This window comes from Bolinopsis microptera, chromosome 4 (assembly GCF_026151205.1).
Source record: "Bolinopsis microptera isolate Bmic1 chromosome 4, MBARI_Bmic_1.0, whole genome shotgun sequence".
Taxonomy (NCBI): domain Eukaryota; kingdom Metazoa; phylum Ctenophora; class Tentaculata; order Lobata; family Bolinopsidae; genus Bolinopsis; species Bolinopsis microptera.
Genome location: NC_087075.1, coordinates 9,349,019 through 9,412,302, shown reverse-complemented (window position 1 = coordinate 9,412,302; position 63,284 = coordinate 9,349,019). Strand labels below are relative to the sequence as shown.

Sequence of the window (63,284 nt, the reverse complement as noted above, 5' to 3'; positions counted from 1 at the left end):
TCTACTGGATTTCCTTCCAGATTTGTTGTCTTCTTTATTGTTTGGTCTTATCTTTCGAACAAATCTCACTAATCTGGACTCTCGGATAAAAGTATACACTCCTAATAAAATCCACCAAAAGAAATCTCTAATGGAATTATCATAAAGCAATGGATTGATCACAGAGTTGATCGGTAGCACTATCATTGCAAAGGGCACGTACCAATCAGTGGAGTCTATCTTACCTCCATTATGTAGGGCACTTATAATAATAAATGGCACCCAAGAAGCAAAATCTGTCCCTATCAAAATCGATATCCTGCTTTGCAATGCTCGATTTTGGCGGACAATCTCTGGATTTTCATCTTGTCCACTGCTTTTAGCAGATCTCCAAGTTTTAATGCTGATCACCGTGTAGGACAGTGTAATCAATACAAAGCAGAAGAAGTTGATACCTAACATAAGCCAAACCATAATATTTCCTTTGACGTCGATGACACTAATTGCATCATCAGCTCCCCTTGATCTTCTAGGGTCGTCACTTCGGACAAAATATTTAAACAGACACACGCCATCATTCCCATAAAAATGCACAGCACTCCTACTCATACTGCCATAATCTTTACTGAACATGTTATCAACCTTACTACCAATTTCTGACCACGACATGTCTGGGGAAAAGCTTTCATTTTTGTAGTAGGCTCCAAGGATCTCAAGATGCTTGACTTTGTTAGGAAAACCAATGAATATTTTGTATTCAGGATCATAGAACATGCCTTGGACAAAATAATCCTCAAATGCAGGAACCAGTGGTGTAAGAGCTACTGCAAGAGCAGAAGTAACCACTGCTAGAACTATCAAACCTATTTTTAACATCAATCGTTTGTTTACTCGTTTGGGAGCAGAAAGGGAACTATTCACAATGCCTGACACTCTGATAAGACTCAAGGACGTCATAGCAAATAGAGACAGCTGTGATCCTATGGTGCTTATCACTCCCAACAAAGCGCAAGTGTACCCTGACAACCATTCGGGTTGTCTCCTGCAGTAATCTTTACCATGAATGAAACTGTCGAACACGGACAGTACTATTAGATATACCCCTATTAGGAAATCTCCAAATCCTATGAGACAAACGAGTATTCGGGTAGAAACCATATTTCCAGTCTCGGCGTCTTTAATGGAACTTGCTGTCTTAATGGTCGTTATTATGTTCAGTACAGCAGCTAAAATTCCCAGTATCCAGCATATCAATTTCAAGTACCAGCTTTCAAGGATTTCCTTTCCGCAGGACTCATTGCACTCGTCCGATAAATCGAAGCAATCAAATATTCCGTCACACTTCTGCGATGGCGATATGAGATGTTCTTTAACGTTTATTTTGTCCTGGGTGTTCTTGCAAACCATGTGATTACTACAGGTCTGTTCGTCTGACATGTCCCCACAATCATCAACAAGATCACATACTTGGTTGTACGTGACACATTTCTTGTTTTTACATTGAAAGTGAGTATTTTCATATTTACCCTCCTTGGTCATGGTTACAAAAGTGAGGTAAGAATTTTTAGCGAGGGTATACACCCGATCAGAAAATGAGTGCGGACATGAATCATGACCAAGAGGTCTTGCCTCCAGAGGACATGTCGAGTTTAAACACAAGTCCATGCAACTCAGGAACACATAATATTCACCAAACAGACGACTGCAATCCACTTTGGCAACGGGGACATTTACCATTATCTCTACACCAAAAACATCCTCTGACAGCCATCCAAAATTCTTTATTTGACATCCTGTATTTTTAGGTCGTTCCACAATTGTACATAAATCTCGTACGGAGCAGTTTCCCAACACTGCTGTCTTTGTGATTCTCGGGAAATCTCGGGACAAAGCACAAACCCGCTCTTCAACTTCACAGGAAGGAACACCATCACAAAGAAGATCAAACTCAACTAAGTTGTTTCCGTTTACATCTTCAGGGCACAGAAATACGTCTGGACAAGTTCTTTTGCCATATACCATTCTAAAGGTTTCACCTACCCCGCACTCTTTTATTAGGCCAACTGTTTTTTCATCCTCACCATTAATGCAATCGACCTGGTTATCCAATATCCAAGAGAAAGGTATCTCCATAAATTTAGCAGGATTAAAACTGCGATAACATTCAAAATGCCCACCTGTTGTTATTTTACATATGTCGGCAACTTCATCACTGCTGTCACCACAGTCAATTACCCCATCACAAAGTTTGTGTTTGTGGATGATACACTTTTTAGATTCACCCGGTAAAGAAAAACACTCCCCATCCAGATTATCATCACACAAGGACACTATTTGACCCTGCATCAACGGACTATCACAGACAACGTACTTGGATACACTCGACCAAAACCCGTTTACATTACAGTAACCACCGATTCTGCCCTCATCAGAGCAGTTTGTCTGATCATGGAAATTTGAACAGTATGGGAATATCTCCATACTCTGATCTAATTCAAACACTCCGCACCTTGTATAGGGGTGTAAGGGAACAATCCGGTCCCCTGCACCGTACTTGTGGCAAGTTTCTTGTGTCTTCTCAGTAATATCACAATTAGATTCGTCCTCTCCATTTTCACATTCTTCAAAACCATTGCAGATCCAGACTGAATCTGTATACTGCCCAGAGCAGTAAATACCATACGTGTACCCGTTGCAAATGCTTTCATCAACACACTTGTAGGAGTCGCATTTATCATCACAAACTGATAATTCACTAAAACGGGCAGACACAGAAGACGCTCTGAATGGTACCGCAGTGGGTTGCGAAGTCAAATCTCGTATACCACTGTTCTCACAACTTAGGTCACAGATTTCAAAGTGTGCCACTCCTTGTTCGGAATCGTAGCTGAAATAGCCCCCACAGAGAAAAGCGTGGGTCCCAGTTGTTGTTTTGGGGTTAAACCCGCACGCCTGATAAGCATACGGGTCATCTTCACAGAGGGTTGAGACACTCGAAATTGTGTAGCTACCAGTGATCATGTTGAATTTGCTACCTTGCTCGTAATTAATGTCAGAGTTTGCACACATGTGGTAGTACCGATGTCTTTTTTCGTTGTAGCAAACTCGTTTCAAAAATCCGCCTATCTTAGTTATGGTGCAATCTTCGTTTGATACTTTCCCCCCTTTTTCAGAATATCCTCGACACGTATGTTTCTTGGAATTCTCAGCTGTAAAAATAAAACAGAATATAGAAATCATGCGTAGACTGTAAGTACCTAGACGTGAAGAAAATTGTGCTGAAAAAATATAGGGTCTTAATTGTGCGAACGAATCAAAAATATAAAACTAAACGTGGATGAAAAATGTACCGAATATATCATATCTTCATATTATAAATATTAAATAAACGAAATGAACTAAAATAAAATATTATAGCATGATAGGTATGAATAGGATATTATCATACCTGTCGCATTGAAACAGCGCAGCCAGATGTTATCTTTATATTCACAGCCATGGTTGTGGCCCATAATCGTCGATGAACACTTTGAGATATCATCATCATACTTGGTACATCTCACATTATTCATTATAATGGGTATGTTTAATTGTTCCAGCTTAGATCTTGACAATAAGAATGATTAAAATATTTCAAAATTTCGACTTCAATTGGTTACGTTTTTAAAAATTTTGTAAATCATTTATAAAGCCTACAGGGCCTTCCAAAAAAAGCAAACCAAGTGTTCAGTGTGAATAACTCAATAGCAGTTTTAGAGCGTTTTATCAGGCGTGCCATCGGCCTTCCGAGGGTAATCGTTTTTATTAAACTTCTATTTTTATGGCCAGGTAGCGCAGTTGGTTAGAACGCCAGCTTTGCAATCGTGAGGTTGCGGGTTCAAATCCCACTGTCTGCCTGGTCGTGGGGTGAGCGTCGTTGACGTTCAGCTAAGGATCCTGAGTGGTCTATGCAGCCCCCCGGTCTACTCAGCCGAATACTCGGGAAATCGGGTGTGAGGGTTAAATAATGAGGAGCTGCACATTGCAGCAAAGTTTCGGGCGAAGAAAGTATGGTACACACTACCTTAACCGTCACTGGCCAAATAAATCCTTCGGCTTCCTGTAATTGGCTGGTTGCACTTGTGTAACAATGTGGCTGTTGGAATACACCGAAGTAAAATAAGTGTCTTGATAAAATTTTTTAAAAATTTGAATCTCCCTCGAGAAAAAAGAGCCATAGACTAGCTAATTTTATTTATATTTTAAAAGGGGTTACTTATATAGTTATAATAAACACCTCCGGGATAGAATAATCAACGGGATATAATAATAAATCCTGATAATCCCGGCTACCGCTGTTTGTTTTTTCTCGCTCAATTAATAACGCCGGCACAGTTTCTATAATCACGTCCCGCTAATTTGGCCCAGCTAGATGACTAGATTTGGTTCGTTTTAATATTCCATGATAATTTCATCCGCGCACTGTCACGTGTTTTGATAACGCGTATCACCGATCACGTGACTAACTATAACTACTACTACGCGCATTGGTCAACAATGTCACAGCTATGACTTAACGCAAGAACTATAAATATACTTGATCTACGTATCAGTTGAATAATGAACTAGGTTATATTAAAATAACACCTCGTGCTAAAGCACGTCGCGGCGTTATCACAGTGCTGGCAAGCACGACCGTTGCATTTATTGTGGGTATACTATGTTCCCCATTTACTATTATACCCCCTTTACTATTATACCCCCTTTACTATTATACCCCTTTTACTATTATACCCCCTTTGGTACACGTTACAAGCCTCTTTTGTGCACGCGAAGCGTGCACTCCGGCCGGAGGCGGCGGCCGAAGGCCGCCGCCTCCGGCAGGAGTTTTCCAGGCATTAAGACTCATCGGAAGTCGTTCAGCAGATTTATTTTTAGTTCAAAACATTCTAATTTGATGTCAAAGATGACAGGAATAAAAAATAGTTATGTTGAGATTTTTAAGAAATTTGCATAAAATACTCGCCAGCACTGTTATACGAAATTCGGTAAAAAACCCAAAATCGCAATATTCAGGTGCCTTAAAAACCATGTTAAAATTGAGTTAGAGATCTGAAATTTTTCAGGGCGTCTAGACGTTGACCAAATCGACTGCAAAAAAAGTTTCAGGTTTCAGGAGCATCGAGAAATGGGTTTTCTAGAACCCCTGTTTTACGATAGATTGTCGTGATACATACATACATATATACATATATTCAGGGATAGACGCTTTGCCAGTCAATTGTAGCCTGTATTTAAGTGTCCATAGATTCAAAAGTATAAAAGATACAGCCATTTCCGACCACAGATCTTGCAAATAATTGTTTACACTTTAGTTTACATTGTTTAAAAAAAATATTTGACGTCATAAACACCCCTTGATGACGTCATCAAGTTAACCGTTTTTAAAACTTGATTTTTGACAAAGTAATAACTTTTAAAATTAATTTTAAACCATTAAGGAGTAATTTTATTCGAAATCTGAGGAAATTTTCATCTTAGATAATTGTTCAAGCATTCTGAAAATCTACCGGAAAGTTTTTCTAGCTTGCTCCTTCATAAAGATATTCGTCATTGACGTTTGTGCTTTTTTGAAGAATTATTTTATAAAAACGTCAATTTTGCGATTTAGTATTCTCTGGTGTTGGGCCATGCCTTGGGTTGTGGAGCTCATTTCTGCTTCCTATAGGTAAAAATTGTGCATTAGGCTAGTTTTAAAGTTGAAAATCGAAAAGTTGCACACGTGGGGACACGCCCAAATTGATAGAAAATTGCTAAAATCACTGAAAATTGCTGTTTTCGTCATTTTCTGTCAACTTTAGAGTGCCGTTGTGATTACAGTTCTTCTTGAAATACTTTGAAACTTTGCATGCTTATTAGGCTATATATAAAACAATTACATGCAAAAATTTACGGCGATTCAATATTGGATGCGCACGCAACGTCCACTCAAATTTTGCACGTGCGAAAGGTGAGAATTTTGCTCATTCGTGATTTCCAACAAATTCTGCTTTGCCACGACAGTTTAATGTCATTATATATGAATTTAATGCCAACTTGAATGAGTATTAAGTGGCATATTCAGTCAGTGATCGACCGATATGCTTCCCTAAACACAAGGAAATGTTTTTAAAGGAAAAATTTCGAAATCGTTGAAACTTCCTCCTTATTAATGAAGATATCAGTTTATATTTCGACTTTATAAAGTACCCTGACATTATAATCAAAAAGAGATGATATTTTACCAAAACCCATAATCGTGGGTAGAGTGGACCGCTGCCAGTGTCTCTCTTTCCCAAACAAAAGGAAATGATATTAATTTGATTGACCGTTCTCAAATGCAAAATGATACCGAGAATGAAATCGGTCGCTCGCTTTTCCCATTCATTTACAATTGTAATAGATTAAGAAGAACTACCCAAAGGCAGCTGTACTCGGCAATGAAGATTCAATAAACTTCAGCTTGTTCAATAAGTAATAACTACCACCCTTGTCCCTTACTCCGAAATACTAGGTATCGACCCCAACGCAACCCAAAGAGATTTTTACAGCATCTGATTGATGTAATCAATCGAGACTTATTTATACAATTCGTAAGCCGTGAATGAATGGGAAAAGCGACCGACCGATTTCATTCTCGGTATCATTTTGCATTTGAGAACGGTCAATCAAATTAATATCATTTCCTTTTGTTTGGGAAAGAGAGACACTGGCAGCGGTCCACTCTACCCACGATTATGGGTTTTGGTAAAATACAGATATACAGATATATATATTCAGGGATAGACGCTTTGCCAGTCAATTGTAGCCTGTATTTAAGTGTCCATAGATTCAAAAGTATAAAAGATACAGCCATTTCCGACCACAGGTCTTGCAAATAATTGTTTACACTTTAGTTAACATTGTATAAAAAATTTATTTGACGTCATAAACACCCCTTGATGACGTCATCAAGTTAACCGTTTTTAAAACTTGATTTTTGACAAAGTAATAACTTTTAAAATTAATTTTAACCCATTAAGGAGTAATTTTATTCAAAATCTGAGTAAATTTTTATCTTAGATAATTGTTCAAGCATTCTGAAAATCTATCGGAAAGTTTTTCTAGCTTGCTCCTTCATAAAGATATTTGTCATTGAAGTTTGTGCTTTTTTGAAGAATTATTTTATAAAAACGTCAATTTTGCGATTTAGTATTCTTTGGTGTTGGGCCATGCCTTGGGTTGTGGAGCTCAGTTCTGCTTCCTATAGGTATAAATTGTGCATTAGGCTAGTTTTAAAGTTGAAAATCGAAAAGTTGCACACGTGGGGACACGCCCAAATTGATAGAAAATTGCTAAAATCACTGAAAATTGCTGTTTTCGTCATTTTCTGTCAACTTTAGAGTGCCGTTGTGATTACAGTTCTTCTTGAAATACTTTGAAACTTTGCATGCTTATCAAGCTATATATAAAACAATTACATGCAAAAATTTACGGCGATTCAATATTGGATGCGCATGCAACGTCCGCTCAAAGTTTGCACGTGCGAAAGGTGAGAATTTTGCTCATTCGTGATTTCCAACAAATTCTGCTTTGCCACGACAGTTTAATGTCATTATATATGAATTTAATGTCAACTTGAATGAGTATTAAGTGGTATATTCAGTCAGTGATGGACCGATATGCTTACCTAAACACAAGGAAATGTTTTTAAAGGAAAAATTTCGAAATCGTTGAAACTTCCTCCTTATTATAATGAAGATATCAGTTTATATTTCGACTTTATAAAGTACCCTGACATTATAATCAAAAAGAGATGATATTTTACCAAAACCCATAATCATGGGTAGAGTGGACCGCTGCCAGTGTCTCTCTTTCCCAAACAAAAGGAAATGATATTAATTTGATTGACCGTTCTCAAATGCAAAATGATACCGAGAATGAAATCGGTCGCTCGCTTTTCCCATTCATTTACAATTGTAATAGATTAAGAAGAACTACCCAAAGGCAGCTGTACTCGGCAATAAAGATTCAATAAACTTCAGCTAATGCAATAAGTGATAACTACCACCCTTACCCCGAAATACTAGGTATCGACCCGAACGCAACCCAAAGAGATTTTTACAGCATCTGATTGACATGTAATCAATCGAAAATTATTACAATTCGTAAGCCGTGAATGAATGGGAAAAGCGAGCGACCGATTTCATTCTCGGTATCATTTTGCATTTGAGAACGGTCAATCAAATTAATATCATTTCCTTTTGTTTGGGAAAGAGAGACACTGGCAGCGGTCCACTCTACCCATGATTATGGGTTTTGGTAAAATTTTCATAATCAATAATATTAATAATTCCTCGTGCTTTGCACTCAAAATTATTATCAACTTTTCCCGCGCATCGATGTCAAAGCGGCTGGCCTTGCGATATAATCCAAAAACTAGATACTCAATATATGAATATACTAGTAACATATTTAAGAACCAAAAGTACTTATAATTTGACATTTTAAAAAGTTTGAAACGTTTAAAAGTTTGAAAAGTTTGAAAAGTTTGAAACTTACTCAGAAATATATTTTATGTTCGTCGGGTGACTCCCCCAATCTGTGAAAACATATCCACCAATATACCGACAAAACAGGTGTGCTGAATACCAATTAAACTTATCCGCACAAACTGTTCCATTCTTTTTAACCCCAGTTTGTGTGTCAACAACTATGACGTTCAAAAGACCTAATTCCGTCCCGGTTTCTGTCTTTATGTCATTTGCTAGGTTTAGGAGAGAAGCTTTCCATAATTCCCAAATAGGTTCTGAAAAAGGTGCAAAAATTTTGTGCTCTATTACCTTATTGACTAGAATTTACGGTTAATGAATTCATGTTAACTCAAATGATCAATACAATTAATACAACATATGATTAATGTGGAATAAAGTACCGTACCGTCTTCAAATTAATAGCTTACCGACATAATACGTAAATGAAATTGTATCAGGTACTGCATGAAACTTTAGTTCACCAATGTCATACTCATAAGTCCCATCATACAAGGCACACTTTTCCGGTTTAGTTTCGTCGAGTACCTTTTCTCCATTACAATAGACTTTTGTTTTTTTCCCGCGTTTCTCGATTAACCATGATTTATCGTTTTTTTGAGGCAAACTTCTCGGGAAGGGAGCAAAGTCTCTCCGGCACCAGCCGTATAGTTCATACATTATAGTGGAGGAGAACATGATTTCAAAACCACCTACATTCAGTTTTCTTCCTTTGATGAATGCAGAATCCATAACTTCTTCTTTGACTGTAGAATAATACGAAACACTAATCGTGTCGTCGCTCCCCCGTGGACTGTTTGTTTTTAGTTGCACGTAGGAAACATCTGGATCAGCAAAAATCGGATTCCAATTTGGCGGAACCACGCCTGCTGATTTATAAGTTGTGTCATGATCAATTATTATTATCTTATTGTTATGAAGTTATGATTAGATTTTTTACATTTGTATTTTCGTCAGCCGAGTAGCGTAGATGGTAAAAACGTCAGTTTAAGCCACTGTGCTACTATCCCAGAGGTTTTGAGTTCGATTCTCGACGGTGGAAAAAAATTGTACAGGGCCTAGGCCTTGGAAACTACAAATTAATTACTCTTGGTAGCCGCGTGATGGGCGCCTCGTGCAGAACTGCATGAAAATCTAATCTCCTCGCTTACACTTGAGTGAGCTTGCAGACAAGCATCATGAGCGGCCGGCGTTGCCAGGTAATTGCCTATCTCGTGAATAGAAAGCAGAACCTAGATGGCCTACGAAAGGATAGCATGATGATGTTCTGCCCGCTTCTGGGGTATGCCAACCCTGAATGAGGTTGCGGATATGTCTATGTAAAGGATGAATTAGTGGCAAGTGAAATGAGGGGGAATGAGTAAACGCTCAAGTGCCAACTGCCAAAAGGGTGATGACCAGATAAAATAAGTAGAGGCAACATGAGAGTAGGCTCTGTCACTCTCTCTGTCAATGATTAGATCACTTTATTTTACCTTTGATAGCGATTATGTGGTTTGATTGTGATTTAATAGTTTGATGATGTATATAAAGATATAAGACATATGACAACAGATCATAATATTGTAACTTTGATAAACATTTTTCTTGATTATAATAATAACGTTTTCATATTTGGAGTTATGAAAATTTGTAATTAAAATACCATTGATATTTTAGTATTGTGATATGAATTTGGTTTATTATAATCATTTATTGGTTTTGTTACTATAATTTATATCTAGGCATCATCATGCTCAATTTATGGTAACATTATTGTTAACTACCTTATCGGACCTTACTTGACCGGACATTGAATGAACGGACATAAATATGAACGGAAATTAAAATGAACGCTCGAAGGCATTCAAAACCATCAAAAATCCGAATTTGTTCATCTTTTTTTTGACGTTTTTAAAATGTTAGCACATAATTTGTAAATTAATTTTTCATACAATGAGCAAGAAAGGCAGTCGTTAAGCAGTAAAAAACGTCAACATATCTGTAGATCAGTGTCACTGTCTATGATTATGAAAGTTGTGTAAAAACAAAAAGATACGAAATATGACCAGATTTGATGATCATATCACAGGTTATCTTTGATCTTCCTCAAATGGGTTATCGTGCATTAAATATATATTCCATGCTTAAAGCATCATATCAGTAATACCTGCTTTATGAAAACGATTTTTTATTTGCCCACCTCCGTCCTGCATTTCAGTGTAAACTTTTAAAAGATGAGGAGGTAAATAATAACTCCGAGAGGTGAAAAAGGAAGCCGAAGATCAAGAAAGTGATCATGCCATAATGTGATCCTTAGAATATTAAAATTGTATAATTTAACTCGTTTTTCATTGATCCGATGATATAGTTTAGTCCGAATCCGATGATAGAAATTACAATTGGCTAAAATTAAAAAGTTGTCATATCCTAAATATGAGTTTGCAGTGGAATAATTTTGAAAAAAAATCTCAACGGACTTTAACTTGGACGGACTTTAAACGGACGGATTTTATTTGAACGGACATTAAGATGAACGCTAGGACCTCCAACGTTCAATTAATGTCCGTTCAAATAAGGTCCGATAAGGTATGTTATGAAATTGTATACTTAGTCATACATTTATTTGTAAATAACTATTAAAATCTAAAAGTACGGTGTTATTTAAGTAACAAACTTTAAATAAATAACCTTCATGAATCGTACTTTTATGGTTTTGAGAATGAAATCCATTTGTATCGTATTCAATATACTTTTAATTAAAGCAAAAATTCTCATGGCCCACTTTTAATTGTTTTTTATTTATTTCTTATTTTGAAAAATTACTTTGGTACCTGTTATCATGTTAATATAACAAGGTTTTCTCGGGCACTCAATAAATTCTCCTTTACAACAGAGGCTGTATATTTCTAAATCTCCACCGTTACATTGATCTACCAGCCCGTCCCGTGATAACCTTTCATCATATTCTTTTTCAATGATCTTTGCACAGCATCGGTTGTATCCAAAAAACGCATAAGGGTGGGTTTGAGGGCATTCGTTGAAAGTTTCTGAAACAATTGGAATGGTGAATTATGTAAGAGTTGTGCGATGGGTTAGAGGCTAATGAACAAAGTTCATCACGTCGATCTCATGAAATTGAAAGTAAACCCTCGTGCTGTTCAAAAGGGTCGCCGTCCGCCGATCGCATTCGGTTAATATTTTAAATTAAACACTCTCACTTGTATCATCAGTGCAGAAGGATACATCTTGCAACTGAACTTCTGGATATCGATCGTCAATTGCACCAAGTCTATTGGAAACATTCAAGACTTCCGTGTCATCAATCGTAACAATGATCTGATATTAAATATAACATATTATCACTATTTAATTGAAATGAGGAGATTCAAAAAAGAGTAACATCCTCCCCTCCTCCCCTCCTCCCCTCCTCCCCTCCTCCCCTCCTCCCCTCCTCCCCTCCTCCCCTCCTCCCCTCCTCCCCTCCTCCCCTCCTCCCCTCCTCCCCTCCTCCCCTCCTCCCCTCCTCCCCTCCTCCCCTCCTCCCCTCCTCCCCTCCTCCCCTCCTCCCCTCCTCCCCTCCTCCCCTCCTCCCCTCCTCCCCTCCTCCCCTCCTCCCCTCCTCCCCTCCTCCCCTCCTCCCCTCCTCCCCTCCTCCCCTCCTCCCCTCCTCCCCTCCTCCCCTCCTCCCCTCCTCCCCTCCTCCCCTCCTCCCCTCCTCCCCTCCTCCCCTCCTCCCCTCCTCCCCTCCTCCCCTCCTCCCCTCCTCCCCTCCTCCCCTCCTCCCCTCCTCCCCTCCTCCCCTCCTCCCCTCCTCCCCTCCTCCCCTCCTCCCCTCCTCCCCTCCTCCCCTCCTCCCCTCCTCCCCTCCTCCCCTCCTCCCCTCCTCCCCTCCTCCCCTCCTCCCCTCCTCCCCTCCTCCCCTCCTCCCCTCCTCCCCTCCTCCCCTCCTCCCCTCCTTGTATTTATAACTTTATAACCACTTTATGAGGTGGTCTGAGTTTTTGTTACCTTCTCAGGAACCCAGCTATCTGTACCACCGGTCTGTCTGATATTTATACATTGGAACTCTCCAATATTGGAACTATCGGTGAATGTCCAGACGTCTGTTTGACCTCTTTTTCTGGTACGTTTCTTATCAGCTATATATTCAGCAGTTCTTCCTTTACTTCCGATAAATGAGTAAAGGAATTCGTCATTTCTACTAGTCCGAGGATTAACGTCGGATGTTGTTATCGAAACAACATATTCAACTGAAAAATAGAATTCTTAGCATTATATTAGTATTACATTGTAGATGTAGACAGAAAATAAATGGAAGTCTCCGGAAATTTGAAAACGTTGTCTGAAGATGTTTTTAATAAATTGAACCACAGAAAAATATAGAAATTTTTGTTGAAGAATAGAACTGTTAGTGTTACAAATCCTGGTGAACATTGTATTGAGCATGGGACCACACATCACAAAATATCAGCATTAATAATATGATCAGTTACTCACCCTCATGAATATGGTCAATACAGACGGAGCACCGTCCACTTGCATCACAGCACGCGTTACCATTTTCAGGATTGCACTGAGCAGGAGTACCGTCAGAGAGTGGGTTAGTCGGTCCACACCTCTCATCATCCCTCCACTGCTTGGCTTATGCAATTGGAGTCTTGTTATTTTAACATTTATCGGAATAACGTGCAGATACTGTGATATTATACGTATAGTAGTAAGAGTTACGCTTATTTTATAGCCATTCATCAGTTGCAGCTCAGAATACCATAAAATTTCAATAATCGACGGAGTAATTTATTTAAACCAAGCTCTTACCACGATCAGTATCACATTCAAACGGTTAAAAAAATACTGCACCAAAAACTTACATTTTCTTCGGATGCAGACAATGTTCACGGAGACCATGTTCGTATGACGATCAGTTCCACTCTGCATGTTCCATCCCCCTGATTTTTTGTAGCATCCTTGTAACTCGGCAGTGTACTGAGCAGGATTGGGACCAATAAATGTCACAGCTAGGCAGTTTTGGAGCTGTAAACATTGGTTGACACATTCTTCCTCTGTGTCCAAGTTTTCCTTTCCCATGTCCCCTCCCAGGAAATTTGTCGCAGGAAGTCTGCATGAGTCGTATGCTGGGAAAATAGAGAGGATCAAGTGACCCCACATTTGTGTGTGGCAGGCCCCACGGAATGGGACAAGGGAAATTGTGTTTGTTGTATAATGTATTGATGATGAATTGTGGTTACGATACTTTTGTTATGCCCATTACATGCAAATCTTACTATATATACTGTATAATAAGCGAGACGATATATATCTGTTGCCAGACATCAACTTTAACACGACTTTCCAAAAAAACCGTGAAAGACATATCATTGAAACATTTTGGGCTGGGTTGACTGCTTTTATGGTTTTTTTAAACCTGTATGAAGAAATCAAACATTTGCCAAGGAAAAAATAGTTTAGGTCCCGAAAATTGGTCCCCGGCCTAGGACCTAGCTATAGGTGGTGTCAAAATCACAAAATTAATAAATATCGTTCCATCTTGGAACTTATTGTTTCATTGTCTATCACATCTTCAAAGTGAATGACAGCAAGTGAATTACCTTTTTTATTGCTACAGCTGAGCCACACACTCCGACTGAAATCACAACTTGGTTGAGAAGATAAAATCATTGCTTGACAGTTGAAATCGTTTTCTGATCTATCTTCGTCACATCTTAGTTGTCCCAGTGCTAAACTTTGATCGTTGGTGTTACTTTTACTTTTTGTCCACGTGGCTCTAGACAAAACAGTGAGTTGGATAAATAAAACCATCAATGTTGCAGAAATGTTCAATATTCGGACGAACCGTGATATCTTACTATATATAAAGCGAGACGATATAATCCTATCCGTATATATGTTGAAATATCCGTACCATTTTACTGACACCACGGCATCAACTTTAAGGCAGCAAAATTCTGAAAAATGCCCAGCAAATTTTAGAATTTGGTCGCCAAATTTGTTTGAAGGCCTAACTCGAAATTCCGCTACAAAACTTAAAGTCGAAATGCGACTCTACGTTGATCCTGAAAATTTCATGAAAAAATATTGAAAAAATATTGAAACCCTATTGAGTTCTATTGTTTTGAGCGAAATCAGTTTTGCAAATATCGCGAACTAAGATATGGGCGATTTTGTTAATTTTTCCGATTATTTGATCACAGAATCCACAGTTAGGTAGATATTGAGCTGATAATCGTAGAGAATGCGTAGTTTAGGCTTACCTTTTATATAAATTTGGTTTAATTTACAGATATTGATATTTGACGAATTTATGGGCCAAAATCGATAAAATTTGGTGCGTATGCCCAAATATGGGCATATGGTTTTTAGCTCATAACTCAGTCATATTTTGTCCAATCTTGATGAAAGTTCATATATATATATGAACTCGTATACATCGAGTTCAGGAGACCAATAGCTACAAGTAGAGCACCTACAATCTGTGTTTTGGGTTTAAATGCTTAAATGGCCTTCAAATCAGCATGAAAAAAATAACAAATTGGCCAAGGAATTAGAATTTTAGTGCCCAAAATTTGGACCCCCAAGTGATGTCAAAAACGCGATTTAAATAGGTAATAAGTATTTTTGTCTCTTGAGTCTTGAGACCACTTTAGGGATATAAATAGCTCTCAAAACATTAACTTACTCGGTAATGAACTTTAAGTTCTTCGGACTGCTGCCCCAATGGCCTTGTTCATATCCAATGAGTTGACAAAATAAATTCGCTTGCAACCAGTTAAATTTAGCTGCACAAACAGTTCTGTTAATTTCTCCTCCACTCGTTTTATTGATGTAGGTAACAAATAGCAAACCTTCATTTGTAGTTGCAAGGCTTTTTTCATCTACCTCATGAATTAATTCTGCTTTGTTGAACGCAAACTCTAAATATTCAAATGAAATGTCTCATATAATAGTTCAGATGCAAATTAATATTATGTAAATACTAGTGTAACCCGTGCCTACGGCTACGGCCGGGACTTCACTATCGCAGTGGAAATGCAAAAGTATAAACCCGCCTATCATATTTGAAAACAAGCATAACATTGTCGTATGAAACTTGCCACCGACCAATTTGAAAAACCTTAATCATTTGGCTTTGTCAGAGTTTTGTCGTAACTATACCGTAAAAACCAGTCCCGCAATTCTTACTTACCGTTTTCTTGATTAAGCCGCTCGGAAATTACACGCGCATAGACAGACAGAAATACAGACAGACAGACAGACAGACAGACAGACAAACACTCTGAGATTATTATTGAGACATTTAGAAGGGATTGCCCGGACAAATTGTCGATATATGCCTTTGAAAACATTTTAATTCGATATTAAAATTTACAGCCCTCTAAAATTGTCAAAAAACCAGTTCCAGGATTTTCAACTTTTTGGAATGTTACCATAAATGCCAACAAATTATGAGTCATGATCAAACGAGAAGCCAAACTGAAATTTTTAACTTTTATAAATCGATATCAACTCGTATTTGAAAATTTGCTCCTTGATAAACGTTTTTATCAATTCCTGAAATCCTGAAATTTTTTATGTAAATAAGCTACTCTTGAGTCTTCTTTCGTAGAATTTCAAACAAACGATTAAACTTATAAATATTATACCTGTACATATGAGCCTATAATCCTGAAAGTATGAAGGATCATGTACAGTATTATCTTGCCTCATGTCATAAACTGTAATGTGACAATCATGTATACTCTTATCATCATCATCACATGTAATATCAACCTTTAATTCTAGCTGTAGTCCTCGTTTTCCAATTGCGGAAATAATGAACAGTTGTGGGCTGAGTACAAAATTTTTAATTTAACTTCATTTAAACAATTTAAGGATTCAAAAAATTATTATTGCCAGTGCTGCTATTGTATTGATAAAGCATTGATAAAGTATAAGAAAATATTGAGCATGTGAACATGAGTAGGGAATCCCCTTAATTCTAGGGAGGGGGATATTTAAAACATATAAGTGATACGAAAGGATTTTATTAGCAGGAGTTTTCAAAATACTTGTGTAAATCGTCTTCAGCCCTTAATTCTAACGTGGGATAACTAAAAATGGGCGACATCTCTAAAAGATAAAAGTGAATCTAATCTAGAATGACTCTTACCGCGTATGGTATTGGTCATCAATATAATCAATATTATTTTCCCAATTCCCATTTGCATATCCAGAATGTTGACAGAAATATTTGGATGACCTCCTGTCATATGTATCTGCACATACAAAGCCTCCTAGTCTGGTCCCTGTTTGCTTGTTTTTAGCAGTAACGATTAAGACACCCATGGTATTGTATTCTGTTTTTTTTTCGTTTGTCGATAGGTCGTCAGGAATAAATTCTACTTTCTCTATTTCCCAAATAGGCTCTGAAATGATTATTGATTATATAATAGTTTTTAAATGTTGTTGAATCTAAATAATACAGTATATATGCTCCTTCATAAAATATTACAGTATACAGTACTTAGATTCATCTGAGAGGTTAGTGACATTTAATTTTTGAATAATTTGTATTCCTCGTGTTGTTTGGTAGATTAAATTTAGCAGCCTCATAATAATATCTAACCTATGTAAATAAAGTTTGAGGCTACATCCCACTTAGATGATATCTTTATTTGGTTCACGGTTCTTCCCATGACCATTTCAAATGAAGTATTATCACACGTTTCAACAGAAGCTGTTACACTGAGAACCTGTCTTCCGTTACAATACACATTTGTCCTAGGACCGCGTTTCTCGATAACCCACTCTTTGTCTTGTTCTGTTGGTAAGGTTGTGGCAAAAGGTTTGTAGGCACGGTCTTGGCAGAATGCCAACATGTATAATATAATATTTTCGGAGAAGAAGATGCTGAAACCACCTATCTGAGATTCTCCTTCATAAAACCATATCACCGACGTGTCTCCACTTCCCACAATACTGTCCGTTTTTATGTGTAGATAGGAACCATCCAGACCTGCAAGTATTCGCACACCGCGGACCACAGGACTCCATATATCTATCGATTTGGTATTAATGATTTGAAAAATTACAGAATAACGACTTGCTTTATTAAGAGTGTAGATTGTTTAAGCATTGCGTGGTTCAATTTGGGTTCGACAAAGATTAATTTTAACGAGTATTTGAAATGTAAATGAATGTGTATATACGTCAACATTTTTCGTTCGTGGTTTGGTTCGTCAAAAATATAATTCCAGCTTCAAATTCAATATAATATATTGAATTTGAAGCTGGAATTTTTTTTCGACCAAATACATTTTTGACGAACCAAACCACGAACAAAAAATTATGTCCAAAGAAATTTGTTGCTTTTATAATAGTACAATTATGTTTTGCCCAAAGTTATGTCTGTCCACTTATCCGTCCAAATAAGGTCCCATAAAGTATGTCTTTTAATGTATTACAATAACCTGAATTTTCATCACATTGGAGAGTGACACCATGATCATTGGAATCACATTCCACTTCAATCATCCCGGCCTTCATTTCATCTTTCTTCGTAAAACTGACATCGTTTATGACGAAAATCGGCTTTTCGTTTACCTCCTTCCATGCACTAAATCAAATGGAAAATTTTAGTAGCAAGTTGCATAAAAGCGTCTTTTTTATATTTTGATAGTGGTAGAAGTTAACGTTTCAGGTTTCGAAATATTGTACCTTTTTTTGGTTAAAACTTAAATAGTTTTATTAACTTAATAAAAAAACTTTCATTGAAAAATGTAAGGTTTTTTCAATGAAAGTTACGCAATCTAGACTTACAGTTGAGCTTTTGGTTCAGGCTTAAGACTATCCCAATTTCCTCCTTTATTTCCAAAATAACGACAAAAGGTGTTAGTAGTCTGTAAGTTAAAATTGTTAGGACACACTCGACCAGTTATGCTCTTCCCATTTGTTCCAATCCAGGTAATCAAGAGTAGGCCTCTACTTGAAGATTCTATTACTGATTTGGTTATTGAAGTTTTGTTAACCAGTTTTGCTTTATCAAACTTCCATTCTGTAGTAATCCCTAAAATTTGTAATGAACATACAGATTACAGGGGTGGGAATTGGGGAGGCGGGTTAGGGAGGGGGATTCAGAATACACACGTAAAGAGTTTGTAATTCATGATTACTGAGTGCTCGATCTTTATATATATATAAAGTTCGAAAAATATATATCATATATATATATGATATATTTTTTTAAATACTTTCAACACTACTATAATAGTACTACATATCACATAATTTGAGGATATCATGATTGTAAAGGTTGATATGACCGACAGTTGATATCACTCGCGTACGTTTTATTGGCTCTGATCGCTAACTATAATAGTAATGTATATACACAAATTCAAATGAAAAACTGGGGTAATCGTGAAATTTTCAGGTGACACAAACGCCGCCCCTATTATAGTATTATACAGGGTGGGCCAAAAGTCAGTACCCATAGGTTGGGTCTTATATCTCCGGTGTGTTTTATATTTGAGAGTTTGCAGATGGCATACTGTATCTACTTGTTCGAGGATTCCATCGCCAAAATTTGAAAATTCGAATATTTTGGACCACGCCCATTCAATATTAAAACACCTATATTTTTCTCTCTGGACACACTGGACGCCTATTTTTTTCAGAAACGGTAGATTATTAAATGTTGCATCTGATCTGAAAAAATGAGGCAAAAGCATTTTGTGTATCTCGTTAACAAAATTTACTGGGTGATTATGTGACACCGTAACACGGCACCTTAATTGGGCAGCCTTAACGATTCCCATAATGTACGGGGTGATTAACAGGGTTACCTTATCACGTGATTAGGTAAGCCAATCACCTGATCACACGTAATGAATAAACTCGTTATGCTTCGTATCTCGGTCATCTGAGAAGGTACAACTCTAATTTCTCAGGACAAACGTAATTCGAATGGCCATGAAACACAATTCAATAAAATTTAGCTCGATCCGACTATCCAAACTATCAAATAATGCGAAAATGAACCTTGACAAATTCTTTGAACCAGTGGTGGTACTAAGTCATACCAGAAAGAATTAATTCAATTAGGCACTCAGTGACTGAGCTATAATTTATAAAGGCTGCAACGTATGGGTACTGACGTTTGGCCCACCCTGTACTATCTGACGACATTATGATACGTGTATTAGCATCATGACTTGAATTTTGTAAATATTAACTGAAAGTGACTGAATGCTAAAAATGTGAACTCACGACATGTGGGTACGTCACACCAGTCCCATCTCACTCCGGGGTCCGTTGTATAGCACCAAACAAAGCTAAACTCCCTCTCTGGATTCCGACAATAGTTGTGATTCCAAATACCATACCTGTTATATAGTCAGAGATTATACATTATCCGATAAACTTATACCATGCCTGTATAGCCAGAGATTATACATTATACATTATACACTATACATTGTACATTATACATTATACGTTATACATTATGCATTATACATTATACATTATACATTATACATTATACATTATACATTATACATTATACATTATACATTATACATTATACATTATACATTATACATTATACGTTATACATTATACATTATACATTATACATTATACGTGAAATATTTGTTTCGATTATTAACCGTCGACGATTTTAACTCGGCACACGTCTTGGTATGTTATAAACCTACAAAGATTGGCGAGAAGTTAAAATACTTGATATTGTTTTTTTCGAAAATCACAAAAAAAACAGGGACAATTGCCTTATTTCACCTTTCAGTCATGGCTGATATCTCAGACATTATCTGAGGATCTTTTGAATACCAATTCTGACATGTGTAACCTCCTCTTGTTATCGATTGAGTCCCGTCGTATCCTGCTCCTCTGTTTGCTCTATCAATGGCATCCCAACATTCCCCACCTGAACACCGTTGGTTCGTCAATATCATTTGAGGGTTAGTATTTATAGTATAAGTTTTAAACTAATTACTACAATTCTATTACATTTATTGATAATTATGTAATTGTTGGAAATATTTTAAACAGGCATCCGGCATATCCTGTCCAAACCCAGGATGCACTACATGAAGAATTCGTTGTAACTTTTTTTGAAAGCATTAATAATTAGCGTTAATAAGTAACACCACATTTTAAACAACTTGGCTGTTAATATGGCAGGAATGATTCAACCAGATTAATTGTCAGTAGCATAATCGGAAAATGAAAGTTGCAATGATCCTCCAAACAATTTTTAACACATTCGTTTACAACCGAAACTTACCACATACAGATGAAATGATCGATAGGAGGTTTACCAAGAAAAACATTATCTTTCTGATCTCAGTGGTTGCTTTTAATATCAGTCTGTAGTTTGTTGGCATTAAAAATCAGATCGTTATGTGAATCATATCAATATACTAAATAATGGGTAACAGTGTGACAGGTCATGTTACTGATATCTGGATATTATCCGGTTGGAAGAGACAAGGACAAGTGAAACAAGGAAGTTAGGAGTAAGGGCAAATTTTCGGCGTCAACGCCATCTTCAGGCTAAAATTGTTATAAATGTTAGTATATAATAAATGCTTCTATACTAGTTAAAATGCTAAATTAAAATTACACACACTGAATACAGGTTACATCAAATGGTATTGTACATTACATTGAAAATAGTGATGTACACACGTTTTACACTCTGTCCAAGTACATAATATCTACTGAACAGCAGGGTCGTGTGCTATTTGTTTAAATTTGTCTTTGAATATGTTGTAAAAGAAATCCCTTAAGCTTCTCGCACTCTTCTTTGTTATTGATACTAGGTTTAAATAAATTAATGTAGTAAGCTTCTGTCACTTTACGTTTAATGGTGCTATATAAGTTAATTTCTAAAATATCGAAGGAAATATCTGGTTCTATGTTATCGTGAAACTCTGAATAATGAGCAGCCAACGCATTATCAGGATAATGCGTTGGCTGCTCATTATACTCCTAACTTCCTTGTTTCACTTGTCCTTGTCTCTTCCAACCGGATAATATCCAGATATCAGTACTTCAATCATGAGACTAATAAACAGCGAACTACTCCGTTATTTGATAGGTCATGTTACTATTGATCATATAAGTCGTGTTCCATTGTTTAAAAATGTGCAAACATATTGTCCAATATTGGTTACATAATGAAAAATTAATCGAACATACCTTACAAGACGTTTTCATAACGTACGAAATGCGACGGTTTTCCCGAAATTTCGCCATATTTTCGGACCGCCAAAATTTCGGTCGTCGTAATAGAATCCGTCGCATTATTTTTAGCTTATTCCAATAATTGTGGCTTCATCGATTCAAAAGTTAGTGATATGATGGTGGGACAAATAAACACAATATTCCATGATGAATTTAATGTCAAGTAATACGTTTTAAATTTACAATAAATTACATTTATGTGCTAGCATAAACGTCTTATAAGAGACTAAGTCAAGATAAACAATTTAATACTAAACTCAATAAGTGAAACTGAAAGAGTCGAGCCGGACCCCTTAGAGGAAGATGAAGAAATCGATTTATAAGTTTCATTTTGTTTCAACATGATTTTACCGATTTTTAGAAAATTCTGAATTTCCTTTGTGTCAGAAAACAAAATGATGAAAAATACCCTTATTTTCTGTGACGTCCGAAATGTGACGGTTTTTGTTCAATTTCGCCATATTTTCGGACCGCCAAAATTTCGGTCGTCGCAAATTGGTCCGCCACAAAAATGTCTTGTAAGGTAAATTAAATTTCAAAGAGTTCCAATATTGTATTTATAGAAAACCGAGTTTCTAGGGTATAGTGTATGCTAGTCAAGCTATAGTCACGTAACACGAACGGCAGGGTGTATCGTATGATAGAAATGAAACGAGTAAATAAACGGGAGAAACTATTAAATAAAAAAGTAATACGAAGTGAACGTCAACAGATAAAAACATTTTTGTTGCGATATCCGATTGACTTGAATATAGACACACTACGTGTCTATCGCTCAGTATAGTACTCAACAAAGCTGGCAATAGTCAAAAGGATCCCTTAAAATTAAAGATGAAGGTGCAAACCAAAAGTGAGCTCTTCACTTCCGCTCTCCGGATATACATACATTACATGTACTCCATACTAAAACTAAAATATCCTAAAAGATATCTCAAAATACCATATTACAACATATTTGAGTGTCAGCTGTAAAGCCGGTCAAATATAATTTTCCAATCTGAGTGATTCCTCAAACGCTCGCTGTCATCCTACTTTTATTATAGTACTAGAAAGCCCGTGGTAACAGGGACGAAGCTAATAGTATTCTTTGAAAGAAAGTTTTAATTGCATCAAAAAATATCCATCCCAACCGAAGATACAGACGATTTAAACATAGAACACTTTCAACACAACGTAATTACCACAAAACCGATAAAAATGACGTTAAAACAATCTTTGCACGTGCATGTGTGCATTAAAACACCGTTGCTATGGAAGGTTTTGGTTGTTACCTAAATTCCTATTTTTCATTTATTGCACGTGGGCGGTCGTACATACAGACAACAAAAACAATTCTTTGAATTATAGTAGAGATTATTTACCTGAAATATTTTAATTAAAGACTTCCCTGTTCATAAATTTTGAATTTATCTAAAAGCTCTCTGTGCTTTATACCTTACAAGACATTTTTGTGGCGGACCAATTTGCGACGACCGAAATTTTGGCGGTCCGAAAATATGGCGAAATTGAACAAAAACCGTCACATTTCGGACGTCACAGAAAATAAGGGTATTTTTCATCATTTTGTTTTCTGACACAAAGGAAATTCAGAATTTTCTAAAAATCGGTAAAATCATGTTGAAACAAAATGAAACTTATAAATCGATTTCTTCATCTTCCTCTAAGGGGTCCGGCTCGACTCTTTCAGTTTCACTTATTGAGTTTAGTATTAAATTGTTTATCTTGACTTAGTCTCTTATAAGACGTTTATGCTAGCACATAAATGTAATTTATTGTAAATTTAAAACGTATTACTTGACATTAAATTCATCATGGAATATTGTGTTTATTTGTCCCACCATCATATCACTAACTTTTGAATCGATGAAGCCACAATTATTGGAATAAGCTAAAAATAATGCGACGGATTCTATTACGACGACCGAAATTTTGGCGGTCCGAAAATATGGCGAAATTTCGGGAAAACCGTCGCATTTCGTACGTTATGAAAACGTCTTGTAAGGTACTTTCGATTCTAACAGTATTTAATTTTCCTTTAGCTTACCGTTCAGTGTTTGGCGAGACTTTGTCATCATGTAATTAGAAATTAGAATTTAGAAAATTAGGAATCAGAAATGTAAGAAATTTCTAATTTCTGTCCTTTCGCATCATAGCTGAAACACACAGCCTTCTAAATTATACTCGTTCTCTCACCAAAAATTGGGATGACTTTGAAAAAACTACAACCTAGCCACAACAAAATTTCAAAATGAGAGTGACCACTGCATTAGGCTGAATTGAAGCTACAGTTAGTAAGTTACCAAAAGACGCATATTGTGCACAACGATTTACGTTTGTTACCTTTGTTAACGTTTGTCTGTATTTGGTTTGACAACAGATATTTGACATACCTTTTTGTTCGTTACTAAATTGAGCAAGCAGTTGATTGCTTGGAAGATCGATTTTTTGATGAGATCGAAATTATACCAAATAGGGTGCAAAATTATCAGCTTCTACCTTAGATTTAAAATATAGCGATTCTTTATGGTTCCACCAATCTGAATGGCTTTGAATCGTGACGAATTATTCTAGAAAGTTCCAGAATATTCTATAAACAGTGGAAGGCCTAAGCTAGCAACCTTACAGAATGGCCACTGTATATTTTATTATTGGTAGTCAGTCAACAGTCATGCCATTTTAGTAACTGAAAATGTTTACTTAAGTGATAAATGCAAATTCGACATATTTTAGTGACTTTAAAAACTGATACAAGATTGTAATCTTTAAAACGTCATTAAAATTTCAGTCACAATTACAATTGATAAATTAACATAAACACCTTGAATTATACACAAATGAAATCAAAGAATCTAAATTTTGCATACAATTTATATTTAAAGTAAAACACAAAAATAAATTGATCGTTGCTCGGCAGTAGATTCGCGTCGGACAACTTTAACTCCCTTATCAACTCAATCGGTCAATTAATTTAATTTATGAAAATTCTGCCAATAAATCCCAACTTTTCTGTCTCTAATTCAACTTTAGTTAACTTTGGATTGATACGAACAAGGTTTATTATCACCACCAGATGTAATTACTTTAGCGACCATAATAAAATACTAATGTAATTATTCATCACGCAATATGTAGGACAAATTGAATTGATTCAATGATGTTTCATTTAATGGTAAATTCATTTATCAAATAATATATTACGGATTAATTTGGAAAATTTCCTCTTCTTCCACGCAGTCGGCAAAGTCGTCAGGGAATATTTCAGAGTTTGTCGCTGTCAGCGGTTCATCGCCTGATCCTCGGGTAGCTTCTTCAACCTGCACAAATGATGTTCAAAATTCAAAATAGAATCGTTAAAAACCCATTGTCTACGGAGTGCAAATAAATAATTTTATGTTTCAAATATTGAACCTTAAAAACTTAATCAAAAAGCGAGCACAGCGAGGCAACTTGTGTTTCTTGTCAGTGAAATTGATGTCGAATGAAGAATTTGATTAGGTTTCCTCAATCGCAACTCACCTGTTTCTCCTGGTACTTCTTTATAAGGTGTTTCTGCATGGAGGTGGGAGTTAGAGGTGGAGTCACTTCACCTGACTGCGCCAATTCTGAGAGTCGTACTTGTGTGGTGTCAATTGGGGCAATCTAGTGGATAATAGGAGTTCATGTTTGTGAACTGATTATTTTCAGGCATTTCTTTTCGTGTCGTCTCTTGAGAAATTTTACGATTAACTTTTTACAAATTATTGTGCCTTTCATTTGTTTCAAAGTGCTCAACTATGGTAAATTAGGAGCAAGTTTAATGTTTATTATGTTTGGACAAAGCAAACTAAATGTGATTCACTTAAATATGGAATTATCCCCAGTATTATATAATAGTAGTAGTATTATTATACTATTAATTTTATATTATTATTATACTAGCGGCAGATTCATATTGTCGCAATATTTTGAAGGGTTAATACTTTAAAAGTGACTGAAATGGTATTCGAATGAAATTACCTTGGTTTGCATCTCGATGCCAGCATTGCTTTCATACGTCCCATAAGAGCTGAAAAGATAATTATTGAAGGGTGGCACTTGTTATTTGACCTCAGACTTTACTTTTTTATGCGATGGTTACCATGGTTACCATGGTTACCTTGCCGATATGATTACTTACGGAGCAGGTGCAGGGGTGTGTCCAGACTCCAGCCCCCCCTCTCAACATTACTTACGGAACAGGTGAAGGGGTGTGTCCAGCCCCCCCCTCTCAACATTACTTACGGAGCAGGTGCAGGGGTGTGTCCAGCCTCCCCCTCTCAACATTACTTACGGAGCTGGTGCAGGGGTGTGTCCAGCCTCCCCCTCTCAACATTACTTACGGAGCAGGTGCAGGGGTGTGTCCAGCCCCCCTCTCAACATTATTTACATAACAGGTGCAGGGGTGTGTCCAGCCCCCCCCCCCCCAACATTACTTACGGAGCAGGTGCAGGGGTGTGTCCAGCCTCCCCCTCTCAACATTACTTACGGAGCAGGTGCAGGGGTGTGTCCAGCCTCCCCCTCTCAACATTACTTACGGAGCAGGTGCAGGGGCGTGTCCAGCCCCCCTCTCAACATTACTTACGGAGCAGGTGCAGGGGTGTGTCCAGCCTCCCCCTCTCAACATTACTTACGGAGCAGGTGCAGGGGTGTGTCCAGCCTCCCCCTCTCAACATTACTTACGGAGCAGGTGCAGGGGCGTGTCCAGCCCCCCTCTCAACATTACTTACGGAGCAGGTGCAGGGGTGTGACCAGCCCCCCCCCCCCTCTCAACATTACTTACGGAGCAGGTGCAGGGGTGTGTCCAGCTCCTTCCCCTCTCAACATTACTTACGGAATAGGTGCAGGGGTGTGTCCAGCCCCCCTCTCAACATTATTTACATAACAGGTGCAGGGGTGTGTCCAGCCCCCCCTCTCAACATTACTTACGGAGCAGGTGCAGGGGTGTGTCCAGCCTCCCCCTCTCAACATTACTTACGGAGCAGGTGCAGGGGTGTGTCCAGCCTCCCCCTCTCAACATTACTTACGGAGCAGGTGCAGGGGTGTGTCCAGCTCCTTCCCCTCTCAACATTACTTACGGAATAGGTGCAGAGGTGTGTCCAGCCCCCCTCTCAACATTATTTACATAACAGGTGCAGGGGTGTGTCCAGCCCCCCCCCCCCTCTCAACATTACTTACGGAGCAGGTGCAGGGGTGTGTCCAGCCTCCCCCTCTCAACATTACTTACGGAGCAGGTGCAGGGGTGTGTCCAGCCTCCCCCTCCTCAACGTCTGTCAACAGACCTCCTGGTGCTCTGAGCTTCTTTTTAGGACTTGGTTTAGCTTCTTCTCTCTCTAACTCCTCTGTAATAATACTTAAACTTACTTCGAGTTATATACTCATCATTAGACCACGCAGCAGCCTGAAATATTCCTTTAGGTTTCCGTTTAACAAAAGTAGCAGAATATTATTTTTCAAAACGTTTTCTCTGCGCTGCTAACACATTTGAATCAGCGTTTCAAAAGAAAACTGGGGATGATCAAAATTGGCGTAAAAGTGCTTATGAAAGTGCCGTGTACCGTAAGGACCTCTGGTGTCTGTTTCTGTTCTCCAGTCGTTTGTGTGAACATCACCTCCGAGGTTAGAATATCCGTTCCTGTTCGGCTGACAAGATGTGTTTCAGATCAGTTGGGTAAAAATATTTTCTTCCAATATATAGTAGCAAGAAGTGCAGCCGCATTTCCTTTGTGGGCACCCTATGAATTTCCCGATTCACAGCGTTGCATATAACTCATTCATAGTGCAATTTGAACTCATTTCAATTTTTTAAAGCTTAATTATTAGTTACTTACATTGGACCAGTGTTCAATTCTCCTGGCCAGGGACTTAATACCATCTCTATATTTGATACCCAGGTACGCTAAAATAACTATCAGAGCTGCTAAACAAACCTGGTCGGATATATAAGTTAGAATTAAGTTATATGAAAGAAATCAATTTTCCAGTAATATTTCAATATATAGTTCAGAACAATTGCCTTTTAGTTAATGTCTTAATTGTTAATATTTTATTAAAACATCTGAATTTGTATAAATAATTGAGTTTAAAACTTATCTTGGTGTTTTGATGTTTCAAAACATTTGTGTTTTATTGAAAATTTTATTGAAAAGTAAAAGTTCAGCTTGCTGCTCACCCATCCCATTACAAATGCAATGATAGCTAAAGTCCGGGAACTGTTATCTTCCGATTCAGTTGCTTGTACAGCCGTAGGAAATGCTAAAACCTGGAAGGGATCATTATGAGGGAATTATATTGTCACTCGACGTTGGGTAACCATAAATTGCTAATTCTTCAAATAATGACACATATTTTAAAGCGAGTTTCTAGTAACCTATCCCAATCCATGCCTATGAGTCAAAATGTAACCTGTTTCGTCTGATTGTTTTGGAAAAGATTATTCCATACTCACATCGCGACCCATAGTATCCCACAGTTCACTGGTTCCCAGGTTCTTGTAAATCCGCTCAGCTTTACTACCAAGTACCCTTCCTTCTGGTGGCAGTGTAACATAGAACTGAATCTTGACGTTTTTACTTTCTTCCAGTTTTATCAGCTCCGTTTTCACTATCTAGAGAGGAAAGAACAGTATTAATCAGTAATAAATGTCAAGTCATCAGTGTTAAATGTAATCTAAAAACAGTCTTAACAACATAGTGACATCTTAAATAACTATAAACAGCTTATGGAACTAGAAACAACGTTTTGAGGTTTTGGTGACCACTGATAGAATGTCCAAAGGATGTAGATAATGTTTGGTCACGAATTTCTCTAACGAATAATGTTACTTTTGGTTACTTTAGGTTACTTTTGGTTACTTTTGGTTACTTTTGGTTACTTTTGGTTACTTTTGGTTACTTTTAATGCACTTTTAGTTACCTTGACCACTGGTTCCTCCGCTTTTGCTGGTTTCGTTGCGATGTTGGCTTGTTCAAACGTTTGTTTCAATTTCGTCTCCATCCTTGAAAGTTTGCGATGATTAAAATAACGGATATTTAATCGAAAATTTGAAACAAATATTGGCACAATGAATTTATCATTCTCTAATAAACACTAAAACAGCTTATAATTAATAAATCCCCTGCAGCCTTTGTAAGACTCGCTGTTCAAGTCTTGATAATGGTGTGACAATAACAACAATTCTGGTGGACCCATTTAAATCTCTCGACCTATACTCACTTTTCTTTCCAAGCAATGTACATCTCTGTGTTATTGGCGGACCCAATAGAAGCCTCGTCTGCCTCATCAGGAACTATAGAAACTTGTAACAAGTACGGAGCAAGAGTTATAAGATCGTCCGGAGCTACTTTCTTTTTTGCTGGGTCTTCTTTCTTCTCACCGCACTGACCCGGCTGGAAACTGAAATTGTCATGATGGTTGGTGGGGTGATTAACGGGTGATACTCGTAACATATTTGTTCCAAATATTAGATCCAAGACCGTCGACGAGTCCAACTCGGTGCGCGTCTTGGTAGATTTTAACCCACAAAGCTACAATGGGATGATCGACTGGTATTAATATAAGTGACACGTTTTTAAAGAGTTTAGCAGGACTTGGAAAACCGATCGCAAACAAGGAAGGTAAGGACCACGTACACGTTCAAACGATTATAGCTCTAGGTTAACCCATTAATAATCACAAAAGTTTCCAACAAATTCACAAGCTTCGACTGGTACTCACCAGTACAGTAGAACCACAGTCAAACAGGCTTTGTGGCGGATCATATCAGTTTAGTTATCTGTCTCAACTGTCGCCTCCTTTTTGTTACACCATGTCAGGATATGACTACATCTTCTGTTTGGGAGAAAAAAAACTGTTACAGACGTAATTGGACATATTTTCATCTGATATTAGGTAAAACTTTTCTTTGAAAGATCCTTTTCGGTAAGTGCTGCTCTTGAAATGAAATGGAAAATCTTTCTAAAACAGGACCATTGACTTTCGAAAGAAAACACTTAGCATGCATTGAAAAAAGGTGGATCTCTTGCTTGGAATATATTCTGCTTTTCCTACAATAACGTGACTAAAATTCGCTTTTATATAACTTTCTCTCACGAAAGCCTTCCCCTCTAGGAAAGTTTCTTACGAAATATCGCACTCCTTTGAAATTGGAGCTTCATCATGAGTAGGAGGGTTTATCGAACACAGATTATTTCGTATGGGTACAACTAACACAAGGAATTTACGCCATGGAACATGTAAAATACTTATTTCAAAAGGTAGAAAAAATCATAAAAAAAGATTCCAAAATAAATCTTCATCACCATTTTCCACAAATATCTTGTGTCTGACTACTCCAAAATATATTGTTCCCGGACACAAGTTTATAAAAGCTAAAAATAATATAGCAAATCGCAATACAAAGCCAACCCAGGGAGTCAGTACAGACTTAAGCTGGGCAATTGAGTAATTAAAGGGCAATTAGAGGGTCATTAACTCATTATGATCAGTAACTGCAGCTGAGTTGCGCGAAATTTAACTATGAGCTTGTATGTTGGGAGGAGGTTCAAATGTTGATTCACTGCGGTTTAACTTCCGGTCATTTGGGTAATTAGAGTAGATCGCAAGGATTGTGCGTTTATCTAATAGTCAAATGTATGGTAACTTAGTAACTTATGCGTGGTAACTTAGTAACTTACGTGTGGTAACTTAGTAACTTATGCGTGGTAACTTAGTAACTTACGTGTGGTAACTTAGTAACTTACATGTGGTAACTTAGTAACTTATGTGTGGTAACTTAGTAACTTATGTGTGGTAACTTAGTAACTTACGTGTGGTAACTTAGTAACTTACGTGTGGTAACTTAGTAACTTATGTGTGGTAAGTTAGTGACTTACGTGTGGTAATTAAATAACTTGTATATATTGCAAGCTGTTCAGAAACATTGCATAGCATTACAGCAATTTCAGTATCTGCAGCCTGTACATCAAATTTAGTATCTTAATGTTCAATTATAAAGGGAGTTCCTTTAACTATTGTAACTTAGAGTTGAGCATCAATTAACTAATTAACTATCAATTAACTAGCAATTAACTATTAGAACTCATCCGACAGTCGTATGACTTTTGTAGCATATCAAAGTGAAGTTCACTACTCATACCTTAGATGACAACTCGGAATAATGTGAATAAAAATCTTGCGAACCTCAATTATACCTAACTACCTAAGCAAACCTAAAGACTTAAAGAGAGGATAAACTTTCAATAGATGCAATACTATAAATGTTTAATGATGCTCTGGATCAAGCAAGTCTAGTTAAATACTAATGAGATCGTTTACTTTCCTGGAGATGAAACAAACCGCAAAACCTTTTAACCAAACAATAACGGATCTGCATAGACTAGACATCTGACAATCAGTTAAGTGAAGCTGTAAAAGCTTGGAATACAGATTGCAGATGGGTAGGACAATCAGTTATGTAAAACTATAAAAGCTTGGGCACGCTCGAAAGGCCCGGGATCACTAGTACTCCCCTCCCAATACAACTACAAGTAAGCAGTGTATGGCATATATAATTACACGAGAGCACCACAAAGAGGGTGACCACACCCCTATACAGTACCTAATGACAGTCAGCAATCACATTACGGTACTCCTAGCTTTACTACTATTGGAGTACTTGATGGTACTTCTAGAGCCATCAGGTTATTATAAGGGGGAATCGATAACCCTACTTTAGGGAGGGAGGGAGGGAGGGAGGGAGGGAGGGAGGGAGGGAGGGAGGGAGGGAGGGAGGGAGGGAGGGAGGGAGGGAGGGAGGGAGGGAGGGAGGGAGGGAGGCCCCTATACATTAGTGTATTATGGTAATGCTCCTTATGATTTCCCTGCTTGTGCGAATACAGTAGGACTGGAACTGTAAAGCCGTAATTACATCTGAATTCTATTAAGATTCTAATGTAACATACTTTAAGGATCATCGTCAGCTTACGGCTAAGTGTTACCTAACCCTGCTAGATGGTTCTTTTGTTGAACAAGTACACGCGGACCTCGCCTCATGATCGAATTGTCATCAAATTGAGGACGTTGAATGCAACGTCTGTAAACCTATGACTATGGATAATGGATATGACCCAGGTCGTTTGCAAGTAAGCAAGGAAGAAACAGTAATGGGTTACATCAAAGTTTTAATAAAACTACAATTGAGTGTTGATGGCAATATCGCAAAATTCAAAACTACAAATTAGATAAACATAAAAATACAAAGTTATAAATATGTCATAACAGGACCGGGTAACTCCCCAAACACAAGGCACGAATATGAGCAAGGTACCCATGCAGCTGCACTGGGCTAGCAGCACGGAAGTCGTTACCCTCTAATTTAGAAGGCTAATGTCACGAAGAAGCTTGCAATGTCAGGTATAGTAGTGGGTAGTGGGTAGTCAGGTATAAGTAGTGGCTTTGTAACGATTTAATGATCATCATCGATATTTCTTATGTGCGCATCGCACATGTATTGGATAAGTTATTAATGTGAATAATAAGAATTTTATCAGGCTCTGGGGGTGGGGTCCCAACTTATTCTTTATAGGGGGGAGGGGGGTCCCAACTTATCCTTAGTCATCGTCGATTGCCAGGAAAGGTGAGATTGCAATAAAATCGGAAAACAATTAAAAAGTGTCTCCTGATTAAGAAGTTTCAGAAGATAATTTGACAGGGCCGAATGAGTTTCTTCCTGGAATAGTTAAATGAAATGGAAGAGGTTAAATTGACGAAGCAGGCAGCTTATAAGTTAAATGTACGTTGAGACACACATATTGAAACACTGCGAGATGACCGTTTACCAATCTAGAGATTAAACCTTTGGATGATATGTTTGATACTCCTCTGTTTATAAGTATACTGCTCTCTGTAAGTGTAACTACTCTCTGCTGGACTGGACTATTTATTTTCAATTTCTTGATGATCCATATTGATTAGATTGTGCCCTGAGCTTAAATCAAATCAGAATATCGTGCCCTTATGTTAGCGTCATCTCATCAAATGAAGGCGTTCGACTTCCCCAAAATATGACCGGAAATAAAGATTAATGGATACAGTAATGAAACTGGCTGAGTGTGCAATTCTAGTTCAAGCAATACTGTAGAGCGTGAAATATTGCTAAATTCCTACGTATATCCCAAAAAGTGATGTGAATCAGTAAAGCAATTTAGAAGTGGTCGAGGTTTAACTTATTCATCTGACCAGGGAATGAGGATCGTCCTAAATTTACTAAAATGTCACCTACATAATGAAAATTTACAAAATAACAGATCATTGGCTCTCCTATTTGCATTATATGCATTATATGCATGTGCAGTAGTGTTGATAGTGATCTATCAAGTGAACACAAGAAATGGGAATGACTGCAGTCAATATCCTTTAATCTATTGTTTGCCATCCTCCTTCCAAACAGATCACAGTGCTGGCAAGCACGACCGTTGCATTTATTGTGGGTATACTATGTACCCCATTTACTATTATACCCCCTTTACTATTATACCCCCTTTGGTACACGTTACAGGCCTCTTTCGTGCACGCGAAGCGTGCACTCCGGCCGGAGGCGGCGGCCGAAGGCCGCCGCCTCCGGCAGGAGTTTTTCAGGCATTAAGACTCATCGGAAGTCGTTCGACAGATTTATTTTTAGTTCAAAACATTCTAATTTGATGTCAAAGATGACAGGAATAAAAAATAGTTATGTTGAGATTTTTAAGAAATTTGCATAAAATACTCGCCAGCACTGTTATACGAAATTCGGTAAAAAACCCAAAATCGCCATATTCAGGTGCCTTAAAAACCATGTTAAAATTGAGTTAGAGATCTGAAATTTTTCAGGGCGTCTAGACGTTGACCAAATCGACTGCAAAAAAAGTTTCAGGTTTCAGAAGCATCGGGAAGTGGGTTTTCTAGAACCCCTGTTTTACGACAGATTGTCGTGATATCTATATACATACATATATATATTCAGGGATAGACGCTTTGCCAGTCAATTGTAGCCTGTATTTAATTGTCCATAGATTCAAAAGTATAAAAGATACAGCCATTTCCGACCACAGTTCTTGAAAATAATTGTTTACACTTTAGTTTACATTGTATAAACAAATTATTTGACGTCATGAACACCCCTTGATGACGTCATCAAGTTAACCGTTTTTAAAACTTGATTTTTGACAAAGTAATAACTTTTAAAAATGATTTTACACCATTAAAAAGTAATTGTATTCAAAATCTGAGGAAATTTTCATCTGAGATAATTGTTCAAGCATTCTGAAAATCTACCGGAAAATTTTTCTAGCTTGCTCCTTCATAAAGATATTCGTCATTGAAGTTTGTGCTTTTTTGAAGAATTATTTTATAAAAACGTCAATTTTGCGATTTAGTATTCTCTGGTGTTTGGCCATGCCTTGGGTTGTGGAGCTCAGTTCTGCTTCCTATAGGTATAAATTGTGCATTAGGCTAGTTTTAAAGTTGAAAATCGAAAAGTTGCACACGTGGGGACACGCCCAAATTGATAGAAAATCGCTAAAATCACTGAAAATTGCTGTTTTCGTCATTTTCTGTCAACTTTAGAGTGCTGTTGTGATTACAGTTCTTCTTGAAATACTTTGAAACTTTGCATGCTTATCGAGCTATATATAAAACAATTACGTGCAAAAATTTACGGCAATTCAATATTGGATGCGCACGCAACGTCCGCTCAAAGTTTCCACGTGCGAAAGGTGAGAATTTTGCTCATTCGTGATTTCCAACAAATTCTGCTTTGCCACGACAGTTTAATGTCATTATATATGAATTTAATGCCAACTTGAATGAGTATTAAGTGGCATATTCAGTCAGTGATCGACCGATATGCTTACCAAAACACAAGGAAATGTTTTTAAAGGAAAAATTTCGAAATCGTTGAAACTTCCTCCTTATTAATGAAGATATCAGTTTATATTTCGACTTTATAAAGTACCCTGACATTATAATCAAAAAGAGATGATATTTTACCAAAACCCATAATCATGGGTAGAGTGGACCGCTGCCAGTGTCTCTCTTTCCCAAACAAAAGGAAATGATATTAATTTGATTGACCGTTCTCAAATGCAAAATGATACCGAGAATGAAATCGGTCGCTCGCTTTTCCCATTCATTTACAATTGTAATAGATTAAGAAGAACTACCCAAAGGTAGCTGTACTCGGCAATAAAGATTCAATAAACTTCAGCTAATTCAATAAGTAATAGCTACCACCCTTACCCCGAAATACTAGGTATCGACCCGAACGCAACCCAAAGAGATTTTTACAGCATCTGATTGATGTAATCAATCGAAACTTATTACAATTCGTAAGCCGTGAATGAATGGGAAAAGCGAGCGACCGATTTCATTCTCGGTATCATTTTGCATTTGAGAACGGTCAATCAAATTAATATCATTTCCTTTTGTTTGGGAAAGAGAGACACTGGCAGCGGTCCACTCTACCCATGATTATGGGTTTTGGTAAAATATTATATAATGAACTGCTATAACCATCGTATCTTATATACTTATATAATAACATTAACGTTAAAATGAAGTTATAACGTTATAAGGCTTATGATTAATTGTACTTAGAAACGCAAACCTTATGAATAATCAAAACCCTACGAAGCAGTTGAATAGAGTGCCGTAATTGAAGGCAGTGAGAAGTGGCTTTGGGGGAATTTGAACGCCTTTGACAGAATAGCCAAAGTGGTAATAGTGATAAAATTAGTCATTATAATGGTGATTTCAGAATAATGGTGGTTAAATTGGTCAGTGGATAAGTCTAACTCTCGCAGATTAAGATGGAAAAACGAGGCACGATAAAATAACGAGTGTTGGTCGAGTCAGTCGAATCGTACACTCTCGCAAATTACAGAGATTGCTTGCCTGACAGCTGCAAAGCGGCCCACATCACGTGACAAGTATAATTAGCTAAATGCTGCACGTGCACTGTGCATCACGTGATCGTAATCATTTGCACGTGGTGTATGATAGACGGCACGCGGGCTGATTTACTCTCCCTCAATGGGCAGGTAATCCAGGTATTGGACAAGGAACGTCATGACGTCCGTTTCACTGTTAGAAAGCTCAGGATCTGACGATCACCTGACAGAACTGTGAGCCAATAGAACTGCTTGGGATACACCACGTGGGCCAATGGCAGAGCTTGAAATGGATGGTGTGAACCAACAAGATTGCTAAGAGGTGATCCTGCGGAGGAAGATTAACCACAGGGATAGCAGTACCATGTGTGACTCGACTAATTAATTATAAACGTGGTAATATAAACGTTTACCAATCCCTGGGGTCATGTAAACACGGTAAATGAACTGATATGCTTAGCTATAAGGCGTAATTTTGTTAAAAGTCGTTCATGCATTAATTCAGGCTAGAAAGGGCGTGGCGGGCTCCGACAATCCGATTTTCAAATTTTGGCGACAGACTAGAATCTCCAAATGAGTAGTTTCAGTCTGCAAGGTTTGTCAAACATGAAAAATGGTTATGGTTTACAAGCCGAAACTAACTATGTCTTAAACTTATCTTACCTATAACCATAACCGTATATCTATTACCAACAACAAACCTGGCTTGAAAGCCTTCTTTAAAACGGGTGTATTTTCAGTCCTCAGGAAAAGATAATGACCATTTTAGAAAAATTTAGTGACTGAACTAACTACTAACTGCTAAATAACTAGATAGTAGATACTTAAATACATGCTTCTAAAGTACTAAATACTGGTTCCGCGCATTTTACCAGTAGAAAGTTCAGCGATTTTTAGGATATAGGTATTATATCTTTGAGTCTTTGGGAATGATCGCTCATCCGTGTAGTATGCGTTATACTGTCTGGGTGTGGCTCACTCTCCAGCATTGCCTCAACTATTTTCAATTGCTGAGTTTGTATTATTAATATAAGATAATGTATATATGCTAAATAATATATAATAACACTATATATTTGTGTAAATTGTAATGGCAGACTATAACACAGCATACCATGCACAGACCACTGTGCAGACAGAGGATCCCTCACAATCCTGATCAAGAACTGCTTAATTGGAAAAAAAGCCACATTACCAATAATCTTTGATGATATATAATGATATGAATCCTTGATGATTAATCTCATTAATGACCCAGCCACCTACAACTTTGCAAAGGGTTCAGTCGCGTTTCAGTTCACGAACACCAGTAGATTGACAAGGATTATAAAATACAGGGTTCCAGTATTTGGTCCCGATGCTCTTCATCAGTGAATTTTCAGCCAACAAAATATAAAATATTATTGGAGTTCGGAATTTACCCTCATTAATCATTTTGATCCAGGTCAAGCCAGCTCAGGGCCAACTGCGCGCATGCAATGCAAGCGCACTTGCGCCGGCCGCGCGTTTACTGCACTAGCTGCTGAAAAACACTTTTTCTACATCAAAATGTTGTTTGTAATCGACGCCAAATTAAAAATTTTCCGTCGTGATGGCCAATAACGTTGCATTAAATGAAATTTGTGATATGGTGCTACTGTGTGAATGATCGCCTAGCAACAAATGCAAAGAATTGCAAACAATAAATTCAAAATAATAATTTAGATGAGCATATATTTACAGCAAAATTTTAATTTACAAATTGAAGTAACAACGTATTCACAAGAAAAAAAGTTGAAAAAATTACGACACACGTAAGAGACTAAAAAGTGGTGATTGCAGAATACTTTGCTTTTTCTCGAAAATTAAGATACAGTTACTGAATCTAAATTCGTTGCTCGATTGCATTATCCTTATTCGCGTAGATTGATGGATGTTCATTCGTCATATCTCATGACCACATGACGAAAAACCGCATTATTAGACAAATCAATTATTTGAGATAAAATCAAATTTACTCATCTGTAACGAAGCAGATGTTCGGTTCTAATGTCAGTAGAGACGCATTTTGTCCATAAGAAATCAAGGACTTAAAGGTGGGAATGTATGGTATTTTACAACATTTTTAAACAAAATATTAAATTCAATCAAGCGCTCTCATACTGTTTTCTCCAAGCATTATACTTAGGCTGCAAGTTCCTCGCAGAGGGCTTAGTGCTCTGCAAAGCAGCCTCAACATCAGCAGTAGTAACCGGATCTATTTTCAGTTTATTTGGTCTATTCGGATTATCCGGATTTGTCTCCATTTCCTCCAGCACACTAAAAATACTCCTTACTCTCCTCATAGCAGCTTCCTTACACACCAGCTGTATATCAGATCCAGTGTAACCCTCTGTTATGTCAGCTAATCTATCATAGTTCAAATTACACTCGATCATAACCCCGCCCTCCTGAGCAATCTTAGGAGGCAGGTGATGTTTAAACATTTGCTTCCTCGCCTCTGCAGTGGGTAGGTCCACTAGAATACGTTTCTCTAGCCTCCGAAGCATAGCGTGATCCAATTCCCAGGGAAGGTTACTGGCAGCTAACAGGAATACTAGATCGTCTGATTTTGCTAATCCGTCCATTTGGACTAAGAGTTCTGTTTTCATCCGAAGGGAACCTTCGTGTTCGTTTCCGCCTGTACTGCCACGCTGTGACATGAGACTTTCAAGCTCGTCCACAAATATGGTGGAGGGTGCGTGGTATCGGGCTAGTTCGAATAGTACGCGGACTAGTTTCTCGCTGTCTCCGCGCCATTTGCTGACGATACTGCTGGCGGAGATGTTGAAAAATGTTGTGTTGCATTCAGTAGCTACAGCTTTAGCTAGGAGTGTCTTTCCTGAAGAGAAGATGAGTTTTAAAGATGGATATTTTAACATTTTTTAGCATGTTGTAAATCTTGTGAGCTCACTTCACACTTCACCGTTATTTTCAGACTTTCTATTGTTTGTAATTCGAAAATGTATATTGTTTGTGGATGAACTAGACCTGCTTGAGCGAGGGGAACGGCCTATAGCTCAAAAAGGTTGTATCCGTGTTAAAATCTAGACGAAAATTTGAAACTTTAGCTTTGCAATTAGTAGCTTTTATTATAATCCCACATAATTATTACTAAGTGATAAAGTGATAAAGTTATCTTCTTCTTGCCGTCTAGTTTTCTAAACTTACAGAGCCTCTAATATGCGTGTTGTTATGTTTAGTTTGTGCTGTAAATCTCCCTGTTCTGTGCACAACAACTAGTATAGTATAAAGAAGAAGTATGCAATAAAATAGAGTAAAATAGCAGACTGCTTACTTGGCCTAATATGATTCAAGTTAACTATCATTCAAGTAAAACTTTAAGCAAACTTTTATGTAAACCTTTAACTGTTTATTAAACCAAATAATTGAAAAATATTTTACCAAATAACTTAAAATAATGAATAATATATCACCTGTGCCGGGAGGTCCGTATAACAATAATCCTTTCCACGGCGACAATATACCTGAACAAGAAGGTGAAGTTAGGTAAATATGCGAAATATGCTAAATATACGAAATTTAACCGATCATATTATGTCGTGGATACATGATGAGCCAGTTTGTTATTTTTGGTTTGACAAGTGATCAGCGGTTAATCTAAAGCAAGAGTTGAAGTATTCAGCGATTAATTTGTGTCTTATTGGTTGGTTTGTGTCACGTGGTGTGAATACAGTGTTCCGATTGGTTGGTCACTAGTTTGCCATGGTAACCTCACCGCAGCTGTAGACTACGCTGCGTTTCTCACAATAGTCTGCTTATTGCTTATCTGAATCAAATTTTAGATTCTTACCACAAAAATTGCATTGTTGAACTTAATGATTTTAGAAAGTAGAATTTTAGGAAGATTGTTAGACACGCAAAATATTAAACATTTTAAATTACGGACAGTTGGACACAAATTTATTTTAGAGTTTAACAGTTGATGGCAACAATTTACAAGTTTTACAATAATTACAAAGCAACAGTTGTGTCTCGAACAAATAAAATAACATCATGCACAATTCGAGTTTTTAATATTGGTTGATAGAAAGTATTGGTAGTTGTTCCCAATGCTTTGAAAATCATCTAAATTGTCTTAGGAAGCTATAATGGGTGAAAGTAAAACACTGAATAAATATTTATTCAATAAATTAGGAACTAAAGTTACTTACCAGTGAAGAGTTGAGGGTATTTAATGGGGTACACAACAGCCTCCTTCATGATTCTCTTTGGAGCCTCCAACCCGAATATATCACTCCACCTCACATTAGGGTTATTGAGATAGATGTCGCGTGATATTGTTGCTGCTAACTCACGCATGTCTCTGAGGAAATACAGTGTTATGGTTTAAAGCATATTCCTGAGGTTAAAAAATACTATCTACTAGTAGAAATGTTCAGTACTGTAATAAAAGACGTGGTCACTGGTTAATTTATAGTCATTTAGTAACATTGTTTCGTAACTATTTGTTAACAATCATTAATTGGTCACTATCATATTTGGTTACTATTTGGTTACTATTTGGTTACTATTTGGTTACTATTTGGTTACTATTTGGTTACTTTTTGGTTACTATTTGGTTACTATTTGGTTACTATTTGGTTATTATTCGGTTACTATTTGATTACTTTTTGGTTACTACCAGTTACCTGTTAGCAAACTGAGCGAGTGGTTTCAGTAACTTATCGTCACACCCATTCAACAATGACCCCTGGTTTGGATCATGTATAGTATCATGCAACATCTGCTTAACGTCTATTATCGTCTTGTAGTTCCCTTTTTTATCTGCCTTCTTCTGGGATACTGCTGTACCTGGTGGATAAACACGTGACGTTAATAATTTAATACTGACCTCTGATTGGTTGAATCGTGAGAAAACTTTGTGTTTTACTGATTTTCTTTCGCGTATTTTGATTGGTTGTCATGTGGTACAGTTTAGAAATCCAGTGATCTGATTGGCTGCTCACCAGTTAGTCCCATATCGAACTTAGCAGCATCCTGCTCCACACTATTATCGTTACCATGGTTACCACGATCCTCCTTCTTCTCTGCGCTTTTAATCCTCCTCTTTTCCTGTTTTTTCGGAGCTGGACTGTTTCCTTCTGATATCCTGAATAGAGACGGAAGTTAATTACTTTTAAGATCAACTCAGACCTTTTTTTTCTATTTTTTTAATTTTGATCCGTCCCCAATCTCATAATAAATCGTCTCATTACACCATACTAACATGCGCCATGCACGTGTTTATATGCTACTGATTGGGGGTGTACCATGTTAAGACACGTGACATTTGATCGGTTAATCGCTGTCACGTGTCAGCAAACTATGGCTCACCTCCCCACCTGTAGCAAGATCTATCAGCTGTATCATGCATTAATTAAGAAAAGGAAATGAAATAATCTTTAGAAAAATTCTTTTTAACAGTTTGTTTGTGAATTTAAAGGAAAAAATTAAGTTTCGTGCAAAGGAAAGAGTATTGCATAGTGCAGTATGTGGTTTTGATTAGGCAATAATTGCTGAAATTGCAACTATTGTAAATGATGCTCCTGATGCAAATTATGGTGCAATTGATGCAAATTATGCACATATTCTGATGCAAATTATGCAAAATGTGCTAAGAATGATGCAACTTGCATGTGATACAAATGAAGCAAGTGAGATAGCCGTTGCTAAGGTGAGATAGCCGTTTCTAAGGTGAGATAACCGTTGCTAAGGTGAGATAACCGTTTCTAAGGTGAGATAACCGTTGCTAAGGTGAGATAACCGTTGCTAAGGTTAATAATGACATTTGCCTGGCCAAGTGGCCACACTTGAACATGACGGAAGCCTCTTCGGTTATCTGTCATTTCATTAAATCTTATATTTCGTTGCCGAGATGATTATAAATGAAAAGAATATTATCGGTGATTAGAATTGATTTAATATTATGAAGTTAAGTGGTTTTGCTGAGTTAATATGCTTTAAATGAGACATAATATGGAAAAAAGGGAGCGTTCAGCCGCAAGATGCTTAATGAATCTCTAAATGGTTTACAAGAATGCTTTGAAAAACAAACCTCAATTATTTAATGTTTGACTGGTTTTCATGAGACACACAATGTATAGTAATATTCCAATATATATATATATATATTATGTATGTGCGGAGTACAACTTGTTATATTAAACAATATATATTGTGAGACTTATCACAATACATAATATTAAAGTGCCAGCCGTAAAACAAGCTGTGGCAAAAAACACATGACCACAGGAAACATAAAGTTATGGTGATCAGTGAACACGTGGTATTCCACAACAGGTCACGTGATATTTTACCGTTAAATATTTTTAACATGAGTCTATTGTTAATTGTTACCCTCATCTTGTGCAGTGAGGGACACAATGACCTGACATTCTGAGGAAAGTAAGCTAGTAAAGTTATCTCTGCAAAATTTAGCGTGCAGCGGTGCTGGTGTTATTAATATAGCTACTCCAGTAGCAGGGAGGGGTTGAGTGTGCACTTCGATGTATAGAGTTTTTTGCTACTGAATCGGGTTAAATAGGTCATTGGTAACTCAAATCACCGAGGGGCGCATTTTGTATCGCTAGTCCCAGTCCTACAGGGCGAAATTTCTAAATTGCCCTCAGGCGAAAATTTGGGATTTTTGTATCTCGGCTTCTAAAAGACTTAGAGATTTGAATATTGGCTTAAAATAACCGCAATAGCCTTATTTATATACAAGTTATGAAGCAATCTAAGGTCTCAAGTGCCTAGTTTTAAAGATATTCACGAAAAACCGTTTTTTGGCTCATCGCAGCCTGAAATACCGGATTATTTTTTATCTCGAGCTAGAATGGTCGTAGAAACTTCTCCTATATTGAAAAATATGCGCAATGAGCACATTTATATAAGACTTATGAATCATTATATGCTCTAAAATGCTTATTTGTAGAGATATTAGCAAAAATCGGTCATTTTGGTTACACCAATACAAATTTGGTAATTCATTTTGTCTTTTTGTTGCAAATATTCACGTTGCAATTTTCAAGATGCGGTTTGTTGCTATCGATAGGGCTTTATATGCTATTGCATGGTTTTGATACAATCCTTCAGCACCTGACATAGGCAATAGGGGTCACAAACCCTGAAATGTCAGGAACTGGGCAGTGGCCGAGATAAATATTTGATAATTACTTGGACTCTTGACTCACATACATCTTTTCAACGGTTAGTTAGACATCTTAAACCAGTATTGAACGTTGAGTGAAACTTCTGATCCATTTGTAGCTCAGGTGATGTGCCCCAGAACCTCACGCCTGAGTGACAGTGGGCCTTATCGATCATGAGCAGCAAATCACAATGTTTTTGGGCCTCAGAGACAAGGGCATTCGTACTCTTGGCTTAAATTGGCTCTTCGTTAGTATCATCGATCAGGTTTCTAACTTCTATATCATCTGCCTGTCCAGTGTCCATCCGTCTCTTTGGGATTCATTATTACTTCAAGTTCAGCCATTTCGCTTCTGTTCAACTGTAGGCGTAATGAGGGACTTCAGTCCAGCAATAAAGTCAATATCTCTAGATTTAGCAATATCTGGTTTCGCTACTTTTAAGGTAATTGTGTTCAGCAAGAAAGTTTGTAAGTTTTCAGTCGTACTGCCCCAAAATATTGGCCCCCAGGGCACCAGTAATGCTGGAGCACTGGTAATGCACATGGTAATTATGCTGATTTTTTGCTTAACATAGCTCATTTTTAAGTTCCTTTTTCAGCAGTCTTCCCTATCATACTGGCAATAAAAACAGATTCATCTCCTTTATCTCTAAATATAATCTTGAACCTGAGCTCTACAGGTTATCGAATGTCCATCTTAGCATTTACAATTTACATTGAGTCATAAATTAGAATTATGTGGGGCACAGAGTCACTGAAGGACAGGTATCGTTGGGCCCGAAATTCTTCAAGTTTTGGGACTCAAAGTTGCAGGTGCGAGGGGTCCTGGGGCTGACAATAATTGGGGCACGAGGTTGGTGGACATTCGATCTAACCTGTATCGCCAAGGTTCAAAATTATATTTAGAGATAAAGGAGGTGAATCTGTTTTTTGCCAGTATAGCAGTATGATAGGGAAGACTGCTGAAAAAGGAACTTAAAAATGAGCTATGTTAAGCAAAAAATCAGCATAATTACCATGTGCATTACCAGTGCTCCAGCATTACTGGTGCCCTGGGGGCCAATATTTTGGGGCAGTACGACTGAAAACTTACAAACTTTCTTGCTGAACACAATTACCTTAAAAGTAGCGAAACCAGATATTGCTAAATCTAGAGATATTGACTTTATTGCTGGACTGAAGTCCCTCATTACGCCTACAGTTGAACAGAAGCGAAATGGCTGAACTTGAAGTAATAATGAATCCCAAAGAGACGGATGGACACTAGACAGTAGACAGGCAGATGATATAGAAGTTAGAAACCTGATCGATGATACTAACGAAGAGCCAATTTAAGCCAAGAGTACGAATGCCCTTGTCTCTGAGGCCCAAAAACATTGTGATTTGCTGCTCATGATCGATAAGGCCCACTGTCACTCAGGCGTGAGGTTCTGGGGCACATCACCTGAGCTACAAATGGATCAGAAGTTTCACTCAACGTTCAATACTGGTTTAAGATGTCTAACTAACCGTTGAAAAGATGTATGTGAGTCAAGAGTCCAAGTAATTATCAAATATTTATCTCGGCCACTGCCCAGTTCCTGACATTTCAGGGTTTGTGACCCCTATTGCCTATGTCAGGTGCTGAAGGATTGTATCAAAACCATGCAATAGCATATAAAGCCCTATCGATAGCAACAAACCGCATCTTGAAAATTGCAACGTGAATATTTGCAACAAAAAGACAAAATGAATTACCAAATTTGTATTGGTGTAACCAAAATGACCGATTTTTGCTAATATCTCTACAAATAAGCATTTTAGAGCATATAATGATTCATAAGTCTTATATAAATGTGCTCATTGCGCATATTTTTCAATATAGGAGAAGTTTCTACGACCATTCTAGCTCGAGATAAAAAATAATCCGGTATTTCAGGCTGCGATGAGCCAAAAAACGGTTTTTCGTGAATATCTTTAAAACTAGGCACTTGAGACCTTAGATTGCTTCATAACTTGTATATAAATAAGGCTATTGCGGTTATTTTAAGCCAATATTCAAATCTCTAAGTCTTTTAGAAGCCGAGATACAAAAATCCCAAATTTTCGCCTGAGGGCAATTTAGAAATTTCGCCCTGTAGGACTGGGACTAGCGATACAAAATGCGCCCCTCGGTGATTTGAGTTACCAATGACCTATAGCTATTTAACCCGATTCAGTAGCAAAAAACTCTATACATCGAAGTGCACACTCAACCCCTCCCTGCTACTGGAGTAAGCGGTGAATTTTGAAACGCAGGTTTCATTAATAGCACAATGGTGTTGGTTTATTCAGAATCTGATGATATATCTAAAACAAAATTACTTGTATTACATACCCACCATCAGGCTTGGTTGGTCTAGATGGTATATATACTTGATTTTAAAGAATTAAACAGTTGGATTATTAAATAATAAAGCAAAAGAGGATTCCAGTTAAATGATGACCTAACATTTAAATTTCAATGTTTGACTGATCACGAAAATCGAAGATTTCAAGCAAACATATCAGAAATCTACAGTTCACATAAGCAAAGATGCAGGCAGCATAGAAGCAAACTTATCAGAAAGTTCAAGAATCAAAACTACTGATCTTAAATCAACAACAGTGAAACCTTTAAACTCCGGACAACAAATTCTGTAGGTCTAAAGTTCCTGACATAAAATACGTCCAAAATTTAGATATTTAGTCGGACTGGTTTTGATATTTTCCGGAGTCTATCGTTTCACTGTATCAAGAAGAAGAAGAACAGATAGAGGTAGTTACTAATTATAATTAGTTACTAATTGTAATTAATTACTAATCAGGGGTAGAAGTAAGAAAAAATACCCTGCGGCGTGAAGTTCAGTTCTCCCTATCATTGTAGTGTGAGGACGGTTTGGTAGAGGTAGTCTGGTAACAGGGAATAGTTACTAATTAGTTACTTATTAGTTACTAATTAGTTACTAATTAGTTACTAATTAGTTACTAATTATTCACTCAGTAGAACCTAATAATTTAATATTAATTATTAATGTTTATCTTCAGTGTCAGGGCGATCAATGTTGTTAAATATACAATCAGCCATACCAGTTCAGTTGGCGTTTAAAGCATTTGAAGATACAGTAACGGCCGGTGGTTTACTAGTGGTTACAGTTTAGATATTATATTTAAATATCCTAGCAATATATGATAGCACTTCAGAGTGCTTGAAGACTGAATGAAATCAATTTTAGATTTATACTAATATTTCATACAATGTCAAATTATATAAAAAAGTATAATTAATCAAATATGTTCAATAAAGTGTGTTTATAATTATGATTTATGGTACATTGTTATTTATCATATTTATATTTTAGGCTGTAACCTTATTAGTTCTATGTAATAAACCTAGCATGCCTTGGTTGCAACATCGCTTCACTTATAGGTGCATATGGGCGATTTCACGTAAAGTAAATTACACTTTGCACAAAAATTTGGCCTTATTCTGACTCTCAAGCATTACACAAACATAACAGAATCATGATAAATTGCATGAAACATCTCCTATGTACTCCACACACAGCTATATTAAGATTTTTACTCCAACTGCTATGGCTTTTGAGTGAGGCACGTTTGAAAATGTAAAGTAAATTACAGGGCACAAATTGACATTCCTGACCAACGTGTATTGAAATCTCATTTTGTGCCCAGGTGTGAGAGTAAACATTTAAATATTTTCCATGCACACTGGCAAATGTCTTGCCTGTACTGGAAAGGGTTTGTTTTGGTAAATGGTTAATAGCTGTGTTCTGTAGAAGCCTTTGTTCCTTGTAAAGTAAGTTACTCTTTTGTGTCAAGTAGTTTACACTGTTACACAATCCTTTGATTTTAACTGTTTAAAGCTGCCCCTATTTCTTTAATTTGTTTGCTAAGTGTATGAACTATGTAATATATGATTAATAATGATATATCAGTTTATCATAAGCCAATTAAGGGGCCGGGGGGGCCTTCATCAAAATTTTCTCGAAATTGACTTTATAGTTGTTTCTAATAGAGGGGAGTGACATCTATCAGATGCTTTTGGTCCCATAGAAAAATATTGTTCCTAGACGAAATTATGATCGGTCAAATGTCAGCGCTTATGTGTAATTGTATTGCGCGAGCGATTTTCAATTTTTGAAAATCTTGGACCTCAAAAAATCGTCAAAAAACGAGGTCCAAGATTTTCAAAATCGAATAAAATATGTTTAAAGGTCTATCTCAAAATTCTGTCTGGCTCATCTCTTTTAAATTATCTCTAGAACATATCCTGAAAGTTTCAGGGTGATTGCTCAAAAAATGTAGGAGAAGATAGATTTTTAGACTCGATTTTCAGGACACGTGATTGAAAATTGCTTGCGCAATACAATTACACATAAGTGCTGACCTTTGACCGACAATAATTTCGGCTAGGAATAATATTTTTCCATGGGACCAAAAGCATCTGATAGATATCACTCCCTTCTATCAGAAACAACTAAAAAGTCAATTTCGAGGGAATTTTGATGAAGACACCCCGGCCCCCTTAAGGGGGCCGGGGGGGGGGGGTCTTTATCAAAATTCTCTCGAAATTGATTTTATAGTTGTTTCTGATAGAGGGGAGTGATATCTATCAGCTGCTTTTGGTCCCATGGAAAAATATTGTTCCTAGCCAAAATTATCGCCAGTCAAAGGTCATCGCTCATGTGTAATTGTATTGCGTGAGCGATTTTCAATCGCGCGCCCTGAAAATCGAGTCTAAAAATCTATCTTCTCCTACATTTTTTGAGCAATCACCCTGAAACTTTCAGGATATGTTCTATGGATCATTTAGAAGATATCTGTCGAGCCGAATTTTGAGATAGGCCTTAGAAGATTTTTTATTCAATTTTGAAAATCTTGGACCTCATTTTTTTACGATTTTTCCAGGTCCAAGATTTTCAAAATTGAATACAAAATCTTCTAAGGCCTATCTCAAAATTCGGCTCGACAGATATCTTCTAAATGATCCCTAGAACATATCCTGAAAGTTTCAGGGTGATTGCTCAAAAAATGTAGGAGGAGATAGATTTTTAGACTCGATTTTCAGGGCGCGCGATTGAAAATCGCTCGCGCAATACAATTACACATGAGCGCTGACCTTTGACTGGCGATAATTTTGGCTAGGAACAATATTTTTCCATGGGACCAAAAGCAGCTGATAGATATCACTCTCCTCTATCAGAAACAACTATAAAATCAATTTCGAGATAATTTTGATGAAGACCCCCCCCCCCCGGCCCCCTTAATTGGTTGATTGATCCACTGATTGGGTCCACAGTTAGCCCAGTTATACAGAGTAGGTAGGTGGGCGTAAATGTACGAATGTTTCCCAGCTCAAAAATTTGTGTTCAAGCAGGCCACTGGATTTTCTGTAAAGTAAAGTATTATTTTCGAAAAGTCAATTTTTAACCATTTTTAACCATTTTTATAGATTTCTTTAATGAAATTCTGACCAGAACCAATCTATTATCACTTTTAAATAACTTTTATTCTGTTTGACAATAGTTACTTGTTGTGTTTTACTACTATTACTGAATAAAAAGCATATGTGTAAATTACTTGACACGTAAATTACTTGACATGTAACTTACTTGACGCTGGTATTGATATGATCTGATATCTATGGATCTAAATAAACAAGTACATTATGTCTTGACATCAGAGTTAGCTTGTTTTAGCAAGATTTCAGCAAGAAATAACATGAAATGTGGCCAGCAGAAAACTTTTTTGTTTTTCACAATGCTGGCAAGCATAACCGTTGCCCTTATATTCACAACACTATTTACCCCCTATACTATTATATCCCCTTTACTGTTTTCCAGGCATTAAGACTCATCGAAAGTAATTCAGCAGGTATATTTAAGTTCAAAACATTCTAATTCAATGTTAAAGATGACAGGAATAAGAAATAGTTATGTGGAGGTTTTTAAGAAATTTGCGCAAAATACGCGCCAGCATGTTATACGAAATTAGGTAAAAAACCCAAAATCGCCATATTCAGGTGCCTTAAAAACCATGTTAAAATTGAGTCAGAGATCTGAAACGTTGCAGGGCGTCTAGACCTTGTCCAAATCGACTGTAAAAAAAATTTCATGTTTCAGGAGTATCGGGAAGTGGGTTTTCTGGAACCCCTGTTTTACAACAGATTGTCGTGAAGCTATATATATATATATATATATGTATGTATAGACGCTTTTTGCAGTCAATTGTAGCCTACATTTAAGTGTCCGTAGATTCAAAAGTATAAAAGATACAGTCATTTCGAACCACAGGTTTGAAAGATAATCGTTTATACTTTAGTTTACTTTATATTGAAAAATAATTTATCGTCATCATCATCACTTGATGACGTCATCAATTTAAGTGTTTTTAAAACTTGATTTTTGACAAAATAACAACTTTTCAAATCGATTTTACACCATTAAGGAGTAATTTTATTCAAAATCTGAGGACATTTTCATCTTAGATAATTGTTCAAGCATTCTGAAAATCTACCGGAAAAGTTTCTTACCTTACTCCTTCATTAAAATATTCGCTATTGAAGTTAGTGCTTTTTTGAAGAATAATTTTATAAAAACACAAAAGTTGTGAATTAGTATTCTCTGGTGTTGGGCTATCTGTTGGGTTGTGGAGCTCAATTTTACTTCTTAAAGGTCTAAATTGTGTTATAGGCTAGTTTTAAAGTTAAAAATCGAAAAGTTGCACACGTGGGGACACGCCCAAATTGATTTAAAATAGCTAAAATCACTGAAAATTGTTATTTTCACAATTTTTATCAACTTTGGAGTCCCGTTGTGATCCAAGTTCTTTTTGAAATCTTCTGAAACTTTGCATGCTTATCAAACTATATATTAAATACCACTATGCAAAAATTTATGGTGATTCAATATTGTATGCGCACGCAACGTCCGCTCAAAGTTTGCATGTGCGAAAGGTGAGAATTTTGCTCATTCGTGATTTCGAATATATTCTGCTTTCCCACGATATTTAAATGGCATTATATATGAATAAATGCCAACTTGAATGAGTAAAAAGTGCCATATTCAGTCTGTTATCGACAGATAAACCTACCTGAACACAAGGAAACGTTTTCAAGGTGAAATTTCAAAATTGTTGAAATTACCTCCTTATTAATGAAGTTTCGACTGTGTAAATTATCCTGACATTATAATCAAAAAGAGATGATATTTGACCAAAACCCATAATCATGGGTAGAGTGAACCGCTGCCAGTGTCTCTCTTTTTCAAACAAAAGGAAATGATATTAATTTGAGGAACCGTCCGCAAATGCAAATTGATACCGAGAATGAAATCGGTCGCTCGCTTTTCCCATTCATTCACGGCTTACGAATTGTAATAAAGCTTATTGAATGGGAAAAGCGAGCGACCGATTTCATTCTCGGTATCAATTTGCATTTGCGGACGGTTCCTCAAATTAATATCATTTCCTTTTGTTTGAAAAAGAGAGACACTGGCAGCGGTTCACTCTACCCATGATTATGGGTTTTGGTCAAATTATGTATAGTAATTTACACTAAAAACAGGAGAAAGTAGAATAGCATTGCTCCGAATCTGCTTAAATTTTGAGTCCCAAATTTTGCATACAGCTTCAGTGAAGTGGTATGCACCTTTACAGATCAAGAATTAATGAATATTACAACAATCTCTTTTTAGTAAACAGCTTTTATTATAGAATAGTTTTGGCCTGTAAAACATGACAATTTATGGGTATTTTGAAAACGCGATAACACAGAAACGAAGTGAGATATTTATAAGCGGTTTTTTGTGTCTTACAGTTTATGATCTTCTCTTTCAGACTCCAATCAAAGCTAGTTTCATAACAGAAATTTATTTTTTCCCCTCCTTGTTCATGTTTCATGAAATTGCCCATATAGGGCCCGATGTAATTGCTATGATCAGTTTACTGGTCAACTGGTGTTTCGGTGTCCCTAATTTTGTTTACACTCGGTCACTTGTCAAGGCATGTATGGTCATTCGGCGATATTTTTTTTGAAATAAAATGATGTATTTGTGTAACAATTTTAAAGTTTATTGATAAAAAAAATAGCCCGACTGTTTACATTAAAGTATTCGCGATATTTTCTCACCCTTAGAACCCTTCCTGCCAGAACCTCTGTTATTTTACAGAGAACTATAGTTTCCTGCCTGCTAAGTACCACACACCACCTGACACTTGAATACAGATCACGTGGTACAGATCACGTGGCATTTCTCTTGTTACAATGTAACATACTAAAACAAATATTTGAGTAGTACTGCTGGGACTTCACCGTTTAACACTAATGTTTCGCGGTATTTTGGTATTCTTCGTGGTCTTGATAAGAGACATTTTAAGTTACAGTAGCTATTGATTTGGTAGTCGTTGTTTTAACTGATTGGGCTGATAAGTCTTATTATAGCATTTTACAGCGTAATTTTTCTCTTCATTAGTCGATCTACAGACAATCTACGGAAACAGTCTGATAATCGTGCCGATTGTCGTGCCCTTGTTGTGCCCTTGTCGTGCCCTTGTGCCCTTGTTGTGCGTTTAAACTCTAAACTGCTAAAACTTTATGATAGAAAGTACATTTAACTATAAGTGCTACACGAAAGTGACCATTATATACTGTGATATGATATAGTTCTATACACTATGAAAGTCTATACTACTAAGCTACTAAGCTCATAAAAGGCTAAAAGGCAGCTAGGCATGGTTAGCTGAAACTAATCACTTGCTTCACTGGAATCACTAATATGATGCTCACAGATGTCCGAATAATTACACGTGATGCGGTGACGTCACGTTATGTGGTGACGTCACGTGATAATGCGGTGACGTCACGTCACGTGGTATAACGTGACGATTCCATGCAAACCGAGATTCTGGAGACGGTGGTTTTTTGTCGTACGTTTTGTTTCTGAGGGCACCAAATCCTGTTAGTTTGGCCCTGGCTTGAAGGTTTTCTGTTAATAAGCTGAAATAAATGGAGAACAAAGTTGCGCGGCTTCTGCAAAGATTTTATGAGATAAAAAGAACAGCTGCACTTTGCAGGCCTACCTCACAATGTAATTTTTATGATCAGAAATTCTAAAATATAATTACTGTGTTAGCAAAACATGGATTCTACAAACATGTTTTCAAGAGAACAATTAACATCAAACGCTTACGAGTTAAAATTGGGCATATTTGCAGAGTCGAAGATTTTAATGTCCAGCAACTTTTTTCCTCAAACTCAAACTGATAGCTGAGACTCTATATTAATATCTTAGTAACACTCTTATCACTTTTAGTGATAGTTTAATGTCCGTATGCTCCAAACGGTAAAGTCGACTTTAAAGCCCATTTAAAGCCCAGCTGAGCTTTAAAGTTGTGTTTTGTATAATTTCGCATGCAAACCAAATTTTTACGCCATTTTTTTAAATTTAAAGGGCACCTTGTAAAGCTGACTTTAAACCGGTATGCTCCAAAATTATAAAGGCCAGGTCACCCTTAAAGTTGGACTTTAAACGAAGAAAATTTAAAGTAGGGTCCCCATGTACTTTAAACGACAAGGTCGTCTTTAAATGGCACTAGAACTGTGCCTGATAATTTACGAAATGCGATGCTCAAGTTTTTGTCATACCGAAGGCCATATTTGTCAAACAAAGGAATAAAACTGTCGTATTGTGCAGTAAAATCTTGTCAATAAAAATTGTATATAAAATTGTCAAAAAAATTGTAGGTAGAAATTGCAGTTGTGTATAACTGTACATATCATTTGCATATATTATCAGGTACTAGTATAAATTCAGTTGTCCTCAGATATGACCCCAAAACTTTGGGTGATGAGGTCTGCCAGGTGAGTGTTTGTCTCCAAATCCTGCAGCTGGCTGTGCTCTGGTCTCTCTTCACGCAACCTGGAGGTTTCCCTAGCACAGGTTTCCAAAGTGTCCATCAGCTGCATATATCTCTGGTGCCGTTCTAGCAGCAGCGTCTTCTGTAGCTCCATATAGTCCATTCTTAGCTGGTTTACAGTCTGTGCCTGAGTCTTGGGTCTTTTAGAGGCGGCAGTCCCACTGTTACCTGGTGTCTTCATCACGTCAACGTCACGCTTCCTTGTTGCCGTCTCCATGTCATCTGTCTCTTCCAGCTGACCCTCTGGCCGGGAGTCCTCTTCCAAATCAATCACAGTGGCAACAGGGCTCACACAACCAGTCATCTCCACTTTAGTTTCCTTCTCCTCAATTGCGTTATCGCTGTCGTATTCGTTCTTGATTGGATCAAAGGCCCCCATCATGATTCCCAGTATCTTTTCTTCATTCGGGCTCAGATTCAGTTTAGGATTGGGGGCTGCTCCAGTCTGATTTAGATGCCGTTTCAGTGCATCACTCCTTTTCTTGGCAGAAGTTTTCAGATTGTCCCATTTGCTCTTGAGCTGCTCAATACTGCGGTGATTAACACCCAAGTTATTGTTGTATAATGCAAAAACCTCTTTCCACGCTTGATTTTTCAGATTTAAGTTTTTTTTAAACGAATGTAGAACTCTGTATCATCATACTGACTCAATGGGTTCATTCGATCTTTCATAGGTCTTCTGACATATTCATTTGGTTCAACGTTCTCAAGCACATCTAATGCGTCTTCCATTGCTCTGACTCGATTCACGACTGACAAAATGGTTTAATTAATCCGAATGAAGTGGCAGAAATAACGATCAATACATTTACTAAACTACCGTACAGAGCTTGCCCTGTCTAAAACGACAGTAAAAAGCAAGCGATCGAGACATGAGTAAAAAGTTAGACTTCAGTAATACAGTAATAAGCTGGAAATAGAGACCACATATGTCATATAGCAATAGAGACCACAGTACAAAGGTAGCAGTGGAGAATACAGTGCAAAGCTAACAATATAAACCACAGTACAAGTTAACGATAGAGCCTACAGAGGCATGTAGCCGAAAATTTGATCTAAGTATTGCACAACCTGAGAGGAGCAAGTTCATTTATCAAACTATCTTATGATTGGTGCGACAGTATGATGCACCCGCTCACTAGACGTAGTGCTGAAGTTAAAGCAAGGAATCTTTTCTGGGCGGGGACCGCGGTGACGACGAATTTATCGGCTGATAAAATTAATTACGATTTAGAGGGATGTTATAAAGGAACACGGAGGAATTACTGAGTCAACATGCCTACACAGTCAGGCTGAAAAATCAAAGAAAAGCTGCAGTAAACCATACCTGAGTGAGAGGAAGTGTGACGGATGTCCCGGAAGGTGTGAACAGGAAGTAAAACTGGGTCTGCCTTATTTGGTCAATTCTCACTCCAAATATGGAGATGACCGTTTTTTAAGAGCAGCTCGTCTTCAAATTTTGGAGCATACCGGCAAAGTAGCTAAAGTTCAGGTCCCCTTTATCGATAAAGATGACCTCGTATTTAGATTTAAAGGCGACCTTTAAATTTTTGGAGCATACGAAAAATTTTAAAGCCCCGCTGTAAAGGGGAGACCAGCTTTATATTTAAAGCCAAGGTCGTATTTAAAAGGGAATTTGGAGCATACGGACATAATCCGTTGGTTACATTTATCTAAGAATTGATAAAGTAAAAACGTGTGTTGAATCAGGGAGCACAGTAACAACATCTTAGTAAACATTTACTTACTTCTAACCTAGTAACCATCTTGGAGACCACTTACTACGGACTTAGTACCCATTTAGTTACTACTCACAATATTAATGGAATTTAGGCCCCCAATAGCATGACAAATTTTCTCTCTATTGTATCAGGTTTCTTCGCTGATTTAGTTTGACTTTTCAATACACCGAATTAAGTGTAAGATTCTGCAAATATGCCCACTTCAATATATCACGTCTTTTCTTAAAGAAGTTTACCATGGTTTTACAAAGAGCAGAAAATCGTGTTTTACTTGAAGTTTAGCATATCTAAGTGACGAATACACTCACGTACATTTACCTAACAATACGATCGATCATTCTGAAATTCGATATATTCGAAGTGACGTCACACCCCGTGGCATGACGTCACACCACGTGACATGACGTCACAAGAAAGCTAACATACCTTGGCAAGTTGCCGGACTGTTTTCTTGACACGTTGCTCTGAGCATGTCCGTTGGTCTTGCTGTGGGAGGTGTCCATTTTCTTGACTATTTTAGGATTCCTCCCAAACTTAACGTTGTAATAAGCATTGAACTCCTGAGGGGAGAGAACTGTGAATTGGAGTGCAGGTCGTGCAATTGTTTTCATCTTTTTAGAATTACATGTCTTACTTTTAATGTTAAACATTTAATAGTACAGATTATAAATAACTTTTGAACAAAGGGACTATCTGTTAAATATGCTATGTACTATTATTGTAAAACGTAAATTGTAGCTGCTGCGATAAATGTTAAAGTGGTGATTGAAGAATCTATTACACTAAGAAAAAAGTTTCTTTTAACACACTTTCGCAATTTCAAGAGATAATACTTTTGTTTGACTTTTAAACCATTGCACATGTCAGGGACAAAAGGAAATCGCGGCATGTACGGAATCGCGATTTTTCCCATTATTTGCGACAAATTTTATGTGTAGTTTAATGTATAGACTGTTGAATTTCGCGGTATCGCGATTTTTGGCCAAAATAATCGCGAAATCCTTTTGTCCCTGGCACATGTAGTCACACCACGTGACACTTTATTACAGATCACGTGACAGATCACGTGGCACCTGTAGGTCGGTATTAAACGTCATAACACCTGTGAACTATAAGATGCAAGTTATTTCTACCCTGTACGAATCAATAGATGACCCGTGGGATCCAAGTCTAGGCGACATTACTGTGTAGTTGTCGTTAAACAACTAAATACCCACGTGACATTTATCCGTCCAAAGAACTTACATGTAAAACAGTTTCGAGGTCCATGTTATCGCAGAGAGCATATTTCTTCAGGGAGATGTTAGACTCGTCTATCAGTGCTGAAGCTGAGTGATAATATGTAATCGATTATTGTGAACAAAATCTCAGTTTTATATCAAATTTTGACGAATTATTTTGGGATGAAAGAAGTCAGTGTATCAACGAAAATATATACTTAAAACAGATTACAACGACATCAACTGGGAAAGGGGAATTTTCATTGTTCTCAGCAAAAACAGTTCAACCAAGGCTCTCCATCCTAAATTACAAATACCTGCATTGAGAAAGCCCTGCTCATTTAAATAACTGTGAATGAGGAGAATGAGACTTCTTTTCCTTGTCTCGTTCCTAATCTCCTCCGACTCTCGTGCCTCGCTAGAACTCTTCAGTTGTGAATAACTCAGTTCCATCTTCATAGCATCAGGTCATCCCTACCTGGCCGAACAGTGGTTAGTCTGTCATCAGGTCACATTTTCAAATTTCACACACATATCACAGGTAACTGGCACGAATTATCACCGAATTTCTTTTGAATATTCTTTATCAATATTTCTCGGCTGGTCATTCCGAAGTTATTAACTGTTTTAAAGCATTTCATACTGAAACCGAAAATTTTCTTACAAATTTTTGGCAATTCTATTTAAAAAACAAGAGATAAGAAAATGATAATGCCAAGTTTCTCACAAAAAGACTTTGTAACTGTCAGAGATAATTCAATAAGACAGAACTGTAATATGAAACATGTGAGAACTGGACATGATGTGATAAGGCTTGTCACGAGGAACTAAGTTCATGAGAAGGGTTCATTGTTTCATGTGACAGATATTTTTAGTACTGCAACTGTGAATAAAAATGTTATGTTATGTGTTTTGTAATTGATTTCTTGCTGCTTGCTTACATATTTCTGTAGACTTTCTGTTGTTTTTACAATGATAGAAGTTGAGAATCTGTCGTTATTATTTTAATGTTGCTTTTGATATTCTAAAGCTGGTCTCAATATATCTCTTTATCAATCCCGATATCTCAATAGGAAGGAGCTGTATAAGTAAAGTGTGACAGAAGTCAGAGAACAGTTTGAATCATGCTGAAAACAGTGAGTATGGGTGTCCACTTTTCAACCAATCAGTTTTTATGAGATAACTTGTTAATTTATCAAGTTTGTAAGCAACTTTTAAGAACTATCTTACTTAATTTGACCCATTTCAGGTAGGAGCTCTTCTCTGCCTTGCAATTGCAGTGCAATGCAAACCCGAATACCTTTTCAAGACGTCAGTCTCAGAACATGCAATGCACAAGTGTCACACTGGTTACCGCGACCTGTCTCCTAGGTGTCACGAGTACAAAACGAAAATATCTGATTATTCTAAATACCCCAAACTGCCTGCAAACTGCTCTGTCATTGAGTGGGAGTTTGCTAATGCAACCAACAACTGGGGAAACTGCTTCGAAATGACCACAGACGAGGAATTCAGATACATCACCTCCAACAATGTTCCTGATTTCTACATGAATCTCTACTGTCCTATTGGGCTAGGATTTGGATACTGCGTGCAGGCTGAGATTGATGCAGGAACTTGCATGTTCCCAAATTTGATCTGTGGAGGCGACAATGGTCCAGGTTCATTGAAATATGGAGATGTGTGGACACCATTTGAAGGTAACTACAAAATCCCACTCGTAGGTAACCCCACACGAAGCGACCGTCCTGGTGACATGTATGACGCAGAGTCAGTAGGGGGAGAGAAAAACATCGGTCCTTCTACCGGAGTTGCAATTAATGGGATTGGAGTTCAAGGACCCAATGATGCAGGAGATGTAAGCATAGATGAAGCAGATATTCAGCTATCCTGCGGCGGTCATGTTACCCCTCCGCTTGGAAACATACCACCAGGACCTGAGCCTGGACCAGCAGGACCACCTCTCTACCATTTCCACAAGTCACCTGAGTGCCTAGAACCATTCAAAAATGCTTCAATAGGAATAGAACATGGGGCTAAGCCATATCAGCATGCTAAGCTGATGGGATGGGCAATGGATGGCTTCAAAATATTTTCTTATCAAGATGTTGGAGGAGCAGCACCTGTTGTTGATCAATGTGGTGGACACTTTGGACCTACTGATACTGGTGAGATTGAATACCACTACCACAGTAGACAGATAGTACCTTACCACCTCGCTTGTCAAGGGCCCTCACTGGGTAACTGTAAATATACACAAAGAGGAACAAACTACTGTCATCCTGGGTGTGGTGCCGAGGTTTGTGTTCAACCTGGAACTACTGAAGCTGCCCTGAGAGCTTACCTTGCTAAATGGGATCCTACATGGTTAGACAAGTACTCAACAAACGATTACAAACCGAAAGATCAAGAACCCAGACCGCCGAAGAAAGAAGATAACGAGATTGGAAAAGCTTTGAAAAAATTGCTAGATAACATATTTGAGTCTTCGTCGTGATCATAGGACTCTATAAAATAAAATTCATCTGTTGATATCATATTATGTGAAGTATCAGTCTACATCCAACTTTTAAATGTTGAATAGGTAAAAGAGCCATTCAATCTATGAATACCAGTTTTAATTTCATAAAGTTGTAACGAGCATTTTTACGGCCATACAATCTGGTTGCCCTGTAGTTCTGTAGTTGTTCTTTAATTTATTTTCGTCAAATATTTAGTCTAGTGAACTGTTTATAATAAAAATCGAAAGAATTTTTTTCAAAATACTTGTGATTACTGTATAATGCTGTGATCGATGAAAAATTAAATGCATATATTTTTTTTCGATCTGCAGCATGATCTTAAATTTTTGTTTATGAATGATCGACTTTTATTTTTACTATTATCTTGTTAAAATTTTGTAAGTTAATTTCGATTAAAAGCTTAATATTTGTTGTTTGACATAATAGCATATGATTCCAAATTTTTTAATCATAATGCAATTTTGAATGAATGATCTAATTTTACATAGTATAGTAAAACCTACCAAGCGTACTTATCCCAATGCGCGGCACCCTTTTCGAGCTTCTTGCATCTAAGTGACGGAAACAAAGCAGCAAAAATTGACAAGCTACTAAGTTAATCGGAACAAATTATTAATAATTTTAAACGGGTTGGTCAAAAACATTTTTGTAACGCCAAAGCAAATAAACGCGATAAACCCCGTTAAAAAATTAGATATTAATTAAAACTATTTGATTTACAAAATTTGGTTAAAAGTTTTATAATTTGTAAAATTGTAATTTTTAAAATTACAACTATTGAAATTATGATGTGGCCATTTATGACCCATTTTACGTAAATATTCAAGTTAAGGCGCCGCACGATACACTACTGGGTTGCGACACGAATGAAATAATGTTTTTCACTATGCTATTATATGCTGTACCATTTATAACTTAACGAGATAAAATATACGTAGCTTATAGTATAAGTATGAACAATAAAGTTACGCTTTTATTTAATCACATAATTACATATTTGTTTGGCTTGAGCGTGGTAAATTTTTGCATTTAACATTTAAAATAACAAATTTTATGAGTAAATGCAGTCCTGAAAATAAACATTGTAATATATACCAGGCTGGCACAACTTGTGCCATTCACAGAATATAAATACAACGCGAACGCTTATTTGATGCAACAAAAAACTTTCATCATCGATCGATTAACAATCATTTGTTTAATTTTAGTTAATCGATTAATTTGACGGATGTTACTCGTCTAAATTTCTTCGAAGTAACGCGCGCCGCTTTCTTCTCGAAATGTTATGGCCCGACGGCAAGTGCTACGAAGTAGCGCGCGCCGGGCCAGATCATTAACAATGGTCAATCGATTAATACGAAAAGCTCAATATTTATTATTACAAATTGTACACCACTAAATTTTTTGTACCAGCTGCATCGTTGGTGTCCATAATATTTCGAAAATAAAGCGACAGTTAGTAGCAGTTGCGCGCGGCGTGCGTTGCGCAGTAAAGACAGGCATAAAACTGCTGCTAACTGCTGCAAACTGCTTTAAACTGCTACTAACTGCTACTAACTGCTACTAACTGCTACTAACTGCTACTAACTGCTGCAAACGGTGCACGCAATGTGTGGGCGTGATTGCAGCAGTTAGTAGCAGTTAGCAGCAGTTAGTAGCAGTTAGTAGTAGTTTCTTTGCACTTTGCTCCTCCTGAGCTGTGTAGACACCCTCAAAACATGAATAAACCAATACAAAAAGTTAAGGTTTTTCGTGCTGATCTAAATTTCATTATATCGTTAATTCTTTATTAAATTTTAATCGTATTACACTATTTCTTTAAATATATTTTAGGGGTGCCCAGAAAGTCTATTAGCAATAGATTGTATGAAAATGGCTAATTGCTCTTACTTGTGGTGATTCGGTGCTTGACAAATTTCATACTTTTAGAAAAGATTTGTTCTGTACGTCAGGGATACATCATCAAGTCATTTACATGAATGCATTGTTGAGTCTAATAAAAGATATCTGCTATGTAATCTTTTATGTCGTTTCGTTTTTGTATCTATCAGTTTGGGCAATTACAGTAATAGTAAAACAATGATTTATTAGACAGGATATATGTCAGTTTGGCATCGTATAGTGTCAAGTTCATAGTACAATGTTTACAGTACACAGGGGTACTATAAGAAGTTTTCCGATCATTTGGCTGAGTCGACCAATGAGACGTTATGAAATTTCTCTCGAAATTGATTTTATACTTGTTTCTGATAGAGGGGAGTGGTATCTATCAGCTGTTTTATTATTGCCGGTCAAAGGTCAGCGCTCATGTATTATTGTATTGTGCAAGCAAATTTCAATTTTAGACCTCAAAAAACGTCAAAAACCGAGGTCTCCCCGGCCCCTTTAAACAGATGTGGGAGATGTACAACTTCACATAGATCCAACGGATCCTTATCTATCTCCTTCTAAGACTAGGTGACACTGTGATTCGAACCCTGGACATTCTGCGCAGAATGCAGATGCTCTAGCTAGTTTAGATCCCTATCTAACGTATATTGTATTAATACGATTTTGTATAATTGCTGATATCTGCTTATTTGAGTAAATAGTTTAATGTATGATGGACTATCTAAAATACGTACTTGAAGAAGCAATTGATATGTCGTTATCTTGGCCTAATGGCTGCCTTTCACTCTGGTGGAAGTTGAATCGTAGGCCATTTTAAAGCTTGTTTCACTTTCAGTAAAGGCTCTTCAGTCCGAATTCCAGTAGTAGTGAAGTTTCTTAGTTCAGATTTGATCGACAACATTTGTAGAAGGATTTGAAGAATGTCTTTTGAGGTGAATAACAACATTCCAGTGGCTAGACAAAAATCAAAGTTGTCCAAATTGGTTAAAGGCCCCCCCCCGGTCCCCTTTTAAAGGCATCATGTCAGAGGCGGCTATTGAGGGCGTCCAGGCGTCCGTGGACGCCTTTAAATTATTATCTGGTGGCTGGTGCTTAAAATAGAAATAGTAATTAGTAATAGTGTTAGGAAATAACAAATCGCAATATAAAGGTCTTCGTTTACTATCATACGTTTTAATAGACAGTTTTTGGGTTTTCCAAATAGTTTCTGATTATTCTGATTTGCGACAAATGATATTGCACTGTTAGGATAAACGACGTTTCAAAGTAACAACTTCTTATTCATGCTCAAATTATTTGTTATATAGTAGTGTTGAAAGTATTAAAACGTTTTAATCAATGAAACTAATAAATCAATGAAACTAATAAATCAATGTTTTAGCTCATTTTACAAAGTCAAATATTTAAAACAATTAAAATTGTATAGTGCTCAATTTGTAAATGACTAGTTGATCTTTGCTATTGGAAGTTTGTCAAGGACTGGCAGCTAGCGGGGCAAGGAATGCACGGGCTTAGGGGCTTTTGTGCACACCAGAACACTAGCTCGGTAGATTTTTGGAAACTAGAAGGACTGAAAACTAAAATTGTTTTTGATGGAGGCTGAGGCATGTTTTTGAGAGGGACGGTATAATAGCTTGTGGTAACAACTGGCCTTTACTTTAATAGGATGAAGTTTTAGTTTTAGGACAGGAAGAAGGCGCATGTAATGTAAGCATGTAATGTAAGCGCACGCATGATCTTCGTGAAATTTTGTGTTGTAGGGAGTCCAATCCTACCTCTGGACTACTCAGCCGCGCAGTTTTAACGCATAGTTAGTTGTAAACGTTACAAAGCACATCGTGCGCATCCCACTACAGGTAATCTATTATGATTTGCCTCAATTTGGGGGTCCAGGACCCTTTGAACTATTGACTGTTGTGATACTGCGCGGCTGAGATCGTACACGTGTGGTGTCCTGTTTCACCCATGTTATAAGTTTTTGTTTTTGTTTGCTGTCGCCTGTAAAGTGTTACACATTACATTTACAAGGCCCTGTGTGTAATGTAATCGGTAGTTTGGAGGGATCAGCTTGAGCCGGCCCCCAAGCCCCCCTCCCCCCAGTCCATCAATTGGACCCCCAACAAAACTGCCAGCCAGCTCCCACGAGCCGCCTCTGCATCATGTTACTAAGCAGTTTATTTTTAACTCTTTGGGACCTTGCTATACATGCAGAGGTTAGGGATCTGAGGGAATGCTGTATTTGAGAACACCATGAGTCCTTTTGTTTGAGATAGTATACTATAATTGAGAACGGGATTGAATATGAGGGACTTTGAAATGGTAGTGGCCAATCGTCATTGAGTCCTGAGCTGTAGCCTGTTGTCAAATTAAAATTTGACTTTCAATCCTCTTGAAGGTTCTTGAAACAGTACATACCAATGTTTTTATATGGGTCATGTTATCATGTTGTCATGTTGTCATGTCATATCAGTTGTTGAAATAAAGCGATCCATAGATAAACTGATGATTGGTAGAGGCCTCCATTCCTAATCAAGTGGTAATGTTCTTGAAGATAGTTACAACTAATTAGTAATTATATATTGAAGTACGCTTGGGCCAAATTTCACGCTACAGCAAATGAAGAGCACTTATCTTTCTGTATTAGTCAATGAAACAAGAAATTTATATATAATTAATATTGCATCAACATTGTTAAGTCTCTTAGTTCATACAATCGAACCCATGTCAGAAGAATAAATGCATAGTCTTGCAGTGAGATTTTTACCACAATAGGCCGGTTAATTTGTTCCTCACAGCGCATAAACATGCTATATTTCCAGTATATAATAAGAATGTATCTTGTATCAAAAGGTTTTACTAAATGCCTGCGTTTTAAATAATAGAACTGCTTTTGATGGCTTTGTTCGAATATAATATAAACCGTGTCTGTTTGTGAACTGTTGAATTTTTGTCTTTTGAATTTAATAGTCTTCGTGATACCAAGAATCGTTGCACAAAGGCATTCCTTATTATACCTTATATTCAATCATGCATGGCATTTGAAAGGCATTGAAAGTTAAGCTTCATTTCACATTCGAGTGTTATCTCAAACCTTTTAAATATACGTTT

The 63,284-nt window shown here is 37.2% G+C and overlaps 3 protein-coding genes across 8 annotated transcripts; 1 reads left to right on the top strand and 2 right to left on the bottom strand.

Annotated features, from left to right (window-relative positions):
• Window positions 1–24,454: 24,454 nt before the first annotated feature.
• On the bottom strand, window positions 24,455–29,623 carry LOC134813941 (uncharacterized). 2 transcript variants are annotated; one of them, XM_063821885.1, is made up of 11 exons: window positions 29,508–29,623; window positions 29,007–29,186; window positions 28,707–28,788; window positions 28,240–28,398; window positions 27,964–28,053; window positions 27,623–27,721; window positions 27,350–27,434; window positions 27,019–27,133; window positions 25,773–25,821; window positions 25,293–25,415; window positions 24,455–25,090 (listed from the first exon to the last, which is right to left on the bottom strand). In XM_063821885.1, the coding sequence occupies exons 1-11, from the start codon at window positions 29,549–29,551 to the stop codon at window positions 24,971–24,973; spliced, it is 1,146 nt and encodes a 381-aa protein (XP_063677955.1). In that variant the 5' UTR covers window positions 29,552–29,623; the 3' UTR covers window positions 24,455–24,970. The 2 variants fall into 2 exon arrangements, with proteins under 2 accessions (XP_063677955.1, XP_063677956.1); XM_063821886.1 differs by having other exon boundaries at window positions 27,359–27,434.
• Window positions 29,624–37,381: 7,758 nt separating this feature from the next.
• LOC134813888 (katanin p60 ATPase-containing subunit A-like 2) lies at window positions 37,382–56,651 on the bottom strand. Of its 5 annotated transcripts, none has more exons than XM_063821788.1 (9): window positions 56,082–56,651; window positions 55,790–55,872; window positions 54,971–55,104; window positions 45,714–45,776; window positions 40,684–40,826; window positions 40,366–40,528; window positions 39,889–40,040; window positions 39,151–39,201; window positions 37,382–38,555 (listed from the first exon to the last, which is right to left on the bottom strand). In XM_063821788.1, the coding sequence occupies exons 1-9, from the start codon at window positions 56,221–56,223 to the stop codon at window positions 37,822–37,824; spliced, it is 1,665 nt and encodes a 554-aa protein (XP_063677858.1). In that variant the 5' UTR covers window positions 56,224–56,651; the 3' UTR covers window positions 37,382–37,821. The 5 variants fall into 5 exon arrangements, with proteins under 5 accessions (XP_063677858.1, XP_063677856.1, XP_063677857.1 ...); XM_063821786.1 differs by lacking the exon at window positions 45,714–45,776 and adding an exon at window positions 51,784–51,882 and having other exon boundaries at window positions 56,082–56,650; XM_063821787.1 differs by lacking the exon at window positions 45,714–45,776 and adding an exon at window positions 51,817–51,882 and having other exon boundaries at window positions 56,082–56,650.
• A 105-nt stretch (window positions 56,652–56,756) lies between these two features.
• Window positions 56,757–58,693, top strand: LOC134813889 (uncharacterized). Its single transcript, XM_063821791.1, has 2 exons — window positions 56,757–56,900; window positions 57,014–58,693. The coding sequence occupies exons 1-2, from the start codon at window positions 56,889–56,891 to the stop codon at window positions 58,259–58,261; spliced, it is 1,260 nt and encodes a 419-aa protein (XP_063677861.1). The 5' UTR covers window positions 56,757–56,888; the 3' UTR covers window positions 58,262–58,693.
• Window positions 58,694–63,284: the final 4,591 nt, after the last annotated feature.

Coding starts and splice junctions, on each gene's coding strand:
- LOC134813941 (XM_063821885.1), bottom strand. CDS start 29,551: ATGATCCGCCACAAAGCCTGTTTGACTGTGGTTCTACTGTACTG. Junction 25,822..27,018: donor CACACCCCTGCACCTGCTCC/GTAAGTAATGTT, acceptor TTATCTTTTCAG/CTCTTATGGGACGTATGAAA. Junction 25,416..25,772: donor GCATCGAGATGCAAACCAAG/GTAATTTCATTC, acceptor ATTATCCACTAG/ATTGCCCCAATTGACACCAC.
- LOC134813888 (XM_063821786.1), bottom strand. CDS start 56,223: ATGAAGATGGAACTGAGTTATTCACAACTGAAGAGTTCTAGCGAGGCA. Junction 55,105..55,789: donor ACCTCGAAACTGTTTTACAT/GTAAGTTCTTTG, acceptor CTCTCCCCTCAG/GAGTTCAATGCTTATTACAA. Junction 51,883..54,970: donor CAGTCCGGCAACTTGCCAAG/GTATGTTAGCTT, acceptor CATTTATTTCAG/CTTATTAACAGAAAACCTTC.